The following is a 72,089-nucleotide window of genomic DNA, read 5'->3' as shown; positions in this document are numbered from 1 at the left end:
GTCAGGCCCAGTCTTTCCAGCATTAGGGTTCTGGTTTTTTCTAAAATTTGGATTTCTCCCAGTGTTGCTCGATTGACCATCCCAAGGGGATTTTCTCTCAATTGTTTCTACTCTATCACCAAGTCTATCCATTCCTTTAATAATAACATCCAATTTTTCTTCAAATGTAGAAGGTTCTTCTTTGAAGGGTGTCCTCCTTTCAGCTCTAGCTCAATCTCGTTTAGAAATCAGGTTGGCCTCCACGCTGACAAATATACTTTGCATCTCTTCTAAGTTTCGTGGAGCTCTCTCCCTAAGCTGGTATGCCATATCAGAGTCAAATGCATCAGGGAATTTGATCAAGGCCAAATCTGGAGGAGGTCTGAGATTCTGAGGAATAGCATTGTATACATTATTAAATCTAGTACAATAACCTTGAACAGTTTTTTGTGGGCCTCTTTTCAAGTTTTCATATTCTGATAAAATGTGGAGAGGATCTTTCTTCTTTTCCCATATGTTCAAGAAGGTGTGATAAAGAGCTTCTGGGTCGTTGATAGTGTTTGTAGGGAGCGCCCTAAACCATACTCTAACATCTCCAGTTAAACTTTGAACAAATACTTTCATTATGACATCATCATCATCAATCTCATAGTTTTCAAAATAATCTGTCATTTTCTTGGTATGTTGTTGAGCTGTGTAGGTGCCAGTACCGTCAAAATAGGTGATTTGGCTTTGATAATCTTGAGGCATGCCCCCTAGATTTGCAGGTAATTGCAGGGGAGCATATCGGTTTGCCATGTTTGCAGAGATAAGTGTGACAGCTGGAAGAGCAGGGATGACAGTGGAAATGTATGCTGTAGATGGAGGAGTGGGAAAGATGGTTTGAAATGCTGATGGTGAACTTGGAGAAGTTGCAGCAATGACAGAAAGGATTTGTGTTTTCCCAGGAGTAGGCTCAGATTGGATAGGGTTCTACAGATGTTTTTCAAGGTGTGAACTAGCAGAATGTTCTTGGCTCTCTTGTCTTCTAAGGATCCTAGGAATCCGATTAGGATTTTCAAACACAGGTGGTGGGTTTGGATCAGGATTTGATCTGGTGTAACAGATCTTTTTCTTTGGAGCCAGTTTCTGAGTATGTTTTTGGGTTTTTCTTGGAATATTTTCTTGATAATATAACTTTAGTAGTATCTTCTAGGAAGTTTTTGGATATGGGAGTTTTGAACCTTCCTAAAGATTTATTGAAAAAGAGGAAATGATCAAGTATTTGGAATTAGATGTTCAAAGCATAAACTAAACCGGAGATAGACTGAAGCAGCTTTTATCTACTCCTGCAATTGCATAGCAAAAGCAGTTTCAAAGGCTGCCTGGCTAACTTCAGGCTCCATCTATAGCTTATGAAATAAACAGTAGTAACAGACAATTATTCAGTTCCCCAGTTGAGTCGCCAATGATGTTATCACTCAGGTTGTTCCCAAAATTTGTAAAAAAGGGAATACGGCCAAGGTAACCACAGACCAATCTTTTAGATACAGATTCTAGCCAATTTGCATCCAGAGAGGGCTCTCTCTTTATGATTTAGCTTTGTTTTGAAAAGTGTTAGGCTAGTTATGAAGTACAAAGGTTTTGTTTTGGTTTTGGATGGTGAGATTCAATAGAACAGTGAGGCAAACCGAATAGTTCAGTCCATTGGGCATGATGGAGTCACAGAAGGATGGATTTCTGGATTTGGTTTCTTAGCAGAGGATGGCATCATAGAGCAAGGTAGTCAGACATGGAACGATTTAAAGGCTGGAATCAGATGGAATGGAGTCAAATGGGTGAAGGGAAGTTAAGAATCCTTCATCATATTGACAGAGGGAAAATGGATGATTACTGTTAAGGAGCAATTAAGAATTCCTTAGCAAATAGTCAATATGCAAGAATTAGGAAACATGAGCAATTAAGAATTCACTGCTTATTCTAATTCTGAGGAAAACACAGAGAATAATAAATACTGAAGACAGAGTGCAACCAAGCAAATTCTGAATTATTCTTTTTCTTTACTATTGAGATCATGAAACATAAATGATATAATAAACGTAGAAACTGTAGAAACACAAGTTAGAAGGGAATTATTGATCCACATGATGATTCAAGAATTCTGTAATAGGTCCTCAACATCAATTCCTCATCCATTAGGCCATACAACAGTTGGTTCCAACAACCTTTTTATTCAGAAGTTTCAGAATTACAACGAGAGCTAGGAATGTTCACCAACCCCAAATACTTTGTTTTGGGGGGTATTTATACAAAAATATCAAAATATCTGATAGAAATAATATCTGGTGATGACTAATCCCTTTTTACAAAAGATAGAGACAAACAGTCTCATAAACAGGGACACAATAAATTGACGCTGCGCTGGCTGTTCCATCTTTATGGGATGTACTGGAGGTAGGTTCTGCGAGTTGGTTCACAGCTGTTTTCCACTGGTACTTTGTGTTGGTTGCGGCGTCTTTGTATGATATGCTTTAATCCTGATCAGATACGCTTTGACCCACTTGAGCCTCATTTATCTCTGTTTATCTTATCATGGAAAAATAGCCTGAAATCTCTGCTTTATCCAAGAGAAATTTACAAAATCCCCAACATGTCTTCCCACCATTGTTGATCTGGAAATTTATGCCTTTGAATTTTCCTCAGTGTTTCATTAATTTTTGTATACCTGAGAAATTAGGCTGAAGCTGAAACAGATGTTTTACTTCATGCTCAATATAAAATAAGTTTTCTAAGTTATCATAGAGAGCTTGGCCTGTGGGGAGTGCTTTTTCTCCTGAAGCACTTGTGGATGAATTAAATTGATCGGTAGCATATTTGTTCAACTTATGTACATAATCTGTGTGTCTCATAAGCCTGTCATTATTTCATAAAAGACTTGGCAGCCCTTTATCCTACAAAATTGTAAATCTTTGTATGAAAGAATTAATTTCCACTTGCATATCCTGGCATCTTTTTTCCAAATTCTGCATTAAATTTCTCTTGGTTAGAACTCTTTTGATATCCAAAATGGTGCCTATCCTATCCAGGATGCCGAGTTATTCCAACTGTTCCCTGTTTCTGCTATTCAAAAAGTGTATGAGCCGGTTGGCTAATCAGGCATTTTCCCTAGTGAAGCTCTTGCTTTTTGAATTTCACCATGTGTTGCATTCACCAAGTCAATTTTCTCATAAATAGCTTGAATAGATGGCCAAACATTACTTAGGGATTGATTGATGTTGGTCCAAAGGATTCCTTTGATTTCTGCTAGAGGCTTGTCCGTAGTGAGATCTTTATCTAATGTTCTGACTTTGTTCTGTAATGCTTTAACCTCTCTTTTCTTCTCTGCCACACTTATTTTGGATTTATCATAACTCTATTCTAGTTTTGCCAATTTTTCCTTTACTTGCTTCAACTCTGACACTTGGAGTTTCAATTCTTCCATGGCTTTTATCAATTCTTCTGTGCTCATACCTGTACTGCTGCCTGGTGCTGCTCCTGCTGATGTTGTACCTGTGATTACCTCAGTTGTGGCTGGTGGGACATTTGGGGCCAATGCTGATCCAGTTGTTGAGGGGAATGCACTTGTAACTGTAGGGATTACCTCAGGTGACTGGGAGGTCGACTCTCCTTGCTTCTCTTTTAATGATTTTTCAAGTGCCTGCTCTGTGTCAGTTAATCTTTCATTGAGTTTCATAAGCAGGTCCATCATGTCTTCCTTTGATTTCTTCTCTATAATTTCTGCAGTCTGAGGGTGCCTTGAAGGAGGTAGCTTCAGCTGTTTCCTCAGGGCAGCAATATCCTCTTCCTTCTTCTTAATTAGTGCTTTTATGCCTTGAGCATCTTTTGGGTCATGTCCTAGTTCCATGATGATATCTTCCAATGATTTGATTCTATTATCTTTGGCTAGAGAAGAAGCTTTTTCCTAATCTAACTGAGCAGTTGTGTTGTCTAAGGAACTTTGTAATTGATGGGCCAACATTGCTTTGTCAGTTAATGTAGAATAAACCATTTCTCTAGTCTACTTGTGGAGTTCAATCTGGTCCATTGGATGAATGTCTTTGGCCAGGACCTCTAAGTTTGTTCTGATGTAATTTGCTGCAGACCGGGGTTGCTGTACCTTTGGCTTAAAATAACTCATGATCATTTTGACTTCTTTAATGTCATAGGCAGACATCAATCTTTGCTAGGTTTAGGGGGCCATTTTTAAGTATTGATTATAAATTTCAATTCTCACGTGATCATTCCTGGCCTTTATCTCTGTGAAAGTTTGTTTAATGTCAGAGGGCTGTTTGCCTTGTGGCCTGGTAGATGACACTTTAACACTATGCTACCTTTCTAGCTCTTGCCTATGTGAGCTAGTTGATGTATCTACCACTCGGGAAGTCTGTTGGCTGACTACCCTCTCACCTCTTAGGCTGTCTGTTGTTTCCTCAATGATTTCCTCTTCCGACAGAGGATCCAATATTTTCCTCTTTGCACCTGGTTGTTCTGCAGGTCCACTAATAGGTGTGGTCTCTTATCTATCTCTCTTCTTGATTTTTTCCTCATTTAGAGGAGTTTGCAATGCTGGAATTTCTGGTGCTCTAGTTTGGGTAGGAGGAATTTGTACTTTTTCCTGTTCTTTGAACCCCCCTCACAGATCATTCATTATTGGCTGCTCTGTAGTTTCTACCTCTTTTCCCTTTGAAGTCCCTGTGACTAATGTGCTGGTTTTCTGTGCAAGCTGCTGAGAAGTTCCAGCAGAAGAAGTTCCAACTCCTGATTATTGAGGTAGCTCGAAAGATACCTGTCCAAAAGAGTCCAGGTCAAGGGTTTTTTCAAGATCTTTCATAGCCTTTTCCATCTTCTCCTGTTCACTAATTTCATCTATTAAGGTTCCTTTTACCCATTCTTCTTGATTTGCATACTGTTCAATTTCTAGAATATTATGATGTACATACACTGATAACCTGTACCTTACCCTTCTGTTACTTATGAAACTACATGGGTCATAGGGCACCCACCCAAAACTCTTCTTCAATATAAGGTGGTCTTCTAAGATCTTTTCAGCATCTTTCCGCACATCCCTATCATGGATAACATAAGGGCCTAACTGGTTTTTTATTCTCAACTGAGCTTTCTTCTTTACATTACAAAAGTGGGTTAAATCTGCATGGATGATGTGCCTGAAATATTCTAATGCAAATAACCTCATGGGCACATATTTGGGCAACTTAAAAGGGCAAAGTTCACACCCATATATTCTGATCTCTGTGTGATTCTGGTAGAGGTACCAGTCACCTATTCTATAGTTCTTGGAAAGTTGCAAAATCTTCCTCATGTCACCAGTGATCCTAGGAGGAGAAGCTCCTATCAATAGAGTGGAGGTTGAGTGTACAAATAAGTCAATGAATTCACTATAAGTATAAGGGCACTCAAAGGTATTGTGGAAGACTAAGCTCCAGAAGATCACAGACCTTCGATTTCCCTTTGGGTCTAATTTTCTGATGGGAAATGGAAAACTGTCTCGCTGATAATACAACAATAGATGGTATATAAAAGCTGTGTATTTGAAGACTCCTTCCCTCTCCAAATTCATAAATTGAGCATGGATCGTGTTGGCAATGAAAGTGGCATAGTTATACTTGACAGCAAGGCGCTGCCTTGGAGTAAAGATAGATAATAGAACCAGGGTGATATCATCCACATATTCACTGGACCTAAATCCCAAGACGAAGGATATCATGTCAAGAATGAGTTTACCAGTTTCAGTGAAAAAAGCATGCAGATACGGAGGAGGGCCTTTAGGTTGGTGCTTAGGTGACATGAACATTTGAGCAATACGGGTTATCTCTGAGCTAGGCAATTGAGAAGCTTTTTCCATCAAAAATCCCATTGAAAGAGGAGCAAGAGGCTCAGTGGAATGGAAATGTATCATCTCATTGATGGGTTCAACAATGATGGAAAACAAGACAGTTTGGTAAGGTGACATAACTGCCTTATGGACAGGGTCATAATTGGCATAGCATTGGTGAATGATATCTGGGAAAACATGAACTGAGGGAAGAAAGTACATAGGTAGATTTGATTCCCATAGTCCAAAAATATCAGAGTTGTTTTGATAACTGTCCCTAATTTGGCAGAAGGCCTGAAGATGATTGTAATCAGTGGTTAAGTCCTTTATTAGGAAATATTTGTCTGCAAGAGGCAGATAATTCAAGTCTTTGTGAGGTGCATTTACAGGCGCGACATTCAGGGCTGCGGGGGCTTCCATGTTTGGTTCTTGTATTTTCAAACTGGAATTTGGGATTGTTGTGACAAATTGGACTAAACAACAGGTCTAGGAGTCTTTTTATGGGCTAAACAGACTGTTCTTGACTCGAATCTGGTTTTCACAGGTAGAACTTTCAGTGAAAAAGTCGAATTTACAGGGTTACGGTAAAATGTATAAAGACTTGGATTATGGAGGCAAACTGAGCAACTTTAGGTCGAATAACGGAGTGCAGAGCACCTTGCTACGGTTTCCTCTGCGGGGTGGCAGTTGAAAGCATGTACAATGGCTTCAATTGTTATTTTGCATGGGAGCGTGAACAGAGAGGTTTTACAGTGAAAATGACATTTCGTCTGTTTTTAACGAAATTTGGGTTGGCGTGTAATTTTTGGCATTTATTGAGCGAATGACGTCAGCATGAGGGGACATCTTTATCGTTTAGCAGGGGGTATGGGATGGTGACGTGGCAGTGATGTCAGCGAGGGGTCAGCGGGAGGGTGGTAAGTGGTTTTACCTCGCACCACTTATGGGCTAAAGTGATTTCGGTGGGGAGGGCCGCGAGCAGCGCGGGCGGTCGACACGCGTCCTGGTACGAGCGGTGATACCGCCAATTCCCCGGATGTTAAAGTGCAACGGCGGAGGGGGTCGCGATATGTATATTGGCCGTCTGATGGGAGGGCGCCGATCAGACGGTGGGCGCTCGTTGGAGGTGACAAAGGGTTAATGCGCGGGGGGACCATGTATTTGAATAATGGTTTATAACTGTACCGGGTGATTTTCATTGGTTATCGGGGTTGAGATTAGGTTATTAATTAACCAAAGGTTAATTAATCCCAAGGTTGCGCAGGAAGGGTTATTACAAGGTTTCGGATAAACCTTTAATCCCCAATTACATAATAATATGGCTTATATTTAAACCGGGGCGAGATATGTAGTAATGCGGGTTTTATATAGATTTATACCATACGGGAAAGGGGAAAAAGTATAGGGAGTTATAACATAATGTTAATAGTTAATATGAGAAATGTGATGTAAAAGTGCTAAGTTAAAATGTTTGAGAACTTAGGCTAAAGGGAAAAATGTTTATATGTGATTTTGTACAATCTCCTAAGTAAAAAGGGTTTTACTTAGGCCTTTTATGAAATGAGATGGAGTGATTTGAGGATATTAAGCAGATCTCAATATCTCTGGGGGAAGATTAGTAAGTGATTTGGGGAAGGGATAAAGGGGGGTTAGTTATGCTTTGCTTGAGTTGTATCCAAACATCTGCCACTGTACCTGTGATAGAAGTAAGTTTTAACATTATGAGAGACAAAACCTATCACAAGTCTCTTTCTGCAACACCAAAAATGCCTACCCAGCCTACTGTACCTAACATTTTTTCTTCTTTTTCTTTCGGTGCACTTGGACTGGCAAACCCTCATCGATCTTTTTCTCTTCTTTGCATGATAAGCCTATCTAGGTCTGCCATTATTTCTTCCAAGGGTTCAGATTAAACAGTTGAGCTCCTTAGCTTCTCTATCTACCTACTTATCTGCCAAGTTTAAACAGTTTGGACAGATTTTTATTCTCTATTTCTAAAACAGGAAATTCAAACATGAACTGGCCAAGGTTGAGCTGTTTGACCATTCATAAATTGTGATAACAAAGTTTAACAAACTGCATATGATGCTTTATTTACAACAAAATGAAATAGTAGTGGCATTTGGACTTTTTTTTTTTTTTTTTTCCGAAGAAAAAATCTGTAACCTTTTATTTAAAAAATGAAAAGTTACAATTGCAGATGCATGATGCATTTCCTTAAGCTTCCCAATGGGCTCGAGTGCCATGGCACCCCGCGCAACGTTACTGGAGTAACGTGCGAAGAATGATGAGAAAAGAAGAGAGAGAAAGGGAGAAAAAAAGAGAGAGGGAGAGAGGAAAGAGAAGAGAAGGCAAAACTGAATTACATATGTGAGTGAGACTCACGCTTCAGGTTTTCCTTCCTTTTTTCTTTTCGACCTTTCACCATACTCCTTGAGTGGGCTCGATCGAGGCTATGACTAACTATGTTTCTGCTGTCTGCATGCCTAATTCCTTGTCTGAATCTGATGTGTCTGATTGGTGGTGCCGCTTTATCCCTCCCATGTTCTGTTCATCGTTTATCTTCTCTGCCTGATTTGGGTGGAGCTGTGAAGCCTTGGTATCTGTTGTGGTTTCCTTCTGATTCCCTATTTCTTGGGGGATCTCAGCTATCTCTGTGGTAGTATCTTCCTCTTCAGCTTCTGATTCTTCATCTTCTGAGACCGGAGGGGAAAAGAACCATCCTTTCTTCTGCTTCCCTTTCTGCTTTCTTTTGCTGTTTACTTTTTTGGCTTCTGGACATGTGCTTTGCAGGTGTCCTGTTTGTCTGCATAGCCTACACCTGAAGGCAGTATTTTCATAGTCTAGTGCTTGCAACCAATTTTGTTGTTTATAGATCAGCGTTATGTTGTCGGGCAGTCCTTTACTTAAATCCACTTCCACACAGATTCGTGCGAAAGTGAAAATCCTCTCATCAATCCTTTCCATATCTGTTTTGATGTATTTCCCGATGCTGTTCCCGATTCCTTCCAGGACTCGTTCACTCCAGAAGTGTAGGGGGAGGTTGTAGAGACGAACCCATACCGACACTTTTGAAACTGTAATTTTGTTTGGATCGAACTCTGTAAACCATGGGGTTATAAACAGCCCTGCCGTTCCCCAGAACCAAGGCCCAGCATTGATAATTGTATCTCTGACTTCCCTGGATGCGAATCTGACTATGAAGAACCCTTTAGAGCATAAGTGTATTTCGCATTCCATGGTCCAATTTTTGAAGATCCAGTGGAATAAATTCGTTGGTGTCGGCCAAAAGCTGTTGAAACGACATATGAGAGCCTGCGATTCGTATGACTTAACATAGTCATCCAGCCCTGTGGAATCAAAATTAAGGGCTGGGGTTTGCCCTAGCTGTTCAACTATGTATGGCCGAGGTGTATATCCACCTTGATCTGGGGGAGATCCTGACTCTCTGTTTCCTTGGAGAATGTTTTTATATGATGGAGCTCCCTTGGGTTTATGATGGGGTACTGTTTTCCCCTTTTCCCCTCCTGAACTGCTTGGCTGTCCCTGAGATGGTGCCCCTCCTCTCAGCCTGAGATTCAAGACAATGGTTTCTCCTGGACTGATCTCGTAGCTTCCCAGGGTTCTGTGGTCCTGGAGAGACCACCTACCATTGACTAGGTGTTGGATCTGACGAGGATAGCCAGTAAGAGCACAAATTTGCTGCTTTAGCAGCAAAACAGAACTATCTCCACTTACCCATACTAAGAAAGAATTCTTCTCAGGGGTTTTAATAAAAATCTGAAAACTATTTTTGGTTACCTGATGTCTGCGTTCTGGCTGAGCTCTGCCTGAACCTGTGTCTGTACTGGTTACCCGATGATCTTGCTGTGTACATTCTTCCATATTTTGCCTCTTATTAGGTCGATCTGCCTTTTGAATAGCGAGAAAGGCGTGTCCTCTGATCATTCGGTGCCTATTCCCGCCGATCTGAAGACTGGGTGCCGTATAGTCTTGAAGCTTGCCCCAATCTGTTAGATCCGGCCTGGATCTGTGGTGTTTGAACCATGCAATTGAGTGTTGGTTTGGATCTGCTGCATGCAGTCCCCCACTCTTGCATGCAAAGGACAACAGTGGGGTTAGCGGCCTGATGAGCAGCCAGCAGGCTATGCCTGCATAGATCAACTCAAACCCTGACGATTCTCCGCTCTTGAAATGGATTCTGTTCCGAAAGACAGAGATTGCCTGCCGATCTCTGTCCTCTTTCCACTTCCCAGTCTTATCCTTCCGATCTTTCTTCAATTCGTACAGTCCTTCAATCATTTCTGCTATGGCAGTGGCGTCGAGATCTTCCCTGGCAATGGATCGAAAAATCACGCCCTTGCATGTTGATCTAAAGGGTTCCAGGGGCTCCTTCAGCACACGCTTGAGGCCGAGACTACAGAGGCCAGGGCCTATGGCCTTCCCTTCCGCGCCGCCTCCAACATTCGCCCAGTCGACGACTCCATTCCCAGCGTAGAGAAAGCACGCTACAGAGGCCATCTTCCGTCCAGCGATCCTCTCTCTGAGGTTTGCTCAGATCCCCATATCGTAGTGGCATTTGGACTTGCACACTCTCCTGATCCTTTTTTCTTTGGGGTTCATTTCTTTTCATTTTTCTTTTGACCATTTATCTTTTCACCCTTTGATTCTTCTTTTAGGGTATACCCTCTTTTCATTTTTTAATTTTTTGAATTTTTCATAATATGGAAACCTTTACAACCAGAAAAGGTATGAACATATTGCAGAGCTAATCCAGTCAATCATGAAATATGACACCTATTGGTATAGGAGCATAACAATGTTATCCAAATACAGAGAGATTTGATAAATATAGCCCCACCTTTACTAGTACCAATGGTTGTCCCAAGATTTTTACTGAAAAAATATGCTCCATTAGACTTGCCCTAGCCATTAAATGCAATGCCTCAAGATTACCTTAAGCTCCTACCTAGGTTCAATGGAGAAGATGAGATATCAAAACAATGACATATAGAAGTCCTTTGTGCATTTGCAGAGAACCTAAATGTTGAACATATGGATGTGGTTATAAGCTCTTCGTTCAATCTCTTGATGGGGAAGCTTGAAAGTGGTTTATATTGCTACCAAATTCCACCATAGCTACTTGGGAAAAGTTAGAGAACTCATTTGTGTAGAAGTGGGGAGAAAAGAGAGATCAGAAGTATTTCCTAACATAATTCAATGCTATAAACAAAATACCAGATGAGGATATTTCAGAATTCATAAAGAGGTTCAATAAACAGTATAACAACTTGTCAACCGAAATCAAACCTCCTAAGGCAGCAATCCAAGTAGTATTTGCTGGAACCTTTGAATCTGAATTTGGTGTTACACTAAGAGAAATGATATCTCCCACACTAGATCAGATCCAGGTATATTCCCTTGAGGTAGAGGCAAACTTTACATCCATAGGGAAGTCAAGAGGAAAGACCGATCAAGGGGATAAGAAGAAAGGAAAAGATGAAGCATCCTCCTCCAACCAAATAAAGGAGACCCAAGAGAAAAATTTATAAGAAATGGATAAGATGATCAAGATCTTGTCCAAAAAACTGGTTAATCTTGAACTAGAGAATAAAAGCCTCCCAAGACAGAGTGCCCAAGCTCCTAATCAAGGTTTCAATCCCTAGTATCGAAGACAACCCTTGCAATTATTGCAAAGAGAAAGGAAGGAACAACCAGATCATATCCCCCCCCATTATATATAGAAGATGACCCAGATGAGAAACCACAAGACTCTCATGAGATTCAAGGGAACCTATACTCTTCCTTCTCATATGAAGAGCAAGAAGCTAGGGCTTTCCAGGAAAGGTTGCATGAAGTAGATGCAGTGTTGAATGATGAAGAAATAGGTGATTATTGCAAGAAATTTGCAGAGTTCATGCAAGCCCACTTAAACCATGTTGTAGCGGCTACAACCACCCTCCAAATTTTTTCCTTAGATTCATCTTAGAGCCTCCCTACCAACCATCCTCAACAACATGTATTACACTATCAAGTACATGAGCTTCAGTGGTTTTCTAGCAGATTTCCAGCTTGTGCATGATAGCTTATTTCACTCCCCTCACAGGTTGTTTCTCCGAACTTGGTCCAACTGCAAGCTAAGCATCTCCCTCAAGAAATTGCGCAATTTTGGAGGGGAACCAGTCTTCCCTCCAGAAATTGCGCAATCCTAACTGGCATCCCGTGGGCTCAGAAACTGCACAATCCTGTTAGTCAATCTTCCCAGAGAAAACTATGCAATTCCTTTGGGCAGCCAACCCAGCTCCCTCTCGAAAATTCGCAAATTTCTCCCTCAGAAAATCAGGATGTTGCATGTGCTATCGGGTTGACTGGTTCCACCAGGGACCGAGAAAACTTGACTTGAATGCATGGGGTCGTTCTTCCCGAAATAGCAAAAAGAAACATGTAAAAGAATCCCTAGATTCTAGGGAGCTATTTTTAGCAGTTGGAGGTTACATGAAAATATCATTTTAGAATCTTTCCTCCAAGTGTCGCTTTTTCCTAGATTTTTGGCATGCGCTTGGTGAGCCTCAAAATTTTTTATTTGATGCTTCAGAGCTCACTTCTTCACATCGATCTTGGAGCTCTGACATCCCACAACACATATAGGAGTCTTTGACACATCCAACTCAACTATTTTTGGGTAATCCCTCTTAACTTGTCTTTTGCAACATTTTTGTCGCTTTTTATGTTTTGGTTTGTGCGAGTGCCATCTGCTTGATTTCTCTGAATGCTTGCTATCGTTTGCATGCATATTATCTTGTAATAGTACCGTTTCAATTTTCGTTAGCATCGCACTGATGTCGCATGCATGACACTATTTTGCACGAATGGTCACTGATTTGGTGACCCGCTTCACACACATGCATGTTGTTCCATTTTCTGAATCTTGCATTCACTGTTTGCATGCACGATAATTCAATCCTTCTTACACTCAGTATCACCGTGCATTCACATCCACATTTTCTTTCAGTTTCCCATCAGCCGGTTTGGGAAACCTTGGCCCGGACGCTGCGTCATCAAGACAACATTGTGCAATACTAAGAGGGAAGGCTTTGCATTCCTCCCAGAAAATTTGAATTTCTGCCCAGTGACTGTTGGACTAGAAAATTGTGCAATGCAGTAACTGGGCCTGTAACCCCTACCAGCTGAAATTGCACATTGCCTAATCCCAGAAGCCAGCAGGTGAGTCTGGATTGTGCATTGTGCAATTCTAGCATTCAACTGACCTCCCAGTAGTCCAAACTGCCTTTTGTGAAGTTCCGGCAGCCAGCCTCCCGACCTCCCAGGAAAAATTGTGCAATCCTTTCCAATCAATCCCTGCGTATGTTTCATGTCGTTCCTCAAGTTTTCTTTGGTTTCAACTGACATATTTCTTGCCATGCATGTCGGTATGTCTCCAGATATAGCAGGTATTCATCTGCCTCTCAGTAGTTTAGGATTAATGGCCTCCAAGAGAGCAGGATCAAAGGACACTGACGGAAACACAATTGGAGTAGTAGTTGAGCAAGTGTCTACAAGTTTTTCGATCTATGAGGACACCAAGCTGATTGCAGACAAGGACATCAAGCTAAAATGGCAAGAGTTCAATGATGCATTTATAGGCATATTTGGGGAAGACCTCAAAGACTGCCTAGTCTATGTGAACATTCACAAGTTTGGCTTGTATTGGATTGCATGCAAGTATCCCGTGTTCCCATGCGCAGACATGATAATTGTGTAGGGACCAACCCTATATTTTTTTTCTACAAACTAAATATACAACCATAAGAAAATAACATTAGGAACTCAAAAATATTGAGCATTATATACAACTTTTCTGAATTTCACTTCATTGAATATATCATTAAACTTACATATTATTAACTAAAACCATAATGAATTCATACAAAATAATATTATAATAACATAGGTACCATTCACCAGGAGATGAGATTCAACTTGACTTGCCGCTATTTTCCCTCCTTTGTTGTCGGTCGCCTCCAAGTGTGAATGTCAATGTGCTTAATCTGAATGCAATGACCCACCAGTTGACCTCCCAGCCTACTCCTTGGGTACTCTCCTTCCCTGCGGACCCACGAGCTGCAATGGGGTTGTACAACAACGAAATGTATTAGCTGGTAGAGGAGAGCACTATTTGGCTCAAGAGTCCCCTCCCTAAAGTCCTCTACCACACCAAACTCACTATAGCTCATAGGCACTACTCTGACATAGTCTCATCCATCCAATAGTAGGGTAAAAAAAAGTCCCTTCTTCCATGGCCTGCCCCTTCTTTTATAGGAGTCCCCATAGGTGACACTTGGCATTTCATGCATAATTAATTATTTTTTATAATTCAATAGTTTGATTATTCACCCAACCATGTGTCACTCTCTCATCAAGGGTCTCCAAAATTATTTACTTAAATTTTAATTTAAAACTAATATTATTCCTCACCTCAACAAGATTCCTATTTCTCCTCCTAGTTGTCTCTTGATCCCCCTTTTTACTCCTTAATTTGTGTTCATTACTAAATTCAATTGATAAGTCAATATTTGATCCCCTATCTACTCCCTAATTTAACTCAAGTTATCTCTTAGATGAATATTCTTATGTTGGTTGTTGTCACATGGAGGTTCTCTAAATTTCTCTAAAACTTAATTTATTAATCTTATTTTAATTCACCATCCTCTTCTCTTAATCAAGTTTAAATATTTTAGGATTAATATTTATCCTTACATTTATGTCCCTCTTTCCCCTTTTTACCTAATTAAACTACATTATCTACCTAATATTTTCCAACATGGGAAAGGTAGAGTTTTTAAGGTAAAATATATTATTTCTTCCTATGATCCTTTTAACCCAAGTTTTATTCTTGATTTGATTACCTCAATTTCTAATATCATTTACCCTTGATGTGAATTTACCTGGTTTTCATATCTTGATTATATTTATTAATTTATTCATTTTTAATGATTCCAAGGGTGCCAAGTTTGGTCGTGCCCTTAAAGAACTTACCTTGAAGTTCCAAGGGTGCCATGCCTAATAGTTTATTTGTGATGCCAAGGGTGCCAAGTTGGTCGTGACCTTCAAGAAATTCCCTTGAAGTTCCAAGGGTGCGATGCGTAACTATTTATTTGTGATGCCAAGAGTGCCAAGTTGATGGTGCCCTTCAAGAAATTCCCTTGAAGTTCCAAGGGTGCCACGCCACTTGCCCTTCAAGCATTCAGTGGCTACAAGGGAAAAGTATAGGTGCAATGACAGAGACCATTATCATCTCTTATGTTGCCTGCTATAATGAGACTAATGGTGTCAGGGATCAAGGAATCCGCCTTGATGCGCGCCCCCCGGTAAAATCCTCATGAGCGACCCAACTTTGGGACCTGCCCTCATGACATCGTGATCTTCAAGGCGAAGGTGTTTCAACCTTTCCAACCCAAGTCATGGTGGGAGTGCTAGTGGGTGAGATCAGGGACACTGCTCCACCCCTCCCATGTAGTTCCATCCAATTGTACAACCCCATCACCCATATGTGAGTCATTCGGTCAAGCAACAAATCTGTGCCTGCAACCACTGACATATCATCAGAATACAGATAAACATATATAGCAGGTTTCAAAATTGACTTAGAATTTCAAAGATAAAATAACATAAATTTTCATCGAACCAGGTGTTTGCAACTCGTCATATGCGAGTGCCTCTGGTGGTTTCCTGCCATACTCAATAATCATCAGTAACAAGGTTTCTCATTGTTAGTCATTGTCATAATAACATCATCAACATCACCTAGTCATTCGCATCATTGTTCATTGTGAACCAGAACTAATGCAAGTAGGTAACATAGGGGACTCATCCGTCATGGCTATCATCATCATGATATCAATAGAGAGCATACATATCCTTTACTTCCATCATCATCATAAATTCAATAGAAACCAAACATAACCATTTATGCTACAATCATCATAATATCAATGGATAAACATACATAAACATCACAACCACTAATAATAGAGTCATGTGTCTGGATCATCAACTTGAGGTCATCAAAGAATAATGTGTGGGCCTTAGGGTTAAATAAATGTTAATGTCATATCACTGTCAGTCAACTAGAGCGAGGCACTACATACACCCCCTCTTAATAATAGACTTCGTCTCAAAGTCCTTGGAATAGGTAAGGAAAATGGTGACGCATCTCCTCGACGTCCTCGCATGTAGCTGAACTGGGATTATAATTGTCCCATTGGACTTTAACATGGTCCACTAAATATCGTCTAAGCTGCAAAGTTTTCTGGTCCAGTATGCGAACTGGTTCAGCCATCACAGTTCCCTCGCACGAAACCTGCAAATGACCAAAGTCAATAACATGTGAAGGATCTGAAATATAATGACGCAAAACGGAAACATGAAACACATCATGCATACGCGCTAAATATGGAGGTAAGGCAAGCCTATATACCACCGAACCTTTCTTTCCTAAGATTTCAAAAGGTCCCACAAACCGTGGAGACAATTTTTCTCCCTTTCCAAATCTTATAGAGTTTTTTTTTTTTTGGGCCTTACTCTTAGGAAGACCCTATCTCCCACTTTATAACTTTGGTCTACCTGATGAGTATTAGCATAGCTCTTTGGTTGATCTTGTGCTTCTTTTAGCCTCCTCCTAATCATAGTCATTTGTTCTTCCATCTCTTGAACCACTTTTGATCCCATTAATACTCGGTCCTCTAGTCGGTCCCAACTGAGAGGTGTTCTGCAAGGTCTTCCATATAAGTACTCAAATGGCACCATCTTGATGGAACTCTGATAACTATTATTATAAGAATTCCACGAGGGGTAAAAACTCCTCCCACCTCTTTTGTTGGTCCATCACATGCATCCGAAGCATGTCTTCGAGGATTTGATTAGTCTTCTCTGTCTACCCATCTATCTCGGGGTGATAAGAAGTGTTAAAGTTCAACTGGGTTTCCAAGGATTCTTGGAAACTGGTCCAAAACCTTCTGTAAACACTGCTCCCCTATTAGACATGACCTTCCTAGGCACTCCATGCAATCTCATAATTTCACCAATAAAAAATCTGGTTATTTCTGGTGCCTTATATGTAGTCTTAACTGGTATGAAATGGGCGCTCTTGTTCAACGTGTCCACCACTACAAATATGGAATCATGTCTTATTGAGTTCATTGGTAGTCCCACAATGAAGTCCATTGATATAACTTCCCATTTAGATTTTGGTATCTCATGGGGTTACAATATTCCTGTTGGATGTTTGTGTTCTGCTTTTAGTCGTTGACACTCTAAGCATCTTGCTACCAGGTTCATGATGTCTTTCTTCATCCCTTTCCAAAAGAAGAGTGGTTTCAGGTCCTCACTCATCTTTTTAACACCAGGGTGTGCCATATATACTGTGCGATGTGCTTCATTCAAGATTAACTGGCGTATATCTTCATTCGGTGGTACATATATCCTTCCCTGAAATCATAGTAGCCCATTGTTATCAAGGGAGTATTCTTCATATTTTGGGACCCTAATTTCATTCTCCCTCAAACTTTTTCTAGCCTTCTGGTACCAGGTGCCTTTAAATTGTAAATCAAATAGTTTCTCCCTCAAATTTGTCTTTAAGGGAATCACTGAAAATATCCGAGGCCTCTTACTTAAAGCATCAATCACCCTATTTATCGTTCCTTTTATGTAAGTGATATCAAAATCATATTCACTAATTAGCTCAGACCATCATCTTTGTCTTGCATTTAAGTGGTCTTGAGTGAGTGTGTGTTGTAGCCCACAATTATCAGTTCTAAGATCAAACTTCCTTCCTAGAAGGTAGTGTCTCCAAATCTTTAGTGCATAAACAATTGTTTCCATTTCTAGATCATGGGTTGCATAGTTTTCTTCATGGGTTCTAAGTTTCCTTGATGCATAAGCTATTACTCTTCCTTCTTGCATCAATACACAACTCCTCTTGAGATGTCATATGAGATGAGCATCCCAAATCAATATACCATGCTTCACTTTCTTCACTATGTGCCATCAAACTTGAGATGAATAACTTCTCATTCCTAGTTTCTTCAACAACTGTATTAGCACCTTTTCGCTCCATATCTCGCATTTTTGCATAACAATCTCTTTCAAGATGGCCAATTTTTTGCAATAATAACACTGTGGTCCTCCACCTCTTCCTCCATTTCTGCCTCCATCTCTTCCTTGTCCTCTTCCGCAAGATCCATCTCCGCCTCTTCCTTTGAATTGAATAGGATTCCTTCCTCTACCTCTCGAAGTAGATGCATTTCCTTGTGAATTTTTCTGATTTCTATTTTGATTTTGATTATGTTATGGACCCCTACTCCTTCCTTTTCCTCTATGCTTTGCAAAAATGCATGTTCTACTTGATCAGATGGTTCATTTCATTTCAATAGTTAACAAGAATCCACTTAATTCATCAATTTTCATGGTTTTTAAATCTTTGGAGACCATAATATTGGTAGTGACCATCTGAAACTTAGGTAGAACACTTCTTAAAACATTCTCAATTAGCCTTCTTTCTGGAAAATTTTCACCTAATGACCTCATCTGATTAACAAGACCTTGCATTTTTGTGATGTAATCAAGAATGGATTCATTCCTTTGCATATGGGCATTTTCAAAATTCCTCCTTAATGTTTGCAGTTTAGCTACACCAGTACCTTCATATGTGTTTTTTTAAGATATCTCATGCTTCTTTAGATGATATTGCACCACTGATTCTTGGAAATATGTATTCTTCAAGAGTGCTTCCTATAATTGAAAGTTCTTCATTATCTTTCTTAATAAGTTCCTTAAGAGATTTATTTTCATCATCACGTAATGCCTTGAATTCATTAGGAGAAGGCATATTGTATCCATCAGTTACAAGTTCTCATAAATCTTTGGTGATGAATATAAGTTGCATATGTTTTATCCAATAAAAATAGTTTGTGCCAACAAGTTTAGGCAATACAATAATGCTTGTCGCCATGAGGAGAGTAAGAGAAAATTAGAGAATTAGAGAGAGAGTGAAAAATGAACACAATGTGTCCCACTTCAACCCAGGACAAGAACCAAATATCCCAAAAATTGAGACTCAACCCCCACCACAAAATATCCTTTTTATTTAAATGAGGTTATAAACATGGTGCAACAAATACGCAATTACAACCAAAATCTTCTTATAATGAATTAATCATTAATGAAAATAATTAATACTTCTCATCCTCCCTTTTCAACTTTATTACCAATTTTTTTTTTTTACTATATATATATAATTTGATAAACTGTACCCTAAATTTAAAAATTAAATACAAATTCAATTAAAAATATTCATTCTCTGATTTCTCTCACTAATTATCTCTCCTACCTACATTTCCCACTAATTATCTCCCCAACTCATAAAGATTCACTAATATAATATCTCATGGAGAATGTAAAATTAATAAAAATTAAACTTCATAAATTCACTCATTCTCATTCAAATGTCACGTGAACTTTCACTTAGTGGAAAAAAAACAAAATTCATGGATGTCCATGGCGTTATAAAAAAATGTGCGCATTATACTCCATAAATGGGTTTATGGCTCCTCGGATGTATGTCAGTTTATGTAAGCGTTGCATTGGATATCATCGATCAAATGTAGTGTCAACCATAAAGAAAGTCAAAGGTGGTGGCTTTACAACTGTCCACATAACACGCAAGTCTGCAGATGTCAATGAATTCTGCATATTCAAATTTCAACACATATTTGGTTGCTCAGCATTGCACTGCAGCAACAACTACACGAAAATTTTTAATGAGTGCATGCATCTCCTCACTAACACAACTTCTCTTCATATACAGATAGGCTCTCATAATAATATAGTTAGTGCATAAGAGAAAAAAATATGCTCGTAAACTTAGCGACTCTTCACAATTTGGTCAGTGAACATAATTTTTTGCACATAAAAGTTTTTTTTTTTACCAACAACAATTACATGTGGCTCCATGACTATTACATGGGACTCCTCCACAGTGGTTTCATGCTCTCGAATACCTTCACAACATTAGGCTATGACAGTGGATACTTCGGAATATTTAGGGTGTTGCTACGAGTATGTCAAACTCCAACTCTATGGAGCTTTCTCAAATTCCTAATTTCCTATGCAATCTCTGATGGTGAATAATTCGAGATTACCCCACTGAACCCAAATAAAACCAGTGATACTATGGGCATTGATATTTATACCAGTAATAGATACGAGTCTCAATTCTCATGAAATGTGCCCCCTTTAGATATGATCTTTACAGCCGCTTAGCAAAGGTTGAACCGACCTGTGAAATTTTGGACTGCCCTGCATGACAGTGGTAAATGGATTTCCGTCTGAGATTGCGTCACTCGCATGTTTTATTTTTTATTTTTAATTTCAGTCAATCTCATAGTCGTTATATTATTTTATTTCCATAGATTTTAGTTTAGAGCGTAAGTCTATGTGATATTACTTTTAATTTTGTAAATTTTATTAACTTTAAAGTTAGATAAGTTTTCAACTTATATATATATATATATATTTAAAACATTAGCGTATATCTTTGTTATACGCTCTCGAATGCCTTCACAACATTCCACAAAGTTCAAACTATGCTTCCAACTTTCACGAGAGCTTCACAAAAATAGCATTTCGCTGAGTGGCACCAATACATGATGTGGTGTTGTTTTATCTAAAATGTGGTTCCATTGCTTTAAGATTCACAGTATGTCTATTGATTCTATTTTTGTGGCTCGGTCATACACCTGAAGCTTGCAAAATTTTTGGCACACTATATAATTTGTGTTGGTTGGGGTTCAGATGTCCTGTAGCTTAGATCCTTCATTTGTGCTCTTGTTTAGTTGCTCAATTCTAATTTCAGTGGTTTGTATATGGCTGGCTTTCTGTTCTATGCAACAAGATATCACTTATAATCTTTGGCATCGTATTTTTCTGAAGAGTGGCATCGATATATAATATGGTATATATTCAGTGGTTATCCGATATTTACTGACACACTCAAACTCACTGAGCATAGCTGGACATATAACACGGACATTACTGACACTTGACTGACAGTTGAATTTAATTTTCTAAACAACTCAAACTAATAACTCATCTTAACTCATGCATGCAGGTAGTTATCTCCGAGAATTTCATCTAGTTAATAATGACAGTCAGTTAAATGGAAGTGGTGTTACAATAGACGTCACAGAGTTATAAAAATGGCCTTGGATCTAAGAAAATAAGAGCAGCGAAGTAGAAATAATTCGAGGTCGAACCAGTGTTCGAATTTTAGTTGTTCTCCAGCGTTCGTTTTAGTTCATGAGAATTGTGTCAAATTATGGTTCTATTTTATAAAGTTGACTTTGAATCCACAATGCTGAGCCCACAGTTTGTACATACGCAAAACCATAGCTGCCCAATCCATACTCTCTGTTCCCCTAGCTCTTGCTTGAATCTCTAAATAGCAAGAACATGAATCATGCTCTGCAGACAACAAAGCTGCAATCTCTTTCTCCTTTTCAAGCTTCCGCATATCTAGCAAGTCTCTAGTTGTTTCTGCTTCCAATTCTGAATCATTTTCTTCATGCTCAAGCTCCATCATATCCACGTGCTTAATGAGTTCAGCATCCATTTCATTGACAATTTTTATTTTTCCTGTTAGTGAACCATGCTCACGGCTAAGTCACCTAGCCTTATGTGGATCATCCCATAAATCCAGCCTATTAAGTTCAATACTCAACTGCTCCAGCCTGGAGATAACCTTCTTCCATTGCATTTTATTTTTAATTTTTTAATGAGCTGAATTGATTGAGCTACAACCGCAGCATGGCTTCGCCAATCACTCTCTCTTTCATCAAGCATGTGCCACCCGCGATTGGCAATATCGTCTGCTGTCAATCTACGAGAGCCTGACTTTATCTCTTTGCAGTGCGCAAGAGACGAGCAGTAATGTCATTGTAATATCATTGGCATCACCTTATTAAACCTCATCATCATGTTTCTCGTTGCTTTTACAAAATCCTTTTCACCTCCATCTTCAGACCTGTAAGCTTTTGAGGGGAACTGACTACATGAAGTCATTATATTTCTATTTTCAAACCCTCTGCACATGATAAACCTTAAACCCTCTTTCGCAAAATAAGGCTTTCGGGTGATTGAAGATGAATTAATGTTGCGCATCGATAAACTTGACATTGACGTGGGATTGAATGACAACAGAAGGAAGTTTCTGGCTGTTGGGCACCTTCTTCTACTTATTACAGATAAACCCATTTTCATTGTTTGAAGGAGAAGCTGCGATATGCTTTTCATTAATATATATTTGGGAGTTTTAATTCCATTGACTTACAGTTTGTTCGGCATTGGAAATCCATGTTAAGTGCATATAGCCCAATCCATTCTGTCGGATAAATGAATTTATAAGGCTGTCTATCTGTTTTTCCAGAATCCTCTTACTCTGCATTTCCTGAACATGTTTCTCAAATTTAATGCTAGTTCGGTATAGTTCTTATCACTGGCCCTATAAACCTCACCACCTATGATATTTTTTTTAGGTGTTGAAATATTTTTATAATTATCCACAAAATTATAATGAGTTACGTTGGAAATTGAGTATAGTTAGGATGTTGGTCATAATAAATTATTGTGCATGGAAGACATATTGGTGTTGGCTTGACTAATGTTGTACAACTATGGGATTCTGCATCTAATGGACAGCTAAGTGTTGGCATTATGACACAGGTGTTGTCCTTGATGGCAACTCTCTCAGATGACAGATCACAATACAACAGGTTAACAGCTAAGAGTTACAGATTAGACTTCACAGAATGAAGAAAGAGAGGTATATGCAGATTCACCATTGGCCAAGCCGTGTATACATGCAGGTTCACTGTATACAAGTCGCGTATACGTACACACACGCTTTCACAAAAGGAAAAGCACGTATACCTTGGAAAACTAAGTTTTTGATCTGAAGTATTTGTTCCATGGTATTTTAATCCATGGTATTAGTCCAAGGTATCGGGTCCAAGGTATTGACCCTAGGTATTTGATCCAAGGTATTGGTCCTAAGTGGTTTTGGTCCATGGTATTGAGAAAGGCCTAAAACTATAAAAGGAGGAAAAGATCATTAGGCCAAGATACTCAAGCATTGAATATCTGATGAAGAGTGAGATCTAGTATGTAGGTTATTGGGTTATGGTGCATTGGTGGATCTGAACCAAGGAGGAACCTTAGCGGTTGATGGAGGATAAGATATAATGATGGATCAGGCTCTTAAGGCATAAAGTGAACTATCATTATGTGTTTTTTCTCATGAATATTCTAGATCTGAATACTAACGCATATATTATTCTGGTATAGATGCAGAATGATGAATTAATATTTGCAGAAGTATACGCTGGTTGGCTTTGAGGAAAGTGCGTATACACACAGGTTTGGCACAAGAAAGTAGCGTATACCTTATAATCTATGTTTTAGTTGCTGCTGTTTGTTGTTGCAGTATTCTGGGTTTTGGCTTGGGTTCTGGTTACTGTATTCTAATGACAACATTTTGAAAGATCAGATTGATGGGTTGTCAAAGTGATTGATTGATTTGGTTGTGGTTGGTTCAATAGGAGATTGGTTGATGTAGATATATTTGATGATTGAATGATGATGTTGAGAGATCCAGTCTGAAAATTTATGAAACGTGGTCCCTGGAAGAAAGGAGAAGGTTGTAGCCTTCTGTAGGCCGACACCTACGTACTAGTAAACATATAAACTTGTACAAAAGCTAGGGGGTTGTAGCTCCCTTCCAGTAGAAGCTGGAGAAGGAGAGAAGGTTGTAGCCTTCTACAGGAAGAAGCCTGTGTACTGGTATAAGGCTGCACCAGTACAAAAATTGTAAACAGAATTTTATTATCATTAAAAGAAGACATAGACGATTGCAGCAGGTGGTTTTCACCCACATTGGGTTTCCACCTTATATCTTGGTGTTCATGTGTGTGATGATTTGTTATGTTTTTACTGCACCTGGTTATTGTTTATATGGTTAATGAAGTTCTAATGCACTAATTAGAGATCAACATATGATGAATTAAATGAATCATAAGTTTGCTAGATATATGCTAGTTGCATTAAACACAGTTGCGTGTACACACAAGTTCCCTTAACTGAAGTAGCATATATGAATCTGATTATGGAAATGAAAAAGTTATTGATTTGCTAATACTGATTCACCGCCCCCCTCTCAGTATTATTTCCAACACTAAGAGCCCAACTAAGAGCCTTGAAAGGTCACCATACATAATTTTAGGGTAGAATGTAGTAGATATTTAACCAAAACTAGTCATGCATGCATGGGCCCATAGGTCTCAAGGGTTTAACTAAGCTCCAATACCAAGTGTAGGGACCAACCCTATATTTTTTTTTTACAAACTAAAAATACAATGATAAGAAAATAACATTGGGAACTCAAAAATATTGAGCATTATATAAAACTTTTCTGAATTTCACTTCATTGAACATATCATCAAATTTACATATTATTAACTAAAATCATAATGAAGTCATACACAGGAATATTATAACAACATAGGTACCGTTCACCAAGAGACGAGATTCAACTTGACTTGCCGCTATTTGCCCTCCTTTGTTGTCGGTCGCCTCCAAGTGTGAATGTCAACGTGCTTAATCCGAATGTAATGACCCACTGGTTGACCTCCTAGCCTACTCCTTGGGTACTCTCCTTCCCCGCGGACCCCTGAGCTGCAATGGGGTTGTACAACGGCGGAATGTATTAGTTGGTAGAGGAGAGCACTCTTTGGCTCAAGAGTCCCCTCTCTAAAGTCCTCTACCACACCAAACTCACTATAGCTCGTAGTCACTACTCTGACATAGTCTCATCCATCCAATAGTAGGGTAAAAAAAAGTCCCTTCTCCCATGGCCTGCCCCTTCTTTTATAGGAGTCCTCATAGGTGACACTTGGCATTTCATGCATAATTAATTATTTTTTATAATTCAATAGTTTGATTATTCAACCACCCATGTGTCACTCTCTCATCAAGGGTCTCCAAAATTATTTACTTAAATTTTAATTTAAAACTAATATTTTTCCTCACCTCAACAAGTTTCCTATTTCTCCTCCTAGTTGTCTCTCGATCCCCCCTTTTACTCCTTAATTTGTGTTCATTACTAAATTCAATTGATAAGTCAAGATTTGATCCCCTATCTACTCCGTAATTTAACTCAAGTTATCTCTTAGATGAATATTCTTATGTTGGTTGTTGTCACATGGAGGTTCTCTGAATTTATCTAAAATTTAATTTATTAATCTTATTTTAATTCACCATCCTCTTCTCTTACTTAGGTTTAACTATTTTAGGATTAATATTTATCCTTACGTTTATGTCCCTCTTTCCCCTTTTTACCTAATTAAACTACATTATCTACCTAATATTTTCCAACATGGGAAAGGTAAATTTTTTAAGGTAAAATATATTATTTCTTCCTATGATCCTTTTAAACCAAGTTTTATTCTTGATTTAATTACCTCAGTTTCTAACATCGTTTACCCTTGATGTGAATTTACCTGGTTTTCATATCTTGATTATATTTATTAATTTATTCATTTTTAATGATTCCAAGGGTGCCAAGTTTGGTCGTGCCCTTCAAGAAATTCCCTTGAAGTTCTAAGGGTGCCATGCCTAACAGTTTATTTGTGATGCCAAGGGTGCCAAGTTGGTCATGCCCTTCAAGAAATTCCCTGAAGTTCCAAGGGTGCCATGCCTCACAGTTTATTTTTCATGGAAAGTGTGCCAAGTTGGTCATGCCCTTCAAGAAATTCCCTTGAAGTTCCAAGGGTGCCACACCACTTGCCCTTCAAGCATTCAATGGCTACGAGGGGAAAGTATAGGTGCAATGACAAAGACCATTATCATCTATTATGTTTCTTGCTATAGGGAGACTAATGGTGTCAGGGATCAAGGAATCCGCCTTCATGCACGCCCCCTGATAAAATCCTCATGAGTGACCCTACTTTGGGACCTGCCCTCATGACATCGTGATCTTCAAGGCGAAGGTGTTTCAACCTTTCCAACCCAAGTCACAGTGGGAGTGCTAGTGGGTGAGATCAGGTACACTGCCCCACCCCTCCCATGTAGTTCCATCCAATTGTAGAACCCCATCAGCCATATGTGAGTCATTCGGTCAAGCAACAAATCTGTGCCTGCAACCATTGACATATCATCAAAATACTGATAGACATATATAGAAGGTTTCAAAATTGACTTAGAATTTCAAAGATAAAATAGCATAAATTTTCATTGAACCAGGTGTCGTCAACTCGTCATATGCGAGTGCCTCTGGTGGTTTCTTGCCATACTCAATAATCATCAATAACAAGGTTTCTCAGTGTTATTCATTGTCATAATAGCGTCATCAACATCACCTAGTCATTCGCATCATTGTTCATTGTGAACCAGAACTAATGCAAGTAGGTAACATAGGGGACACATCTATCATGGCTATCATCATCATGATATCAATAGAGAGCATACATATCCTTTACTGCCATCATTATCATAAATTCAATAGAAACCAAACATAACCATTTATGCTACAATCATCATAATATCAATAAGGAACATGCATAAGCACTAATGCTACAATCATCATAATATCAATGGATAAACATACATAAACATCACAACCACTAATAATATAGTTATGTGTCTGGATCCTCAACCTAAGGTCCTCAAAGAATAATGTGTGGGCCTTAATGCTAAATAAATGTTAATGTCATATCACTATAAGTCAACTAGAGCGGGGCACTACACATTGGATTGTCTTGCACACTGATCCTGAGACGATGACATTGAGTAGCGTCAACGGGATGAAGATTGCTACCTTCAGGGCATAGGATTATGAACACATGTACCGTATGTCAAAGCCAGTGATCACCATGGAGATACCCTTCAACATACTCAACAATAACGCCAATTCCAAGGATATCTTGAAGAACTGGGTAAAGGAGCCGACCAAATTCACAATGACACCCAACCACGTTTACAAGACAAAGATACCTTCCCGTAGATTTGGGTGATCGCGTTGGACCAACTGGCCAGTGAAGGCAAAGCATGCAATTGGTCCGACATGTTGGCTCACAGGCTGAAGGAACATGTAGCAAGAGCTCGACAACCACCCAAATGTCAACAAGCCGAAATCTACATGTCCGCTTAGATCTTGGATGCAATCTGTGCCCTTCAGGAGTTCCTGGGTTTGAAGTGGGCATGGACATTGATGAAGACCTCTGTGAAAAATTATTGTAAAATGTTGTTTGAATGCAACTTCAGAGGAGTTATCACACAACTGTCAGATCATTTTGTCACCCCAGTGTACAAGATGATATTTGAGCAGGATCCACCTTACATGTCGAAGGCAGTAATGGAGGTACTAATTGACATAGCGGATTGGTATGCCTCACCGTCTGACACCTACATGTACAATGCGGAGAGGCCTCCGCATGTTTTTCCGAAGTTTTCCATGGATAAGCTTGTCATGCAAGAAGTATCATACCACATCTCGACAGGACTGTGAAACAAGATGCACTGGAAGAAGAAGGCACCTTGGCTCGCTCTTACGTTGCAGATTGGGTTATACGAGATACAAAATTTCAAGCATGCGGATGTCAAAGCAGGGGAGATCAAGAAATATCCTTTCGACGCCCGAATCTACAATCCGTATGACCCTCATTGTTTTGTAAAAGATCACTGTGCGAGAGTATAGTTTCAATAGATCAACGGGGATTGTCATTGGGTAGAGGAAGACCCATGGAGATATTGTTACAGCTTCTCCAGGTCTAATGAAATTTTCGACATTGCTTTGGAATGGTTAGCAAAGCAACATGAAGCATCATCCAGGAGAGTAGCAACAACAGAGGTAAACATATGAGTGTGCGATAAAGGCAAGAGGAAGATTGTTGACAACATGGAGGCGGAACAAAGTTGCAAGTTCTGAGCAGACCCACTTATGCAGAAAGAAAATTTGGAAATAGAGGCAAAGAGGCAACAAAACAACAAGAGGAACATGCAAAGGCAGAGATAAAAATGGAGAATGGAGGAAACAGAGGAGGAGTTGCACGAGTTGAAGGAGCAACTCCGAAAAGAACATGAGATGTGAAGACAGGAGAAGGAAGCACAACAGGAACATGTACAACAGGGGGAAAAACATTTATAGATAGATGAAACTGTGGTTGTACAGGTAGTCGACTCATCCGAACAGCTAGCACCAAGTAGATAGGGTGAGAAATTGCAGGAGCAAGACTTTTCTCAAGAGATTGAACAAGTACTTGAGTGGATGGATACGGATATCGAGAAATAGGAGTTAGAGAAGGACATCAAACTCATGCCTTACCACCAAGAGATCGACCCACCATATTCACCAAATCTAGAAGCAGAGCAAGTCCGAAGAGACCAAGGAGACATTGAGATCCTTGGAGACAATCCGAAAGGAGAGATGCACACCATATCATTTGACGAGTCACAACATAGAGTTGTGCAATCTCAAAAAGTGTCTACTCCAGATGATCACACATATCCTGCACAGTTTGAGGAAAGAGTGATCATGTCCGACGTGCGCAAACATCCAACTTTATTGGCTGATGCTACCAGAGCATATGCCAAAGCCACTAGCTCAAGTGTTCGCTTCCTGATAGCAGAGAACGAGTGAATGACTAAGGAGTTACAGATGGCCAAATAGGGAGGAGAACTGGTTGCAACATTCACCCGAGTAGAGTTGAAGAAGGAAATACTATATGAAGTATTGTCCCTTAAGTCATTCATTCGGGCGTTGTATTCCAAGTTTGGCACCATGCATAAGGTAGTTGTCCATCTCAACGGTTGGCGGTAGCAATGTGCTAGGAGAGCACATATCTTGTCAAACGTGCATGCTGTTATTGATTACATGAAAACATGGACAATGATATATAAGGGAGCCCTATTACACTTTCTCAAGATGATGAAGCCCAGAGAGGTTGAGTTGAAGGCACGAATCTGGAGTCAGATCTAGAACTATGAAGACCCCTCGCAACTCATCACTAGTTTGCAGGCTTCCCATGCACAGGTATTCAAGAGTATGGATGTTGTGGTGCACACACACACAATCCCAGCTATTGGAACACTCACCCAGGCAAAGACAAAGGCACAGGTCTGACTATAGCTTGACTCGTACTTTGACAAGTTGATGCGCATAGCCACCAACCCAGACTTAGTGATCAGTGCAGACACCATGCATCAGTATGTGGCTGGTCCAACCACACTCAAGAAAATGATGCACATGTTATCAGACGATTTGGACAGAGGAGCTCGAGTAGTGTACCCATATGTTATGGAGGAAAGAGTTCATTTCCAAAAATATGTCACCTTAGAGTACACGGACACCATCATGGACTACCGAGCTTGGCATTAGTTCACTACTGCCGACCATCGTGAGGATGTAGAAGAGTTGGTCTTCCCACAGTTGTCTGAGTCATAGTGATGTCTTGCATGGCTTGCTAAAGCCTATTTTTTCTCACATGGGTACATGTGCAGATTGTATGTAATGTCTTTTCAAGTGGAAGTTCAAATATCGATAGTTGGATGTAACAGTCATAGAGTAGATGAAGAGTCATGAGGGTAGATGAACTGTCACAAAGGGGAATGTCAAGGACCACCCCACCCTTTGCTATATATAGTCCCTCATAACTCATTGTAGAGGGTTTTGGTCAACCAAGCTTCCGATAGGAGTATCTTAGAGAGATCTTAGACAATATTTTAACGAGCCTTGGTTTCTACACTGTGCATATCTAGTATATCTCTTTGGAGGAGCAGGTGACAGTGACTGTAACGTTCCACTATCAGAACTAGTGGTTTGTCATGGTTGTATTGTATGACTGGAACTTACACTTCTTAATATAATAGAGCCAACACATTTCATGCATATGTCATATTGTATTTCAACTATCTTGTTTACTCTAAATGCTATATGTATCTGTTTTCTTTCGCATGCATGTGTAGCTATTTTCTGTATATGTATGTATGGATCTTATTGAAATTTGCTGTTGGTTTAACCATCACTTTAGATTTCTAGCTTACTTGCCTTCCATGTTGTGATGCATCTTTGCTCGTGTGTTCCCTTCTTAACTCCATGCTTTCACAGGTTTCCAACTGGCACACTCACCTCACCCTCCGTGTGTTAGAACCGCTCACACACCTTCCTTGACTTGCTTCATATGTCACGACCCACTGCTGGTACTCCTACACCAAATGGTCTGAGGTCTAGTTGGGACTTCTTACCGGGGAGATCCCTTGACATGTTGGTGGGTCCAACACCGTCAACATTTCTAGTGCTAAAAGGAGGGCTAGATGAAAAATTGTGTCCTCTCATCATGTTTTGAACCTTTTCACATCTATCATGGATTCTGTCACACTCACCCCTTAGAAGAGTTCTATGTATTCCTTGAGAATGAAGATGAGTTCTGTGCTGAAGAGGTCAGTCTGTTGCTTACATACACACTTCGCGAATCCCCACAACAGTGGTGCTGCAGCCTACTGGCTGACATTGTGCACTCACTCGAGCACTTCTGTGATCTCATCGAATCTACTTTCCATTATTTTGATCCATAACCTCTTGACCAAAAACTGTTACAACAACAGAAGGCCTCGCATGAATCACCTATGGATTTTTGGCAGTGGTTCCGTGTTTTGCAGTTTGAAGCTCCGAAAAGTCAGATGAAATTTCCATATCTTTGGGATAGATTCGAGTACTGTCTTAACAAATCAATCCATCCCAAGAATAAGTTTGAGCCCAAGCCTCTCTCAGCATACATCAGTGATGGAGCTGTGTAATCATAGATGGATACAGTCACTGTCACTAGTGACTATCGAACGTCCCCTCATCAAACAACTTTACCACTGCAGAGTGATGCAGGAGAATAGGCACACACATCTATTCAATTGTCACATCCTCCCAACATCACTTCGATTAATTTTTTCACAGATTTGGTTGTGAGTCCATTGAGTTGTCACATGCATTTTGTACCTCAACCTTGGTCTTTGCACTTGGATGATCCTCTGGATGATACTGTCTTGTGTTGTTCCATTCCAGACCCTACACTTGTTGTGAATGAGGAGCAAACCATCGACGGAGTTGGTGTTGCACAACCAACATGCACTGTCATTCATGAAGAGTATGAATGGGAGCTTGAGCATCAACCATCGGTGAAGGATGACACCCTTCTATCTGAGCCTCCTCCGTTCTTTATTGAAACCTATGCACCCATTGTTGATCATTCGCAGAACACACTAGATGTTAGTCCATCATTCGACAACGGGAGGATTAATTATTCACTGAAAATCCACTTGAATTTTCATCTGCTTTTTCCAGAAACACAGAGGGTGAATTTTTCTGCTTCTCCTCTACCCTTCTGTTTGATTCATCAGATCATGAGGATGCCGATGAAATCATTGATTTTGCTGATTGTAGATGTCGTGATCTATTTTCTCTCGTATTCAATCATGATGATGATTCTATCACAGCTGATTTTTCGAAGCCACCTGTTTATGATGATCTATCTATCGATGAAGTCGAAATCGCCCAGACTATCGAGGAAATTCAGTACAAGCTGATGGTTATGTCAGGCCCTTGCTGCCTTGAGGTTGGTTTCACTTCTGATCAGGAAATTTTTGAAACACCCAAGGCTTCTCATCACTCATCTGTATGTATTCAAGATCAATCTCACAAATAGATCATAATTCCTCCACTTGAACTACATGATCCAATCGCTCATGCATTGGAGGAATCTTACATAGCAAGCACACGTGCACGACACAAGTTGTCCTTGTTTCTTTAGTTTTCTTGCATGTGACAGTAAAGAGTATGCGTATACTTCACAGCTGCACGTAGTGTCGCACAACACCATGACGAGTCCACAGACTGTAGGTCATGCACTTGCACTCACTTATGTTCTGTGGACACATTGAAACTTGGAGTGTGTTTGTCTTCATTGTTATATCTTTCATGTTTGTTGGTTTACACAGCTGTGTTGTTCACGAACCATGCCTTCACCAACATGGGTCAACCAATGCGCTGATGGCTGCATTGGAAGTATCACTTCACATGATTAGGCCCATGCACTGTTAGCTTAGGAGTAGGAGTAGTGTTTGATTTCATTGTTTTCTTGCATGTTTGTCTGCTTACTTGCTTTACATGTTTGTTTGTTTGCTTGCTTTACTTTCAAATTTACTTCTACTTTCGCTTTGTTTTGTTGTTTGTTTGCTTGTTTTGTGCTTGTAGGTTAGTTTCGTATGAAACCGGGTGTGACTCTTGAAACAAGCTGGGTAAAGTACAAGAGGACTTGTACAGTTATTAATACTTGGTTATTTGTCGTTCGGCCTCTGTATGAAGAACTTTTTGTCTTCAGTCCATGATATGCCAATGGAAAATACGTACTGTTCAAAGTGAACCTTGGTGAAAACACAACGCTTGCACGCTAACTAGTGTCAACTACTCTAGTCGGTTGTTTTTGGGTTAACCCTTTTCAGCTCAGTAAAGTAGAGTAAGATGAGGGGGAAAACCTTAACAAGAACGTCATATGTATATATAAACTAATTCTCTAAAGGAACAACCTCTTCTGGTCTCAATAAGTCGGGATCCCTCTTCCGCCTCTGAAATGAATAAGTGATATGCACAATTATGAAAATGAAAAATGAAAAAAAAATGAAAAGTGAAAAATTTCAAAATGAAAAGGAATAAGGCAAAAGAAGAGAAAGGTTTCCTATGCAGAGAGGTGATGCAAGTAACTCTGCTAGGGTACTGACCAGGCTCACTGGCAGTGAAGCGATGTTTGTGTTCCTACGTGACTCCGCTAGGGTACTGTCCAGGCCTGTTGGCAGCGGAGTAACACTAGGGATGAAACTAAGACTCTGATGACTATACTGCTTGTGCACCAATATACCTGTCATCCCCAATCGAAGCAACTATGTTGGTTTGGCTTGGAATGTGTTTTGATCGACCAAGATCTTGGCAGATGCTACATCTCACAATCAAGCAAGTTTGGAAACCAAGACGAATAGAGAAATGAACAATACTTCTGAAGGTGTTAGACTTTCTTTTCACGAGCAAGGTCCATTCAGAGAGCTGGGGTTCTACCAGTGTGTCGCCAAGTGTTGTAGCGACTACAACCACCCTCCAAATTTTTTCCTTAGCTTCATTTTGGAGCCTCCCTACCAACCATCCTCAACAACATGTCTTACACTGTCAAGTACATGAGCTTCAATGGTTTTCTAGCAGATTTCAAACATGTGCATGATAGCTTATTTCACTCCCCTCACAAGTTGTTTCTCCGGACTTAGTCTAACTGTAGGCTGAGCATCTCCCTCAAGAAATTGCACAATTCTGGAGGGGAGCTAGTCTTCCCTCCAGAAATTGTGCAATCTTGACTGGCAACCTGTTGGGCTCAGAAACTGTGCAATCCTGTCAGTCAACCTTCACAGAGAAAACTGCGTAATCTTGCCTAGCAGGACTGCTCAACCCAAAAATTGTACAATTCTGGGCAGCAATTAGCTTCTTAGCCCAGAAATTGCACAATCCCTCTGGGCAGCCAGCCCAGCTCCCTCCCAGAAATGCAAAAATTTCTCCCTTAGGCAAGCAGGCTGTTGCATGTGCCATTGGGCTGACCGGTTCCACCTGGGACCAAGAAAAATTGACTTGCATGCATGGGTTTCTTTTTCCTGAAATAGAAAAAAGCAACTTGCAAAAGTATCCCTAGATTTTAGGGAGCTATTTTTAGCTGTTGGAGGTTACATGCAAATATCGTTTTACAATCTCTCCTCCAAGTGTCTCTTTTTCCTAGATTTGTGGCATGTGCATTACGAGCCTCAAACTTGTTTATTTGACGCTTCAGAGCTCACTTCTTCACATCGATCTTGGAGCTTTGACATCCCACAACACATCTAGGAATCTTCGACACATCCAGCTCAACTATTTTTGGGTAAGTCTGCTTAATCTGTCTTTTGAAACATTTCTGTTTCTTTTTGTGTTTTGGTTTGTGTGAGTGCCGTATGCTTGATTTCTATGAATACTTGCTGTCGTTTGCATGCATATTAGCTTGTACTAGCACCATTTTAGTTTTCATTAGCATCTCACTGCTGTCGCATGCATGACACTATTTCGCACAAATATTCGCCGATTCAGCGACTCGCTTCACACACATGCATGTTGTTCCATTTTCTGAATCTTGCATTCAATGTTTGCATGCACAATCATTCACTCCTCCTTACAATTAGTATCGCTATGTATTCACATCCACATTTACTTTTAGTTTCCCGTTGGCGAGTTTGGGTAACCTTAGCCTGGACTCTGCTTCACCAAGACAACATTGCACAATCCTGAGAGGGAAGGTTCTGTCTTCCTCCTAGGAAATGCGCATTTCTACCTAGTGACTATCCTCTAGACTTGCATTGCGCAATTCTGAGGGGCAGTGACTTCTGGCCCAAAAAATTGTGCAATGTAGTCACTGGGCCTACGACCCCTACTAGCTGAAATTGCGGATTTTGCAATCCCAATAGCTAGCATGCCAATCTGGATTGTGCATTGTGCAATTCTAGCATTCAACCAGCCTGCCAGCAGTCCAAACTGCCTTTTGCATAGTTCGATAGCTAGTCTCTCGACCTTCTAGGAAAAATTGTGCAATCCTTTCCAGTCAATCCCCGTGTATGTTGCATGTCGTTCCTCAAGTTTTCTTTGGTTTCAATTGACATATTTCTTGCCACGCATGTCACCATGTCTCCAGATCTAGCAGGTGTTCATATGTCGCCATGTCTCCAGATCTAGCAAGTGTTCATCTGCCTCTCAATAGTTCAGGATCAATGACCTCCAAGAGAGCAGGATCAAAGGACACCGACGGAAGCGCAACTGGAGCAGCAGTTGAGCAAGTGTCTACAAGTTTTTCGATCTATGAATACACCAAGCTGATTATAGACAAGGACATCAAGCTGAAATGGCAAGAGTTCAATGATGCATTTGCAGGCACATTTGGGGAAGACCTCGAAGACCACCAAGTTTACGTGAACATTCACAAGTCCGGCTTGTACCGGATTGTATGCAAGTATCTCATGTTCCCATGCACAGACATGATATATTGGATCATCTTGCACACTGATCCTGAGACTATGACATTGAGTAGCGTCAGCGGGATGAAGATTGCTACCTTTAGGGCATAGGATTATGAACAAAGCAAGTACCATATGTTAAAGCCAGTGATCACCATGGAGATATCCTTCAGCATACCCAACAACAATGCCAATTCCAAGGATATCTTGAAGAACTGGGTAAAGGAAGCCGACTAAATCCAGGATGACACCCAACCATGTTTACAAGACAAAGATACCTTCCAGTAGATTTGGTTGATTGCATTGGAATAATTGGTGAGTGAAGGCAAAGCATGAAACTGGTCCGACATGTTGGCTCACAGGCTGAAGGAACATTTAGCAAGAGCTTGACAACCACCCAAAGGCCAGTAAGCCAAAATCTACATGTCCGCTTAGATCTTGGATGCAATCTGTGCCCGTCAGGAGTTCCTGGGCTTGAAGTGGGCATGGAAATTGGTGAAGACCTCTGTGAAAACTTGTTGTAGAATGTTGTTTGAATGCAACTTTAGAGGAGTTATCACACAACTGTCAGATCATTTTGTCACCCCAGTGTACAAGATGATATTTGAGCAGGATCCACCTTGCATGTCGAAGGCAGTAATGGAGGTACTAATTGACATAGCAGATTGGTATGCCTCACCGTCTGACACCTTCATACGAATGTATAGCACAAAGAAGCCTTTGCATGTTTTGCCGAAGTTTTCCATGGACAAGCTTGTCATGCAAGAAGTATCATACCACATCTCTACAGGACTACCAGCCAGGCTGCACCGAAAGAAGAAGGCACCTTGGCCTGCTATTTTGTTGCGGATCGGGTTATATGAGATACATAATTTCAAGCATGCAGATGTCGAAGCAGAGGAGATCAAGAAATATCCTTTCGACACCTGAAGCTACAATCTGTATGACTTGCATTGTTTTGTAAAAGATCACTGCATGAGAGTACATTTTCAATAGATCCACGTGGCATGCCATTGGGTGGAGGAAGACTTATGGATATATTTTTACAGCTTCTCCAGGCCCAATGACCCGGTTGACATCGCTATGGAATGGTTAGCGAAGCAACATCTAGGAGAGAAACAACAACAGAGGTAAAGATACCAGTGCACGACAAAGGTAAGAGGAAGATTGTCGACAACACTGAGGAGGAACAAAGCTGCAAGTTTCGAGAAGATCCACTTGTGTAGAATGTAGCTTTGGTAATATAGGAAAAGAGGCAACAATGCGGCAAGAGGAACGTGCAAAGACAGAGAGAAAAACAGAGAATTGAGGAAATAGAGAAGGAGTTGCGTGTGTTGAAGGAGAAACCCTGGAAAGAATAGGAGCTACTCTGACAGGAGAAGGAAGTGCAACAGGAACATGTACAATAGGGGGCGCAACATGTACATATAGATGAAATTGCGGCTGTACAGTTAGTCGACTCATCCAGCTAGCACTAAGTAGACAGGGTGTGAAATCGCAAGAGCAGGAATTTTCTCAAGAGATTGAACAAGAACTTGACCAGATGGATACGTATATGGAGGAACAAGAGTTAGAACATGACATAAGCCTCACGCCTTATCACCAAGAGGTCGACCCACCAGCTTCACCAGATCTGGAAGCAGAGCAAGTCTTAAGCAAATAAGGAGACACAAAGATCCTTGAAGACAATTCGCACAACATATCGTTTGACAAGTTGCAACATAGAGTTGTCCAATCTCACAGAGTGTCTACTCCAGATGATGACACATCTCTTGCGCAGTTTGAGGAATGAGTGATCATGTCCGATGTGTGAAAACATCCAACAATGTTGGCCGATGCTACCAAAGCATATGCTGAAGCCACTAGCTCGAGTGTTAGCTTCCTGATAGTAGAGAACGAGTGAATGGCTAAGGAGTTACATATGGCCAAGAAGGGAGGAGAATTGGTTACAACATCCACCTGAGTAGAGTTGAAGAAGGAAATACTGGATGAAGTATTGTCCCTTGAGTCAGTCATGTGGGCATTGTATTCCAAGTTTGGCACTATGCATAAGGCAGTTGTCCATCTCAATGGTTGGCAACATCGATGTGCTAGGAGAGCACGTATCTTGTCAAACGTGCATGATATTGTTGATTACATGCAAACATGGACAATGAGATACAAGGGAGCCCTGTTACACTTGCCCAAGATGATGAAGCCCAGAGCGTAAAGCTGAAGGCACGCATCCAAAGTCAGATACAGAACTATGAAAATCCCCTGCAGCTCATCACTAGTTTGCATGCTTCCCATGCATGGGTATTTAGGAGTATGGATGTTGTGGTGCACTCACACACGATTCCATCTATTGGAACACTCACCCAGGCAAAGACAAATGCATAGGTCCTATTGGAGCTTGACTTGTACTTTGACGAGTTGATGTGCATAGCCACTAGCCCAGACTTGGTGATCAGTGTAGACACCATGCATCAATATGTGGCTGGTTCGGTCACACTTAAGACAATGATGCACATGTTATCAGATGAGTTGGACAAAGGAGCTCGAATAGTGTACCTAGATGCTATGGAGGCAAGAGTTCGTTTCCAGAAAGATGTCACCTTAGAGTACACAGACACCATCGCGGACTACCGAGCTTGGCTTCTGTTCGCTATTGTTGACCACCGTGAAGATGTCAAAGGGCTGGTCTTCCCATAGTTGTCCAAGTCATAGTGATGTCTTACATGGCTTGCTCAAGCCTATTTGGTCTCACATGGGTACATATGCAGATTGTATGTAATATCTTGTCAAGTGGAAGTTCAAGTGTCGATAGTTGGATGTAACAATCATAGAGTAGATGAAGAGTCATGAGGGTAGATGAGCTGTCACAAAGGGGAATGTCAAGGGCCACCCCACCCTTTACTATATATATTCCCTCATAACTCGTTGTAGAGGCTTTTGGTCAGCCAAGCTTCCGATAGGAGTATCTTAGAGAGAGCTTGGACAATATTGTAACGAGCCTTGGCTTCTCCACTGTGCAGAGATAGTATATCTCTTTGGAGGAGCAGGCGGAAATGACTGTAACATTCCGCTATCAGAAGTAGTGGTTGGTCATGGTTGTATTGTATGACTGGAACTTACACTTCTTAATATAACAGAGCCAACAAACTTCATTCATATTTCGTATTGTATTTCAACTATCTTGTTTACTCTAAATGATATATGTATATGTTTTCTTATGCATGCATGTGTATCTATTTTTTGGATATGTATGTATGAATCTTACTGAAATGTGCTGTTGGTTTAACCATCACTTTGGATTGCTAGCTTACTTGCCTTCCATGTTGTGATGCATCTTTGCTCGTGTTTTGCCTTCTTAACTCCGTGCTTTCACAGGTTTTCAACAAGCACACTCACCTCACCCTCCATGTGTTAGAACCACTCGCGCACCTTCCTTGACTTGCCACATATGTCACACCCTTGCTACCAACAGGGTCATCTTACTTTCATCTGTGAGAAAACGTAGTCAAGGCGATACCGTACGACCCATTGCTTGGACTCCTACACCAAATGGTTTGAGGTCTAGTTGGGACTTCTTATCAGGGAGATCCCCTAACATGTTAATGGGTCTAGCTCCGTCAACACACCGGAAACATGATTTCAAATATTCTAGGAAAAGGTTCAGAGAACATGACTAAAATGAAACTACTCCTCCCCTAGAGATCCCTGGAGCATCAGACAAGGGAAAGGGGCCTCTAGACCCAAATATGTTAAAAAAGAAGGATCACTTAAATCAGGACCATGGTGTGCTTGAAATCCTTAAACAAGAGAAGCCTCCTTTTCCCAACAAGGAAGCAGTACAAAAAGATAAAGAATCAATTGAACTTGGTAATGAAAAAGAGGGTCTCAATGTCTTCAATCTACAAAAAGAACTGGAAAAAGTCAAGATCCAAGGCCCTCTGACTGAACTCCTTAATCGTCCCAATTACAAAGCTCAGATCTCCCAGTTTATGTATCCATCCACTTTGGGTACTTTACATGACTGCTTGAATCTTTAGGAAGAAAGACCAATGGTAGTGTTTGGTGCCCACGTCGAAGAACAAAATCCCTTAGTGGCACCTTTCTATGTTACTTTGATAATACATAATGTACTACTCCATAATTGCATGTTGGATTCAGATGCCTCTCAAAACCTTATGCCCTTAACAGTAATGGAGAAACTCGGTTTGCAAATAACAAGGATTTACAAAGATATTTACTCTTTTGATTCGAAGAGAGTGAAATGTTTGGGGATGATAAAGGACTTGGTGGTGAACTTATCTCAAATTCTAGGCAAGATCACAATAATGGACATTGTGGTCACTGATATCCCGACCATATTTGGCATGCTTCTGTATAGATATCGGGGATCTAAAATTGGAGGATCTATTAAGTTATATTTTTGATACACCACCATCCCTACTTTTGGATGGGAGGAGAGAGGATTTTACAGGGAGTCTAGGTTCATGAAAACAGTTACAACAGTTGAAAGTTCAAAAAATGCACCTATGTATGAAAGAGAGAGTGATCTTTCCTCCCTACTATTTGATGAAGATGACTACATCCTTGAGGAAACTCAGGTACACTCAGAAATCCATCCGAGAGAAGAAGGCATAGACACAGATAAGGTATGGAAATTATACTTTGATGGAGTGAACTCTAAGGAAGGTAACAGAGTAGGTGTGTTTCTGGTATCACCGAAAGGTAATCTAATTCCTCTCTCATTTAAACTAAAATTTGAAGCGACCAATAATGTTTGCAGAATATTAGGCTTTATTTCTTGGCTTATAAATGGTAAGAAATATGAATATATCATGTCTAGCAGTATATGGGGTTTCTGAATTAGTAGTGAAGCAAATAAGGAATCAATGTCAGACTAAGCATCCCATGTTAAGGACATTAAAAAATGAAGCATGGGACTTAATTGATAATTTCTTGTTGGCATTCAATGTTCAGTTCTTGCCTAGGGAAGGGAACAGAATGGAAGATTTTCTAGATATAGTTGCTAGCAATTTCAAGCATCTTCAAAATCCACTCCTTAGATATGAAGTGGAAGTCAGATACTGACCTTCTGTGCCTGATAACATAAAGAACTGACAGGTGTTCGAGGATGACAAATAGATCAAACGCTTCATTGAGGTCATTGGGGAGTTTTCAAGTTCAACTATTGATCAAGAGGAGGAAAAGGAGGAAGAGAAGAAGCACACAGTTTGGAGGAAACCATAATAGGGCACAAAGTCTGACAACTGAAGGGAAATACCATTCTAAGGGGTCTAGTCCCTTTGAAAATTTTATTAAACAAAAATGATGCACCCATAAAGCTGACTGAGGAAGGGATTCACGAGCAAGTAGAAGACTGTAACATTGGGATATAAGATAAAACCCCAGTTAGTGAAAATGTCGAGAGAGATCCCTTCACTCTACAGACAAAGGTATTTAAATCTTTTCAAAACTTATAAAGATGTTTTTGCTTGGTCATATGATGATTTGAAAACATTTCATACTAACATTATTTAGCACAAGATTCACCTCAAAAGTGGAATAAAGCCCTATGAGAAAAAGCTGAGGAAAATGAACCCTATCCTACTTCCATAGATAGGAAGAGAGGTCAAGAAACTTCTGTAGGAAAAAGTCATAGTACCACTTAGATATTCAGAATGGGTGGCAAACTTAGTCCTGATCAGAAAGAAGAATGGGGAGATAAGGCTGTGTGTGGACTTTCACAATCTAAAGATAACTTCATTAAAGGACAACTACCCACTGCCCAATATGGATTACATATTGCCGAAAGTGGTTGGTTCAGCTAGGATGTCCATGATGGGCGGATTCTCTAGATATACCAGGTGGAAATACATCAAGATGACCAAAAGAAAATGACATTCACTACCCCTTGGGGTACTTTTATGTATGCTCGTATGCCATTCGGTCTCATAAATGCTGGAGAAACATTTCAAAGAGCCATGGACATAGCCTTTGAGGGGGAACAAGAAATATTGTAGTAGTATACTTGGATGATATCACAGTATTCTCAAAAATAGATGAAGAGCACATCTTGCACTTGCAACTTACCTTCAAGAAATGTGGAAGGTATGGATTGTCCTTGAATCTTAAGAAGTCCCAGTTTGATTTGAGTGAAGGAAAATTGTTGGGAAATATAGTCTCACAAGGAGTTAAAATAAATCCCAAGAGGGTAGAGGAAATAAACCACACCCCCCTACCAAGGAACAAGAAGGAAATCCAGGTATTTTTGGGAAGAATCAACTTCTTGAGGAGAGTCATACCCAATTACGCTGAGATAGTAAAAGGAATCATAGACATGTTGAAGAAGGAAAATGAGGTAAAATAGAACCCAACTTCTTGGGAATCCTTTGCTCGAATCAAGGAAGCCTTTACAGAAGCACATGTTCTAGTTAGTCCAAACTATGCTACATCTTTTTGTTTTTTTCCTTTGCTTCCCCTCATACTGTTGCAGCTATTTTGTTACAGAAGAATAAGGAAGGATATGAACAACCGATATCCTTTTTTAGCCAAGTTATGAGAGAATATGAGATGAAATAAAATATTCTAGAAAAATAGGCCTACACTTTGGTCAAAGCATTAAAGGCATTCAGATTTTATGTATTGCAATCCAATGTCATAGCCTATGTCCCAATGGTTGTAGTTAAAGACATACTCATGCAAGGAGAAAGCGAGGGAAAAAGGGGGAGGTGGATCGCTAAGATTCAGGAATATGACTTGGACATAAAGACTACAAAGCTCATAAAGGGCGAGGGGTTGTCCAAGATCCTGTCAGAATCCAACTCCCAGCTTTGGGAATAAATTTTCTAGCAGGTGAGGATGAAGCAGGAGTACAATAGAATGACAACAATACCTCAGAACAAATAATTTATATCAAATACGAAATGTCGGATTGGTATAAGAATATCATTCATTATCTTTTATTTCTGAGGTGCCCACTAGGAACAAATAAGTCCAAATATCGAACATTGAGGCTGCAAGCTCAACAGTTCATCATATCAAATGGCCAACTCTATTGGAAAGATCCTATTGGGATCCTGTTGTTGTGCTTAGTGGAAGGAGAAACTCACAAAGTATTTGAAGAGTTCCATGGAGGTGTTTGTGGAGGTCACTACAGTTGGAAGACCACTGCTCACAATATCTTGAAAGATGGATTTTATTGGTCCACAGTCTTTGGAGAGGTTCATTCTTAGGTTCGGGCATGTCAGAAATGCCAAGTCTTCATTGAAAAGAAATAGCTAGCTCCTCTCCCTTTGATTCCAGTACATGGGAAAGAGCCTTTTAGACAAGGCAGGTTGGATTTTATAAGAGATACATCTGCCCTCTAGTGGTCAACATAAATGGATACTAATGACGAATGACTATTTCACAAAGTGGGTGGAGTCCATCCCAGCTCAAAATGTTACTGATTATGTGGTGATTAAATTTCTGTAGGATAAAATATTATCTCATTTTGGTTGCCCTACAAAGATCATAACAAACAACACTCAGGTCTTTAAGTCCACTAAATTTATCAATTTCTGTCAGAATTTTAATATCAAAATAGGGCATTCCACTACCTACTACCCTCAAGGAAATGGGTTAACCAAGTCCTCTAATAAAACAATGGTAAGGGTATTGAAGAAAACAATTACAGAAAATCAAAGAAACTGGGATTGAATTCAATCTCTAGGCTAACAAAGTAACCCATAAATGGTCCACTGGAAAGTCACCCTTCGAGCTGGTATATGGAAAAGAAGTAATATTCCCAATCCAGTTGGCAATGCCAGTCACGAAGTTATTGCAGGAAGTAGAGGATGAACCAATGCTGTAACTTGAAGGATAAATCAGCTGGTTGGAATAAATGAGAGAAGAGAAGAGGTGGGGGAAAATTGGCCAATGATCAACTGAAAATGAAATCTTTGTTTGACAAAAAGGCAAAAGACAAACCTTTACAAAAAGGTGATTTGGTCCTACGATGGGATGTTATAAGAGAGGATAAAGGAAATCACGGGAAATTTGACCCATTATGGCTCGGTCCTTTCAAAATCTCTGAAGCAAATTGAAATAACACCTATATGCTAGAAAACTTGGAAGGAGTCACTGGAACTACCAGTAAATGGTCAGTTCCTCAAACTCTATTTCCAGAATTAAAGGTACTTTTCCCACACGCATTGTAAATACCAGAGTGTGCATGTAAATATTTTTTGATGTTTCAAGTTTTTAAATGTTTTCTTTTGTAATTTTTTTTTGTTGAAAAGACTCCATGCCCAAGAAAGAAATTACTAGATTTCAGGTTCTTAACGCATTCAAATCCAATGTCTTGTCCCCTGTTGGAGCCAATGTTATCTCCATCTCTCCAAAGGTCCTTATGAGGATGGAAATGATATGTAAGACTTATAAAGTGGTAAAGAAGATCCATTCTTTGATGCTTATATCCCATGATACCATATGTCGGATCAAGAGGAGAGAATGCCTTGCAATGGAATTAATGAATTTAAAGCATTTAGAATATTTTTTCAAAGGTTCAGTTCACGATTAAAGTCTCGCAGCTCCATACTTGGGTCACCCTCCATCTAAACACCCCGACTGTTCGCATCAACTCTGGCGACACACATGCACTAGAGTTAGTGGCGGAGCAGCTCCTCGGTGTTGAAAGGTCAGTACCCATCCTGTTATCACTTAGAATTTTCTCAAGGTTAAAGAAAGAAATTTCCGAGGTAACCACAAACCAATCTTTTAGACTCAGGTTCTAGCCAACCTAAGTCCAGAGAGGGCTCTCTCTTTATAATTTAACTTTGTTTGATGGGATATTAGGCTAGTTGTGAAAGTTCAGGGGTGTTTTGTTTTGATTGGGTGGTGGAATTAAGAAGATAGATGGGCAGAGCAAGTACTTAGGCCATTGGGCTATGGAGTCAAGTATGAAAGGTTTATCAGGATTTGATTAATCATTGAGGTAAGAGTTCACAAGGCAAGCTAGCACAACAAGGACAAATCTGAAGGTTTCAATGGATGAAAATCTTAACCAGGGCCAAGGGAAATGAAGAATCCTTAACAGGGATTAAGATGAAGAAGGGAGGTTTGGAAAATAGCAAGGGAAATTAAGAATCCTGTACTAGGGGCCAATAGAGGGAATGAATTACAGAAGTAAGGGAGCAACTAAGAATTCCCAAACTTAAGTAATTTAGTAGAAAACATTAAATAAGCAAACAGTTAAAACAGAGAGAACTTAAGCTAATTCTGATGATTTTACTCCTTGTTTGCTTTTAATAATTATGAGAAACACATATGATATTTCATGACATAAAGGAAAACAATAATCGAACTCAGAGAAGTTAGACTTATTTGTTTCCCACAATGCACATGAATTGAGTGAAATGTCCTTAGCTTTATATAATCCAGTCCAATCCAGCCTTGATTACAATAGCTCCTTTAGATCCAAACAAAAGTCTACATAAATTCTTTTTAATCCAACCAAAATAATTCAAATGAAGAAGTATTTATACTAATTCTAAACTGAAATATTTTGAAGAAATATCAAGATTGGTTTTACAAATATCTCAAACTGTTTTACATTAATAGAACTTAAATAAAGGACATTCAAAACTAACGAATCTATTTGGCACTAATTTTATGGATTTATTGTGACAAAGAAGAGAAATCGAATTTGATAGCAACTCTTAAGTGATGATGAGGCTTCCAAGTCACTAACTGCCTCCTTCTTTTGTGCATTCTGCCCCAGAAATTATGCAAACTTAGGTTCCAATGATACGCTTATATATCTCAATCCGAGATATATATGTAAAAAGTGAAATAGGTTATTGTAGATAAGAATGTTCTTGAGATAAACCTATCTCAGTTTCCAAAAATTCAGCTCCAGCTATTCACAATATTCTCTGAAAAAAGATGTCAAAAACAGGACTTTGCACAAACTGAAAAATAGCATGTGAAGACATGCACCTATCTCAATTTTGGTAATACATGTGTAAAACGTGAGATAGGTTTTTGTCGAATAGCCTGTTAGGAATGAAAATCTCCTCCAGTTTCACAAAATACTTCTTGGATTAGCCACAATATTTTCTGAAAAAATATGACTTAAATAGGAAATTTCTGAAGAATGTACCATTTCTGCGCTGATTTCATCTTTTAAGCTCAAGTTTCTTTTAACTGTTTTTCACTTTTACTTTGGATGAACTTCATTGTTGCTAGTGAAAGTGTTTTTATCTCTATTTAACCCTTACTGTATCCAAGTTTACTTTTACTGTTTACTTTTACCATTCTATTTTCACTTTGACGTGAATCTGTATGCTATGCTTTGTAACTGTCTTCCTTGCTGTTTATCTTCATGCTAGATGATTTACTTGACTTGGTCTTCAATCTGATACTCTTTAACCCTGATAAACTTTGACTGTTCTTTACTGTGTCCTTTGACCTTCACTATATATTTTAGGTTTTTATTGTCTATTTCAACAATAAATTCTTTTATTTTTGTGTATATCAGCATCAGGTAGTGGATATAGGTTAAGTACATGCATATTTTGTTCACTTGTATTGTAAATGTATTCTTTGTTTGGTTCCTCTGTTTTGACAGTCATAGCTCTGTGTGACTGTTTTCTTCTCTGTTCTGTGTGTAATGGTGTTCTTCCTCTTAATACAGGTGCTGAATGAGGTTTCCTGTTGATTCTTGGAATAAACCAGTTCTGTGACTAGTATCAGAACTGTTTATCCAAGATTTGATCTTAGTTTGATAACCTGAAAAAATTCAATATTTTTTAAGAGAACACAGGTCTTCATGAAGGGTGCTTGATGGCTCTCTGGCACAGGGATGACTGGGAAAGGGGTTGCAATAGGGTTTTGGACGGAAAATAGATGGTGAAATTGCGTTACAAAGGTTCAGGGAGGCACTAGAGGGTTTCATAGGTTTACACAGTCAAACGGGCGAAAACCATGAAAACACAGGTTTTCACGTTATAAGGTTTAACGGGCAGAATTTCGAAATATGGTGCGAAAGTCAATTAAATGAACAGACGGGCGGTTTATCGAAATGGCAGGGAAGCGGTATTGAAAGGGCCATCGCACTGCTTATGAGTCGTGGGCAGTTTTGAGGGGAGGCCGCCCGATGCCATTCATCGGGTGCCACGTAGTGGCGGGGTGAACAGTGAAACCACTCACATCGGGCGAGTAAAGGTCGGCCTTCGGAGGCCGCCTGATATGAGTATAGACCGTTGGATCTAAAGGGGTCAGATCACATGGTGGTCGGGGGTGTGATTTGATCGGGGAGTTAATGGAGGGGCCCGACGGGATAACAACTGTGGTTTAAGGGAACTTAATGACGTCGGGGACGATTTGATTGGTGGAACAGGTTATTAATTAATCACTGTTTGATTAATTAACCCCTTTTTGTTTGGTGGAGGGTTATGGCTCTTAACTAGTCGCTGATCGGCTAATTAATCCATTTAATTAATTTACTAAGTAAGGTTTATATTTCAAACCTTGGGTGGGATATTATCATATGGGATTTATTAAAATATACAGGGAAGGGTTATTTTCGGGAATTAAATAACTATAGTTAAAATTAGGGGTTAATATGGAATGAAAGCGGAAAAGTGATTTTTGCGCTAAGTATAATGAGTTTAACATTTGTTTTTCATGTTTGCACTTGCACATTATAACTTAGGCTAAATGCTTTTTGTGGGTTTTTGTGAAAAAGGGGTTTTTGTATAGGGGTAAATAACTTTCCCTAGGTAAATGGTGATTCCACCTTAGGAAAAGGGATTTTCCAAATGAAATGAATGAATTATGAAGGGGTGAACATGGGTGAGAGGCTTTTAGTACTTAGATCCTATAAGTTATTGGGCCGAGGGTCTGGTCCCTCAAGAAGTTAGAGAAATTATTTGAGCCCCTTTAACTTAAGGTTTTAGGTACTTTTGCTTTTACTTGTGGGAAATTAGTAAATTAAGGGTGAAATGAATGGGGATATTAACCATTTGAATTTTTGTAACCACTAAATTTTCATCAATGTTTTAGTAAATTGATGATGAAGCATATGCTATGATCTTTAACTAACCATTCATCATAATTCTGCAACCATTCAACTACTTACCCACCTACTCATCCTACCATTTTTTCTACTCTTTATTAGGGTGCACTTAAGCTGGAAAACCCTCATCAAAACCATTTTCTTTTCTTTTACAATAGAAATCTATCTAAATCTATCCTTATTACATCCAAGGGATCATATTAAACTGTTAAGTTCCTTTTATTTCCTCTACTTATCTACTTATCTGCCAAGATTAAACAGTTTGGTCAGATTTTATTCTCTATCTCTAAGCATGAAATTCAAAACATGGAATAACCAAGATTAAACTGTTTGATTACCATGGATTGTGGCATAAATAACAAGCTGCACACAATCATTATTATGCATAAAAGTAAATGGTAGTGGCTTTTGGGCTTGCACACTTTCATGGTATTTTTTATTTTTGGGGTTCATTTTCATCTTTTTTGACCTTTTTCCTTCTTTTTGCCCTTTGATTTTTTCTTTTACGGCATACCCTATTTACATTTTTTAATTTTTTTGAATTTTTGAATATGGAAAACATTTACAGAAAGCAAAGGTATGTACATATTAGAGAGATAAACTAAGTCAATCATGTTAGAAAATTATATATTACGGAGCAATGGAACACATAAAATATTGTAGAAATATAAACACAGAAAACGAATAAAACAAGAGAGACACAGATATACATGGTTCACCTAGTTTGGGCTACGTACACCCCGAACAGCCAGTCCTTCCTTTCCATTATCCAGCAAAATGAAGAGACACAACCTACAGCAGATCCGTTGTAATATCCTTTGTTTTCTCTCACAGTCTCACCTCTCTATTTCTCTCTCGAAGAATACACATATATTACACAGACTCAATACAATGCCCTCATACAAAGAGAGGGGTTGCCTTCTAGGGCAAAAAACCCTAAACTAAATATAAGTTCTACCGTCAGATCATCCGCCTACTGAACGGCCCAGATTGACTAGAAATTACTATACTTTTACAAGGAAATTTTACATATGTTTTTAGCTTCAGGGGCGCTGCCCCAGAAACCCCCCGCTAGGGGGGGCTCCCCAAAGGTCGCAACCACCTCCCCCAGACCCCCTTGCAGCGAATATTTTACGGGCGGCGTTGCTGCCCCATTTCGAACTGGGGTCCAATGTGGCGATACCTTTGAATATAGAAGATAATCAGGCTCCACACCCAACAAATCATAAATTATGACACCTATTAGTATAGGAACCTAACAACGGCTTCACTTGCGGATGACATTTCCTTGTAAAATGTCAAGAACACTGTCGACTAGTAGCCTGATCCATTGGGCCAATCCCACACATGTGTATGCTCTGTTGTATAATCTTTGTGATTGAAAATATTGAACTGAAATTGTAACCTTTTCTGCAAGCTGAAATCTGATATAGCATAAAGTTGCTGCTGAAAACCGAATTTATTCAAACTGAAATTCTACCTACTTACTCTAATCAACTTTCTGATTGCTGGTTAGGTAAAATGAAACAACCAATGCAACCCATCAAGCATCATATACGTTGGTGACTTTTGTTGCTTGTGCTTGTTGGTGGTTAAAATTGAGATCCTGAAGTCAAATATAATTTTGTTAACCTTTGAGAAGATAAGGAAATTCCTGATTTCCTTTGTTGACTCTCGAAATTGTACAAAAGGATCTTGTAAAATATATACACTATTCTTGAACTATTTCAAACAACTGTACATCTGTTGTGTGTGGCCTGCATGCCATGAAATTGAAATAATACCTTCATCTTTATGACCCTGCATGTTTTCAAATGAGCTTAGTGATGATGTTTCTTCTGAAAATGGCAAGAAAACTAGTTGCCTAGCCAAGTCTGTATCAATACTTTTTTCAAAGTCATAGTTAGCTAATGGAGAAGGACTTTGACTACAAATTCCATCCAACACATCAACTATTGGATCATGAAAGACTTGAAGAGACTGTTGCCGTCCATTTCTATTGGTTCCAATGAAATTTCATGATTTTCTAAAAACTGCTCATCCTTTTTAACATATAGATTATGCAAATTTCCTTTCAAAAACTGAACTGACTCAGAACAGAATGGTAAGGAATCATCTTGGATATTTTGACCATATGTTCCAGCTTCCAAGTCTTCTTTTGCAGGCTGACATTCAATAGCATTTTGGGGTTGCAAATCTAGATATGAGAAGTCTTGAATAAGGATTTTATTGCCCTCTATATGGTTAATATCAAAACTTGTTGACATTTGATTTCTAATTGCATGAAATTTATCTCTGATAAACTGAAATGAAGCAAAACATAATGGTAAAGTTCCTTCACTGTTTTCAAAATTTTCTGCACTTTCCTCCTCATTCTCATAGTTGAAATGAACAAGTTGATCAATATTTTCAAGATGCTGAACCTGAACTTCCTTATTCCTCAAATTAGCTTCTGATTCCTCTGTAAGGTTAATTTGGATTTGAGGAACATAATCATTATTATAGTGATCAAGCTTAGGCACATCATCATAAGAAGTAATGTCACCAAATGTACATATTAGATCAGCAGATTGCCTCTCCACATATGGTTCTATAACTCTATCTTCAGATTTATGGTGGTTGGAATTAACAGGAATTTGTTCATGGCTATCAACCTCTTCTTTTTGTGAAACAAATGTGTCATGGTGATTTTGAGCAAAAATTTCATCTTTCATGGTGATCTTCTGTATCCTCTCCTTTATCTTCTTTATCAAAATGTCAAGTTTTACCTCTACTTCTACTTTCAACTTTTCTCTTCTAATTTGCAGATTAACTTCTAAATCTACTACCATGCTTTGCATTTGTTCCAGTGTTGAGGGGTTTCTTTCTCTTAACTGAAATTCTAGCTTTGGATCAAATGCTCTTGGGTAATGCAAAAGAGTGAACCAGGGGGAGGTCTTATATTTGATGGCATTGAATAATAGATTTGATTAAATCTGTCTGAAAATTGTTGTATTGTTTCATCTGGATGTCTTTTTAGCTAATTATATTCTTCTATGATTATAAGAATATTGACTTTGATTATCCATATATCAAGGAAGAATTTGAGAAACTGCTGGAGATTCGAGATGCTTGCTTCAGGCAGGGTTTTGAACCAACTCTTGACTTTGTCTTGCAAAGAAAGAGCAAAAAGCCTAATACTAACATCCTATTCATCTACTTCAAATAAGTTAAGATAATCCTCAAAATCTTGAATCTATTTTTGGGTAGTGATACCATTCTCTCCATCAAACCTAGGGAGGTACTTGTGATAATCGTTAGGGAAAGCATGGAGTGTAGTAGGTAACATGAGGGGCTTATATCTATCAGGAACTTTACAAGGTATAGGAACATGTACAGGGATTGTATGATTAGTTTTGATTGTTTCAGTTTCTTTGATTGGAATATGATCTTCATTAGATTCAGAAGAAAGTTGTTCAAATATGTAAGGAGACTTTATATCTAAAACTTTTAAAGGAAAATAATAAAAAAATGATCTAAAATCTTCTTTAAAATACAATATACATTGAAAAACGTTATCAATTAGGAAGAACATAATTTCTTGGATAACAATCCAAGTTAAAACCCTGATCTTTTCACACAGTTCTTTCAGGTTCATTTCTCTAGTGGATTCTTGATTGTGAAATTGATTTGGAGTCGCCAGATGGATTATTTTAACCTTTGTGTGTCTGATCACTGTCCACCATCATAGATCAGATCTAAACCTGTAAAACAATTCTGAAGAAAATGTTAGTTCTCCCTAGTGGAGTCACCACTATGTTATCACTCAGAATTTTCTCAAGGTTAAAGAAAGAAATTTCCGAGGTAACCACAAACCAATCTTTTAAACTCAGGTTCTAGCCAACCTAAGTCCAGAGAGGGCTCTCTCTTTATAATTTAACTTTGTTTGATGGGATATTAGGCTAGTTGTGAAAGTTTAGGGGTGTTTTGTTTTGATTGGGTGGTGGAATTAAGAAGACAGATGGGAAGAGCAAGTACTTAGGGCATTGGGCTATGGAGTCAAGTATGAAAGGTTTATCAGGACTTGATTAATCACTGAAGTAAGAGTTCACAAGGCAAGCTAGCACAACAAGGACAAATCTGAAGGTTTCAATGGATGAAAATTTTAGCCAGGGCCAAGGGCAATGAAGAATCCTTAACAGGGATTAAGATGAAGAAGGGAGGTTTGGCAAATAGCAAGGGAAATTAAGAATCCTGTACTAGGGGCCAATAGAGGGAATGCATTACAGAAGTAAGGGAGCAACTAAGAATTCCCAAACTTAAGTAATTTAGTAGAAAACATTAAAGAAGCAAACAGTTAAAACAGGGAGAAATTAGGCTAATTATGATGATATTACTCGTTTGATTTTAAGAATGATGAGAAACACATATGATATTTCATAACATAAAGGAAAACAATATTCAAACTCAGAGAAGTTATACTTAATTGTTTCCCACAGTGCACATGAATCAAGTGAAATGTCCTCAACTTTATTTAATCCAGTAAACCAGTCCAGCCTTGATTACAATAGATACTTTAGCTCCAAACAAAAAGTCTACATAAATGATTTTTAATCCACCAAAAATACTTCAAATGAAGAAGTATTTATACTAATTCTAAACTGAAATATCTTGAAGAAATATCAAGATTGGTTTTACAAATATCTCAAACTGTTTTACATTAATAGAACTTAAATAAAGGACATTCAAAACTAATGAATCTATTTGGCACTAATTTTATGGATTTATGGTGAAAAAGAAGAGAAATTCGAATTTGATAGCAACTCTTAAGTGATGATGAGGCTTCCAAATCACTCACTGCCTCCTTCCTTTTGTGCATTCTGCCCCAGAAATTCTGCAAACTTAGGTTCCAATGATAAGCTTATATATCGCAATATGAGCTAGATAAGTAAAAAGTGAAAGAGTTTATTGTAGATAAGAATGTTTTTGAGATAAACCTCTCCCAGTTTCCCACAATTCAGCTCCATATGTTCACAATATTCTCTGTAAAAAGATGTCAAAAACAGGACTTTGCACAAACTGAAAAATAGGCTGTGAAGACATGCACTTATCTCACTTTTGGTAATACTTGTGTAAAAAGTGAGATAGGTTTTTGTCGATTAGCCTGTTAGGAACAAAAACCTTCTCCATTTTCCCAAAATACATCTTGGATTGGCCACAATAGTTTATGAAAAACTATGCCTTAAACAGGAAATTTTTGAAGAATGTACCATTTCTGCTCTGATTTCATCTTTTAACCTCAAATTTATTTTAACCGTTTTTCACTTTTGCTTTGGATGAACTTCATTGTTGCTGGTGAAAGTGTTTTCATCTCTGTTTAACCCTTACTACATCCAAGTTTACTTTTACCATTTTTTTTTCACTTTGACATGAATCTGTATGCTATGCTTTGTAACCGTCTTCCCTATTATTTATCTTCATGCTAGCTGATTTACTTGACTTGGTATTCAATCTGATACTCTTTAATCCTGATACACTTTGACTATTCTTTACTGTGTCCTTTTACCTTCACTGTATATTTTAGGTTTTTACTGTCTATTTCAATAGTAAATTCTTTTATTTTTGTGTATATCAACATCAGGTAGTGGATATAGGTTAAGTACATGCATATTTTGTTCACTTGTCTTGTAATTGTATTCTTTGTCTGGTTCCTCTGTTTTGACAGTCATAGCTCTGTGTGACTGTTTTCTTCTCTGTTTTGTGTGTAATTGTGTTCTTCCTCTTAATACAGGTGCTGAATGAGGTTTCTTGTTGATTCTTGGAATAAACCAGTTATGGGACTAGTATCAGAACTGTTTATCCAAGATTTGATCTTAGTTTGATAACCTGAAAAAATTCAATATTTTTTAAGAGAACACAGGTCTTCATGAAGGGTGCTTGATGGCTCTCTGGCACAAGGATGACTGGGAAAGGGGTTGCAATAGGGTTTTGGACAAAAAACAGATGGTGAAATTATGTTGCAAAGGTTCAGGGAGGCGCTAGAGGGTTTCATAGGTTTACACAGTCAAACAGGTGAAAACCGTGAAAACACAGGTTTTCACGTTATAAGTTTTAACGGGAAGAATTTCGAAATATGGCGCGAAAGTCAATTAAAAGAACGGATGGGCGTTTATCGAAATGGCGGGGAAGTGGTATTGAAAGGGCCATCGCAACGCTAATGAGTCGTGGGCAGTTTTGATGGGAGGCCGCTCGATGCCATTCATCGGGCGCCAAGTAGCGGTGGGGTGAACAGTGAAATTGCTCACATCGGGCAGGTAAAGGTCGGCCTTTGGAGGCCTCCCGATATGAGTATAGATCATTGGATTTGAAGGGGTCAGATCACACGGTGGTCGAGGGTGTGATTTGATCGGGGAGTTAATGGAGGGGCCCAACGGGATAGCAACTGCGGTTTAAGGGAACTTAATGACATCGGGGATGATTTGATTGGTGGAACATGTTATTAATTAATCACTATTTGATTAATTAACCCCTTTTTGTTTGGTGGAGGGTTATGGCTCTTAACTAGTCATTGATCGGTTAATTAACCCATTTAATTAATTTACTAAGTAAGGTTTATATTTCAAACGTCCGGCGGGATATTATCATATGGGATTTAATAAAATATACGGGGAAGGGTTATTTTCGGGAATTAAATAACTATAGTTAAAATTAGGGGTTAATATGGAATGAAAGCGGAAAAGTGATTTTCAACCATTGTTCAACCATTGTCATCTCGTCCTCTACCTACTTTCGATTCAGGGTCATCTGCTGATCTTGACCCAGAATCTCGAGACAATCCCGTTTGAACTCCAAAGAACTCGCCGACCATTGACAATCAGCTTGGACTGGTTATCTATCCTCCAAACCCTCTCTTTGACATTGTTGAGATATCACCATAGTGTCCTTACAGTTTGTACGACCAGCCGGGTGTTCCTTTGGAACTATCCCCCAGTACACGTTCGACCATTTGTCATCATTTGTTTTCAAACATGGAATCTGAAGGCGATGCTCGAGTCACATCTCCAGATGTGTTTGAAGTTTCTACTCCACATACTGTTGAGGGGGGAGAATTGCAATTGCAGTTTCCCCCTAATGGTTTCCCTTATTCGAAATGTATTCCTGCCAGCTTGCCACCCAACTATGTGTCTTTCAGACACTTAGTTTCAAGCACACCTAGTGTCTCATCACTCTACCATAATCATGTATGGGCGTCAGGCGTCAGGCCTACGTCAGGTCCATTAGTCATGAACACGACTTCCCAACAGGTTGTTACTTCAGTCCCGATGCAGCCCACCATTCTAAATACCCTTGTATCATCGATCCCAGTTACACATCAGTCACAACCAACAGTTTCAAAGATTGCCTTTGTCAGTTCCTCTGTCCCATTAGTTAGTGGCAAAATTGTGCCACCACTTGGGGGCAGAACCTGAATGTATCTATGGTTTTAGGTGCCACTAATGTGAGTGGATCACAAGATCACATGCTTGGCTTAAACCATCCCCTTTCTAGTATTGTTTATAACCCTGCTAACCCTACTGGATCAAGCAATGTCTAGTACCAATAGGTTCAGATTCCCATTGGTCCATCTGGATCGAGCAATGTTCAGTATCAGTAGCCTTATGGGGCTCGGGTCCAATACCAAAATCCTTACGTTCCATGTATGGTTCTCAAGGATTGGTTAATCAACCTTACACCCTCAAATTTAGGCAGTACATCCATCCTGGCTACGACTAGATTCAGTTCGGTAATTTCCTGGGCACTATTCAAGTACCCTTACAACAACAAGGATATCCTTTAAAACAACTAAGGCAGCCTTTGTTACCACAAGGGAAACCTTTGTTGCAACAAAGGCTCTCCATTTAACACTGAGGGAAAATTATCCCACAGCAAGGTTTCCTGCAACAACTGCAAGGTCAATCCTTACAACAATTGCAGCAGGCCCCGCAACAGCAATTGAAATATGCTCCACATACCTCTCAACCCATACCCTCATCGTGCCAACCTCTGCAATCCCAGGGATAAATTTTGCAACTGCAAGGTCAACCCTAGCAACAAAAAAACCAACCAGGGCAGCAACAACCCTTGTATACAATCAACAAGGTCAACCCTTGTAGGGGCAGGGTCAAGGTCAAGTCTTGCAGTAGCAGGCCCAAAATTCTCTTGTCCTATGTCATCAAGTTCAGAATCCTGCCAACCAAGGGCACCAGGTACAAAACCACTATGTCCAAGGGAAACAAGTGTATCAACCTTATGCCCAAGGATTGCGAGTCCAGAACCCTCTTGTTTAGGGACAACAGGCTCAACAACCCTATGTTCTAAGATAATAGGTCTCATGACCATATGTCCAAGGTAAAAAAACTCAACAGACTTTTAACCCATACATTACCTATGAGCATCTTGTGCCTGGACAATTTCAAGGCATTCAAGGTTAGAATCCTCCTTATGGTCAAGGTAACCCATAATGGGGGCAGTCTCAGATGCCATATGGCCAAAATCCCCCACTGTGGGGCCAAAATCCTTACTTGCAGGGATGCGCTCCTCCCTATGGGCTTGCTTATCGACCTCCCATGCCTTTTAACACTCAATTACCTTTCTCGGCTACACTTGAGTTGCCAGATGTATCACGCCTTACGAATGATCCATTCCTTCATTCTCTGTACTGGCCTTCGGTGCCATCCAAGATACCAAGTGATTACCCAAAGTTCAATGGAAAAGCTAAAGAAGATTCTCAGGCCCATGTGATGACATATCACCTCTAGTGCTCGTCGAACTCGTACGTGGACGATTCCATTCATCTTCGTCTTTTCCAACGAACCTTCACGAGTGCTGCAACGAAATGGTACAATGAGCTACCTCGAAGTACTTTCCATGACTTCAATTCATTAGCCATGGCTTTCCTCAAGCATTTTTAGCAGTCGATTCGCTATGAAACTAGCACCTATTTGCTCACATCGCTTAAGAAAGACACTGCAATGCACATATCTAATCATATCCATGAATGGAGATGTAGACATCGCCTGATCAAATTCAAGATAGCTAATCAGTTTCTCACTAAATGGTTTACCAAATCATTTGTAGCCCCAATTGCTCACGATATAAGTATGGGTGGATGCGTCACTAAAGAGCAAGCCATTGCCTGTGCCCAGTACTTGGATCTGGTTTACTCTCAGTCTGGCACTTTATATGAGTTGTTACCCAATGCTTTGTGGCCATCATCCGATCCCGCAGCATCAAAGTCACCAGTTGTTCCTCCCATTGATGGAGTTATTGGTTCAATATCCTAGACCCCTGCTAAAACTTCTTCCAAATAGAAGTTAATCTCGAATGTCACTCCTAATAGTTCATCTCTACATCCACCTGGCCCTGGTAAAACCTCAAAGGTCCATGTTGTTCAATCTACTACAATAGTCAAATACTCAAAGGGGAAAAAGAAAGGCAAAGGCAAAGCTAAAGTCGATGCCCTAAAACATGGTCCTCCCAAATCATCTGCTGGTGAATCTTCGCAATGGAAACCTGAGTATCGCTGCCTCATTTGCGAGGAGGATCACTACACTAAGGATTGTCCTTGACGATCTGAAATTATTTACCTGCTCAAAGGGACCCCTGTTATACTTAAAGAGCCATTTCCATCTCAGGAGACCTAAATGGTAGACCAACCTCGATCTGCTTTCTCTGGATCTCAAGTGTTCATGATGAGCACGCCCATTAATGTGGCCACCCGGTAAAAAGATTATCAAACTCTAGCTCTAGCAGCTGGGAAAGAAAAAAAAGTTGCACCTTCTTCTTCTACGATGAGTTCTGGCCCTCTACAAATCGAGTGCCCTGACCCTGATTCTGCTACATAGCCATCCTCTCAAGATGTGCTGTGGAAATCCTTATATAATCTCAATGCCTGAGCTGCTCAGCACTACAATATTGTTGAGGATTTGGCTCAGGCGCCATTAGCCATGTCGGCTCTCGAGGTACTCCAAAGCTGCCCATCACAGCGGAAATCTTTGTTGTCAACTATCGGGGGCATCGATCCCACCAATTCTAATTTGATATGTTTTGATCTAGAGAACCATGTTCCACGGCTCCCTCATTAGATTGCCTTTCTTATTCAGGTAATCATTAACGAGAAGACCATCTACCGCACTCTCATCGATGAAGGTGCCTCCACCTGCATCATGTCAACTGCATGTTGGAAGGCTATTGGCTCCCCTACACTGAACCAGTCTTCGAACACTTTGGAAGCTTTCGATGGGCACGATTCGCAACCCTTTGGTGTCTTACCTAACCTTGCCATGACCCTGGAAGGCAAGACAGTGCAAGTCGAAGTAGAGATTGTTGATGCCAATCTCAATTATAATCTTATACTCATCCGAAGTTGGACTCATGCCATGCATGATGTGGCCTCCTCTTTGTTTCACGTAATCTATTTTCCCCATCAAGGGAAGATTGTCACCGTTGATCAACTATCTTTCTTTGCCTCTTCCTCCTCGGATGGCAATGTTCTGTATGTCAAGCACTCTGGTGCTCCCTATGAGAGTGTGGGGGCGGGTCTCTTCAAATATTCTGCCTTAATGGGAATTTTTCCACTCCCACCTCCTCATGTTGCCTCTGTCAACATGATCTCGGTTAAATCTGATCCCTGGGTCATACTTGCGCCAGATCTTGTTGATACTTGGGGCGAGGTTATGCCACTTAGTCTCATCGAAGTCAATTACGTGGAAATTGTTTCATCCTTGAACTCTGTGTCCTTTGATTCTCATATGTCGAACACCTCTCTCAATATGCACTCTCAATCCCCCTAGCTTGGCACTTTGGAATCATCCGATCCCTTAGCCGAGACCTTCCTCGCTGATGAAGGCATCACGGAAATCATGTCTCTCGAGGAACCACCATGGATCGATACATCAACGCTCCTCATTCATGCCTCGCCTGATGGTTATCTCTACTACTTTCGCAGAGTCCTCATCTCCATTTTCGCCACCAACCGTTACTCATGAAGTATGGTCAGAAGGAAATCTGGGTAATATTACCCAAACAATGCCGATTGACATTTCTATCAAACCCAATGTTGTTGAACATGTTCATATTGGGGTATCTTGTTCTCCGGATGAGATCAAGACATATACTCGTCTATTTTAGGAATTACGTGATCTGTTTTCATGATCTTACGACGAAATGCCTGGCCTCGATCCTAGCATTGTGGTGCATGAAATAACAACGTATCCACATGTGAAGCCCGTTTGCCAACGGCTTCGCCCAGTGCACCCTAGGAAGGCTGTTGCTATTAAGGGTGAAGTCGAAAAGATTCTCAAAGTTGGGTTCATTTATCCCATCCCCTTTACAGACTGGGTGTCCAATATTGTCGTGGTGACTAAACAACAAGGCACGATCTGTGTTTGTGTGGATTATCGAGATCTTAATCATGCCTGTCCTAAAGAAAACTACCCTACTCCCTTCATTGATCAAATCATTAATGAATTTGTCGGGAGCGAGAGCTTTTCCTTTATGGATGGTTTTTCTAGATATAACCAAATTAATATCGCACCGGCCGACCAAGAGAAGACAACCTTTATCTACCCATGGGGTACGTTCACGTACAAGAAGCTCCCTTTCGGCCTCAAAAATGTTGGAGCCATGTTTCAACGAGCAATGTCCTATGTGTTTCATGATATTCGCAACATTGTCCAACCTTACTTGGATGACCTTCCTGCCCATTCTCATAAGCGCCAAGATCACCCAGACCATCTTCGGTAGATTTTTCTATGCTGCAGACACTATAACATTCGGTTGAACCCGCACAAATGTGTTTTCTATGTGGAATCAAGACGACTCCTCAGCTTCATCATTTCCAAGCATAGTATTCATCTAGATCCACTAAAAGTCGAGGCCATTGTAAATTTACCCCCTCCATCTTCACTACACCAACTCAAAAGCCTAAAATGAAAGGCCAACTTTCTCCATCATTTTATACCCAACTATGTCGGGCTAGCCACAGGATTTACCCGGTTGCTGAAACAAGGAATGCCCTTTGCATGGGACGAGGTGGCCCAAAAATATTTTGATGATCTTAAGGCCATCCTCATAAATTCTCCTCTGTTGCATCTGTTATCACATAGATTGAACCTCAGGCTGAAGGAAGGCAATGCCAGGGTAACCACAAACCACACTTAGCCAAGTAGCTAGCCCTACCAGACCGGGAGATGGCTCTCTCCATAAGGATCATAGCCAAGATGACTGGATCAGGTAAAGGATATTAGGCTAGGTATAGTAGCATGAAAGTTTTGATTGGATTTTTGAAGGGGGTTTCCTGGATTAGGAGGAGATGGACAGTTTAGGTCTAGGAAACTAGGTCATAATTGTAGGGTGTTCAATGGGGAAAGGTAGGCATAGGCTTTAGCACTCAAGAGCTTGATGAGGTGAGATGTTTTAGACTTGTGAGAAGCTAATAAGGGCACGTGAAAACCATGGATCCATCCTAGACTGTAGAAAACATGAAATGATGAATGGTTTCCCAAGGCAGAGCACTGATATAATGAATTCTACCTATCAACTTGAAAACATTCAACTAGAAATGATTAATGGAATAAATAAAACTCATTAACATATGATCACATAAGAAGAAGCTGTACTAAAACGTATACCACATGGATCCCATAAAAATAGTTGCAATTCCTATTAATCTCCTACCAAACTACTTACAAAGATGTACAATCAAGGTCTGAGGATCCAACTGAGTCCAACCCTTTACAATGAGAAAGAAGAAGAAGATATAGGAATGAATTCAACCTCCTCCCATCTTCAAGAGTCGAATCCCTAAGATGAGGAGCTAATCTAACTAATAATGAACAAGAAACAGGAGTATAGGCATCTCAAAAACTTGCATCTAAAAGTGAAAAACTCATTCATTTGAGCTCAAACTAACTTCTAAAGCAATGAATCTACCCTATATTACTATTTATCTATCATAATTACATTCCAAGTCATCATTTACAATGGTAAATCATCCACCATGTGAGAGAATCCATGATTACAATAAAAAATTGGAAAAATAGCAACCCTGAGCAAAATTGCCAAAAGCACAACGCTACTTTCAAGTCCCTTTTGGAGGCCTTCTTGGCATCCAAATAGAGACCATGATAGCTCATTGGAAATGTCTTCAAGTCTACTTTCCAAGAAGCCTATAATTTCTTCATTTTAAGCTCATTTGACCCCTAAAAACTTGATTATCCAAAGACTGCTTCTGTGTGTCCAAAAAGTGGCAGAAATGTCATTTTTAAGGTGTTTTAGACCTTTTGGTGGACCAGTCCTGCCCCAAAAACTTTGAAAATTTCTAGGGTGCATGTCCTAATCACTCTAAATCCAAAAATGAAACCATTTCTTCAATGGGTGCCCCTAGGAAAAGCGCAGCCCGGGTGGCGCTACGCTTTTAGGCAGTTTTCCTGTGTATTGAAATCCAAAATTTGCAAATGACAAAATTTGCTCCAAATTTGCCCAAAATTGCTGAGAAGCACCATCATCAAGTGCTATTATGAGCCAAGGAAGCTTCAACCAGCATCCTAAGTCTATCCTCCTCCTTTTTTCCCTTTAGAGCCCGCCTTAGCCTAGCTTTCACTGCCACAATTTTCCTCCTCCTCGTAGTCTCGGTCTTCTTGGTCCATGTTTGCAAGGTTGAGGTGTATGAAGGGAATGACTGAAAGTTTTTTTATGGATGAGGGGATGGGAGATGAGCTTATGACTAGGAAATGAATGGAGGAGGAGGAAATGAGAGGGTCGGCTTGTTTTCTTGAGATTTTTCTCTTGGGGAAGAGGGACAAAGGGAACGAGAATGATATGGAATAGGGGTAAAGGGAAAAAGGGACAAGGTGATAGGGGAATAGGGATATGTGAATTTGGATCTGTAGGGATAGGTGATAGGATGAACAATGAATATTTAGGGTTTAAGCATCATTATAGAGATTTTAGGATTTCATATTAAACATGGAAAACGACGCTTATAGACTTCATTTGCAAACCAAAAGTAAAGTGAGGGATGGCCACTTACTTGTAATGATGGAAGGAGAGGGAAATTTAGAGTTTCCTTTAGTGTTTTATGGTTTTTAAGCTCTCCTACCAAGAGCATAGCGCCATTGTCAAAAGCGCAGTGCCACCCTGCCAAAAGCGCAGCGCCACGACCAAAAGTGCAGCGCCACCTTGCCAAAAGCGCAGTGCCACCTCAAATCCACTTTGGACTGCCTTCCCGATGTCCACATTGGGCATGGGATAGCACATTGGAAATCATGTTGAGTCTAATTTCCAGAACATCTTGAATTTTTCAATTTGGAGCTCATTTACCCAGTATAAAGCCCAATCTCCCAAGACTGGTCAAAATGTACAAAATGAGGCTGCCAAAATGAAAAGTGTTGTTTCAGTCAACTTTTCGAGGTCTTACTAAACTCCAAATATAACTCATTATAGCTCATTGGAAAGCCCTCTATGTCTAGTGAGCATTTGACTCATCAAGTAAGTCATTTGGTCACTCAAGCTAGGAGAAATATTGATTTTCCCAAGGTCACTCCAAAAGTGCATCAACTCTCCTGAGGCAAATGTATTTTTGACATTTCTCTAAAATCATGACACATGTATAAAAAGTGAACGAGTTTTGTCTTATTTGGCCTATTTTGGACAAAAACCTCTCTCACTTGTTTCAAATTATTCCATATTTGGTCTAAAACATAGTTTGAAGAAAAATCGGCCCTATGTGTGGAAAATGATTTGTCCCTTGGAATGACTTATTGAAAAATGATGGAGACTTGATGTGTATGAGTTGGAATGGCCTTATAATCACTGAAATGACCTCTATTATGCCTCATATACTTATATGTCTCTGATTTCATAGCCAACCCTAGCTCAATGGGTGAGGAAATTAGGGTTTAGTGCTTGTGCAAAATGATGATTTGGACACCCTTGGAAAAAATAACTCCCTTTGGAATGCACTTAACCCTTTAAAAATTTACCCTTTCACTTGACTGTTTCCTTTGAAAAATTGATCTTTTGATGGTTTGGAATCTTTGAAACACTGAGTTAACAGCTTGGGATGGTGAAATTATTACATTTGAAAGACATAAAATTACATAATGAAATAAGCATTTCTCTTTACAAATCTGTTGGGTCCCTATAATACTAGTGATTACCCCATTACTATTGTAGTTATACCCCTTATTTATATTGTTGTGCCCCTATTACCCCCATATTGTTATTTCTGTTCCCCATAGAATCCCTCTATTGTTATTTTTGTGGCTTTATATTATGATTGTTAGGTCGGCTGGATTATATTGTGACTCCTTAGACTCCTATATATAGAAAGGAGGTTTTGTCATTTGTATCATCCAAGAATTGTTCATTTATGTAATGTAAAGGAGGTTGCCCCCTCGAAGAGGCTGAATTATAAGGCGTTGATCTTTCTTTTCTATCTTTTCTTGAGGTGGTTTCATAACATTTGGTATCAGAGCTTTGGATTCTAGGGTTTCGCTGCTCCAAACAGGTCATCGTGGAATTTTCGCTATAACTTTTGTTTTGTGACATTTCAAAATTCGCAAAAAAAACCCATTTGAGAAGAAATCGCGCTGAACCTTGGGTCCGAATTTCAAAACTTTTCGCGTGATATTTACGGAGATATGCTCTGAGGAAGTTGGTCTTTTTACAGACTCTTGAATTACATTCAAAACAGGTGACCTAGGGAAAATCGTCATTACTTTTTCTCTGGGGATCGGATTGAAATTTCGTAAGAAGTTACAGAAATAGGACGGAATGTAGTTTCTTGTATATCTTTTTCAGAACCAAAGGTCGAAAATTGTACACGTGGCACTTCATACAAGTTCACTCTTCTGGAAAGGTCTATAATCAGGTCATCTTGGGAGATTGTGCATAACTCCTTCTTGGAGAATCCAAATTGGATCAGACTGGTGGCATTGGAAAGAGGACACAGAGAGATACTACAGGTCACAATTTCAGAATTTGATGATTGGAAAGTACAGAGATACATCAGAGGCAATATCAAGCTCCTACAAAGTGAAAAAAGGTGTGTAGATTTTTTTAAATTTTTGCTTAAGCTTGGTTTGAAAATTTATTTTGAAGGAATTCAAAGGGCATAATAGAGCATTATTATCGGTAACTGATGCCCCGAGGAAAGAAAATGCAAACACCTAGTAAGGAACCTGAAAGCTCTAGCATGAATCATGAAGAAGAGGAAGAAATGAAACATGATATATCAAAATTACAAGACCAAGTGCAACAACTATCCCTTGCACAAAAAGGAACAAAATCTAAGATGGATGGTTTAAAGAAAGATGTAGAAGCTAAGATGGACATTTTAAAGAAAGGTGTAGAAGCTAAGATGGACTGTTTAAAGAAAGGCGTAGAAGCTAAGATGGATGGCATGGAAGCTAAGGTGAATGGCATGGACGCTAAAATTGATGGCATGGATGATAAGATGGAAGAATTGAAGATAAATATGAATAAGTTGCTACAAGAAATGGTCACTAAGGGTGAAAGAGTACTAAAGGAAACTCATGATGAGAACAAAAGAAATGTTAATCATGATTCCATAGACTCTAATGTTGGATCGAAGACTCACCATGTTCCAAAAATCGATATGAGGAAGTTTGATGGCAAGGATCCCGCCACATGGATATTACAGATGGAGCAATTCTTCGATCTCAATAATGTGCAAAACACACAAAAGGTACGTATGGAAACTTTATATTTGGAACCAAATCAGTTTGTATGGTATCAATGGCTTTGTTCTCGTAAACAGTTTATCACTTGGGCAATTTTTACGGAAGAATTGATAGCACATTATGAGGATACAAAAAGCAACACTTTTTTTAGCCAATTGATAAGTCTCAAACAAAAAGGTTCAATAATGGAGCACATTGAGGAGTTCCAAAAATTGAACATAAGGGTAAAATATATTCCAGAGGAGCATAGGATTGATGTGTTCATAGGGTCTTTAAAGGATAATATCCAACATGATGTGCGCCTTTGGGAACCTGATTCATTAGAGAAGGCATTCAGGTTAGCAAGAAAAATGGAAAGCAAAATTATGGCAACTAGGAAGCATACCATTCACAACTATAAAGACGGAAGTGTTGTTGCCCATAGTCTTCCACAACCTACAAGGTTGACACCACAACAATTGGAAGAAAAAAGAGCAAAAGGGCTTTGTTACAATTGTGATAGCAAATACACAAAAGGTCATAAGTGTGCTGAGAAGAAATTATTCTACATAGATTGTGAAGAGGAAGAAGAAAAGGAGCAAGAAAGGTCAAAAGAAGAGGATATATTCCAGGAACAAAGCCTAGATGAAGAACAAATAAATCCGACCATATCTTGTAATGCATTGGCGGGAATTACCACTCCTCAAACCATCAAGATAGAAGGACAAATCAAGAAGAAAAAGGTAATAGTGTTGATTGATTCAGGAAGCACCCACAATTTTATTCATTGTAGGGTAGCAAAAGAATTGAATTGCTTCCTATATCCAGCACCAGAGTGTCAAGTGATGATTGCAAATGGAGGAACAATAAATTATTCTGGAAAGTGCCATAATATCAAGCTATCCATGGGAGAATATGTATTGACTAGCCCAATGCTTTCCATTCCAATGGGAGGTGCTGATGTTGTACTAGGAGTCCAATGGCTACAATCCTTGGGTACAATAGCTTTTAATTTTCAAGAACTTTTCATGAAATTTTCTGTGGAAGGAAAGGAAGTTGAATTAAGGGGTATTGCAGGGAAACCAGGAAAGATAATCAGCTCTAATGGCATGACAAAGCTTCTAAAAAAGGAGCAAAGAGGTGTAATTGCACAATTATGTTCGCTAGATGTTTCCACATTGGAATCATCTATTTCTCCAGATCTCCAAAAAGTCCTGGACAATCATTCCAAGGTATTTGAGACTCCCAAAGGTCTCCCACCTATGCGTGATCATGATCATGCTATTCATCTGATTCCAGGAAGTGTTCCTCCAAACATCAGGCCGTACAGATATCCATATGTCCAAAAAAGTGAAATTGAACGTATGGTTGCAGAAATGCTAGAGGCTGGTATAATTCAACCGAGTCAAAGTTCTTTCTCAGCTCCAGTAGTATTGGTGCACAAGAAGGATGGATCATGGCGCATGTGTCCAGATTATAGGGAGCTCAACAAGCTCACTATTAAAGATAAGTTCCCCATTCCTGTCATTGATGAATTACTGGATGAATTGCATGGATCAATTTACTTCACCAAGTTGGATCTTCGTTCGGGATATCATCAAATCAGAATGAAGATTGAAGACATTCTGAAAACGACATTTAGAACTCATGAGGGTCATTATGAATTTTTGGTCATGCCTTTTGGCCTTACCAATGCACCTTCAACATTTCAAGGTTTGATGAATTCAATTTTCAAACCATTCCTTAGAAAATTTGTGTTAGTATTTTTTGATGATATACTAATCTACAACAAGTCTTGGAAGGATCATGTTGAACATGTTGACAAGGTGCTACAACTATTGGAGGAGAAACAATTATATGCAAAAAGATCCAAATGTTTCTTTGGAGTCCAGGAGGTGGAATATTTGGGTCATATTGTATCTCATGAAGGAGTTAAGGTAGACCCTAGCAAAATTAAAGCCATTAAGGAATGGAAAATCCCCACATCCATAAAGCATCTGCGAGGATTTCTTGGGTTGACAGGGTATTATCGCAAGTTCTTTAAGAATTATGGGAGAATAGCAGCACCTCTAACAACATTATTGAAGAAAGATTCATTTTCATGGACTCCAGAAGCAACAAAGGCCTTTAAACATCTTAAAGAGGCAATGTGCCAAGCACCGGTCTTAGCTACACCGGACTTCACAAAAAACTTTATTGTGGAATGTGATGCTTCAGGAAATGGAATTGGTGCTGTTCTAATGCAAGATGAAAGACCCATTGCTTTTGAAAGTCGTCCAATCAAGGGAAAGTTTTTAAGCAAATCTATTTATGAGAAGGAAATGTTGGCAATACTCCATGCACTTAAGAAATGGTGACCCTACCTAATGGGAAGACACTTCAAGGTAAAAACGGAAGGAAATGTTGGCAATACTCCATGCACTTAAGAAATGGCGACCCTACCTAATGGGAAGACACTTCAAGGTAAAAACGGATCATGATAGCCTTAAATACTTTTTAGAACAAAGATTATCCTCTGAAGAGCAACAAAAGTGGGTCACAAAGATGTTGGGTTATGACTTTGAAATCATCTACAAAAAAGGGAAGCAAAATGTGGTGGCAGATGCACTCTCAAGAAAGGATGAGGATATGGAAGCATTGTTGTGTGCCATTTCTATTATCCAACCAGATTGGATAAACGAAGCAAAGGAGGAATGGAAGAATGACGAAGAAGTGTGGGCACTTATTCGAAAGCTACAACAAGATTCCAGTACTTCTGATACATTTAGCTGGCAAAATGATTCATTATGGTACAAAGATCGCTTATACCTCTGTAAGAATTCCCAGCTAAAACAAAAGATTCTTATGGAATTGCACACTTCTCCCTTAGGAGGGCACTCAGGATTTTTAAAAACTTACCACAGGGTTAAGAAGGAATTTTTTTGGGATGGCCTTAAATCAGATATTCAAAAGTTTGTGGTGGAATGTTTGGTTTGCCAACAAAATAAAGTTGAAACAATTAAGACACTGGGTCTATTACAACCTTTATCCATTCCAAGCCAACGTTGGGAGGAGGTTTCAATGGATTTTATCACAGGTTTACCCAAGTCTGAGGGAAAGAGTGTCATCATGGTGGTAGTTGACAGACTTACCAAGTATGCACACTTTTGTGCATTATCACATCCATTTAAAGCCAGTACAGTTTCTACTGCATTTATGGAAACAATTCAAAAACTACATGGAAACCCAAAGATTATTGTAAGTGACAGAGATCCCATTTTCACTGGAAATTTTTGGACAGAATTATTTTCTTGTCTTGGTACTCAGTTAGCTCATAGCTCATCTTATCATCCTCAATCTGATGGGCAAACTGAGATAGTAAACAAATGTTTGAAAGGATATCTTCGTTGCTTTGTATCTGATAAACAGACACAATGGGTCAAATGGTTGCCTCTGGCTGAATGGTGGTATAACACTTCCTTCCATACAGCAACAAAAATGACCCCATTTATGGCACTTTATGGGTACCAACCACCATCAATCACATCATATTTAAGAGAAAATTCTAAGGTTCAGGCAGTGGAACATCACATCGAACATCAACAACAAGTCCTCCAACTCTTAAAGGATAACCTCGTGTTGGCACAAAATAGAATGAAACAACAGGCAGATCAACATCGCAGTGAAAGAAGTTTTGATGTAGGTGATTGGGTATTCCTACGGCTACAACCATATAAGAAAATGTCCCTAAAGCAAGCTAAGAAGGATAATAAATTATCACCAAAGTATTATGGTCCGTACAAGGTGTTGGAAAAGATTGGTACTATGGCATACAAATTGGAGCTTCCTGCAGCTTCTCGATTGCACCCAGTTTTCCATGTTTCATGTTTAAAGAAGGTTATAGGCGACAAGCTCCCAGTTCAAACAATATTGACAGAACTTGACGAGGAAGGAAAAATTATATTGGAACCGGAAGCAGTCATAGAAAAAAGAACTCGACAGCTACGAAATCGATCAATTTCAGAGTATCTTATCAAGTGGAAGAACTTATCCGCTGAAGATTCCACATGGGAGGATGAGAATTTTATGCAGAAGTATCCAGAACTGCTCAAGTGTTGAGGACAACAATTTTTTGAAGGAGAGGGGCATGTTGGGTCCCTATAATACTAGTGATTACCCCATTACTATTGTAGTTATACCCCTTATTTATATTGTTGTGCCCCTATTACCCCCATATTGTTATTTCTGTGCCCCATAGAATCCCTCTATTGTTATTTTTGTGGCTTTATATTATTATTGTTAGGTCGGCTGGATTATATTGTGACTCCTTAGACTCCTATATATAGAAAGGAGGTTTTGTCATTTGTATCATCCAAGAATCGTTCATTTATGTAATGTAAAGGAGGTTGCCCCTCGAAGAGGCTGAATTCTAAGGCAAGGATCTTTCTTTTCTATCTTTTCTTGAGCTGGTTTCATAACAAATCATCTTCACATGGTGAAGGGATGTTATTTGATCACCCTTTACTTGCTGGTCTTATGTAATGGAATGGAACCTTGGCAACCCTAATGACCTAATGAAACCTTGAAAAACCCTAAAGACCTAATGAGACCTTGAAGGACTGAATTTTCAAGATGACGTAATGGCCTCATGAGTGATACACATGGCATGATAAAAATAACTTTATGGATGATGTACAGTCAACAAGATATGAAACTATGCCAGCAAGTAATCACATTTAGGAAGAGTGATGTTTTTGGACTAGGACTGCCATCAGTGACTAAATTTTTGCATGACCTAGTGGAATGATAAAAAATTGCTGAATCAGACACTTAAAATGATATGAAAAGAGGATTTTTTATGACTGATGGCAGGATGAAAATACTGACACTAACATCGGCCTTATTTGGGATGGCAATTCATTGGAGGTGTCAAGAACACCGTAGACAAAGTGCCTAACCATGTGGGCCAATACAGTCAAAAACTCAAATTGAAATGCATGATTGAAAACTGACGACTTGATGACACAAACTGACTTTTACTCAGCTGAAAAACTGACTCAACATTAAAACACAACTGAAAAATTGGAAAAAATGCTCAAAATGGAGCTTGTTCAATAAAACCTACTCTAACTGTTCCATTCATCACCTGATCAAGTGAAATGAAACAACCAATGCAACCAAGTAAGCATTCTGGTTGTTGTTTGAATTCTCCGGAAGTGCTTGTTTATGAGAAAGAAGAGAGAAATACTGAAATGCAACTCCCATGAAAACTTGTAAACAAATCCAAATCTTCCCAAATTGAATAATATGGATGCTCTGTATGACTCCAAAAATACTGCATAAGGATCTTGAAATTCATGTGCACTAGGACTTAACTCATCCAATGGATTACTTTGCTTCTTCTCATACCATGAATGCAAACCTTCATCTGATCATTATGACGAGACTGCTACTGAAAATGACAAAGAAACCAGTTGTTGGATCAAGTCTGTATCAATACCTTTTTCAAGATCAAAGTTAGCTAATGGATAAGGACTTTGACTACAGAAATCATCCAACACATCAGCTATTGGATCGTGAAAAACTTGAAAATATTGTTGCAACCGATTTTCTATTGGTTCCAATGAGATTTCATGATTTTCTACAGGCTTCTCATTTGAAGATATGTTATGCAAAATTCTCTTCAAAAACTGAAATGATTCAAAGCATAATGGTATAGAATCATCTTGCATCATTTGATCATATGTTCCAGCTTCTGAGTCTTCATCTGCAACCTGACATTCAATGGCATTCGGAGGCTACAAATCTAGATATGGGATGTCTTGAACAAGGATTTCATTTCCCTCTAGATGGTCAAGATCAAAACTTATCGACAATTGATTTTTGATTGCACCAAAGTTGTCTCTGATGAATTGAAACGAAGTAAAACAAATAGGTAAAGATCCTTCAGTTACTTCAAAATTTGCTACACTTTCCTCCTCACTTCCATAGCTGATATGCATTGGCTAATCACCGAGCTGCTGAAAGTGAACATCCTCCTTCCACCAACCAGCTGTTGATTTGTCTGCAAGACTAGCTTCTATTTGGAGAACATAATCATCATCATACTGATCAAACTTAGGCAAATCATCAGTATAAAACACATCATCAAGCATACATGTCAGATCAACAGATCTCTCTTCTACAAGCTGATCTATAAAACAATCATTATCAAATCTATGACAACTGGGATAAGAAAGGAAATGGTTTGGATCAGCCACTTGTTCTTCTTCAATTAGCGAGCCATGGTCTTGAACGTCATACTCATTCCTTGTGGGGGTATTTTGCATCATCTCTTCCACTGCACTTACCAAAATGTCGAGCTTTACCTATAAAGATGTCGATTCCTCTGGACCTATGTCCTTCATCTCTTCTTCCTTCAACTTTGCCCTTTTGATCAGCAAATTAGCCTCTACATCTACTACACTGTTCTACATCTCTTCAAGTGTTGTAAGGTTCCTTTCTCTCAGCTAACACTCCATTTCTGGATCAAAGGCTTCCAGGTAGTGTAAGAGAGTGGATCTAGGAGGAGGTCTTATATTAATAGGCATCAAATAATAAACTTGGTTAAATCTAGCAGAAACTTATTGTACTGTCTCCCCTAGCTATCTTTTTAGCTGGTTATACTCTTCTAGAATCAAGAAATGGTTTTGTTTGACCACCCCCTTATCGAGGAAAACTTTGACGAACTGCTGGAAATATGAGATGTTCACATCAGGCAGGGTTTTGAACCAACTCTTGACTTTTCCTTTCAAAGAAAGAGAAAAACGCCTAATACTAACATCCTCTTCATCAACTTCAAAAAGTTCAAGAAAAGACTCAAAATTTAGTACATGTCTCTCAGCAGTGAAGTTTTCACATTCACCATCAAATATTGGTAGATATAGGTAATGATTTTTAGGGAAAGCATGGGATATAGGAGATAAAATCAGAGGCTTGTATCTATTTGGAATTTTACAAGGTATAGGAATATATACAAAAGCTATATAATTATTCTTGATCTCTTGAGGCTCATCAGTTTGAATATGGTCATCATATGATTCGGAAGAAGGGTCTTGATCAATATCAAAGGCATGTGAACATTTTGTATTCACAATCTTCAAAGGGAAAGAATCAAATGTAGGTCTAAGATCTTTTCTCAAATACAATATACTTTGTAAAGCCTTCTTGACATTTTTGGGAAAAGAGAAGAAATAATTTATAACAAATAACATTATTTCTTGGATGAAATTCCAACTTGAATACCTAATCTTTCCATATTTTCCTTTCATGTTTCTGTTGGTCGAGTTCATCCTCCAGTGGAGTCCTTGGATATGATCTCGAAACTGATTTGGAGTCACCAGGTGAATGATTTCAGCCTTCCTGTATCTGATCATTGTCCACCATCAACAATAAGATCTAAACTTGATACATTTTGTTGATGAACATAAAACTATGTTCCCCAATATGGTCACCACTATGTTATCACCTGGATTGAACCTCAGGCTAAAGGAAGCCAATGCCAGGGTAACCACAAACCACGCTTAGCCAAGTATATAGACCTGCTAGGCCAGGAGTGGGCTCTCTCCATAAGGATCACAACCAAGATGACTGGATCAGGTAAAGGATATTAGGCTAGGTATAGTAGCACGAAATTTTTGATTGGATTTTTGAAGGGTTTTTTCTGGATTAGGAGGAGATGGACAGTTTAGATCTAGGAAACTAGGTCAGAACTGTAGTGTTTTCAATGGGGAAAGGTAGGCATAGGCTTTAGCACTCAAGGGCTTGATGGGGTGAGATGTTTTATACTAGTGAGAAGCTAAGAAGGGCATGTGAAAACCATGGATCCTTCCTAGACTGCAGAAAACATGAAATGATGAATGGTTTCCCAAGGCAGAGCATTGATATAATGGTTTCTACCTATCAACTTGAAAAAATTCAACTAGAAATGATGAATGGAATACATAAAACTCATTAAAATATGATCACATAAGAAGAAACTATACTAAAACTCATACCACATGGATCCCATAAAAATAGTTGCAATTCCTATTAATCTCCTGCCAAAATGCTTACAAAGATGTACAATCAAGGTTTGAGCATCCAACTGAGTCCAACCCTTTACAATGAGAAAAAAGAAGAAGATATAGGCATGAATTCAACCTCCTCCCATACTTAGGGGTCGAATCCCTAAGATGAGGAGCTAATCTAACTAATACTGAACAAGAAACAAGAATATAGGCATCTCAACAACTTGCCTCTAAAAGTGAAAAACTGATTCATTTGAGCTCAAACTAACTTCTAAAGCAATGAATCTACCCTCTATTACTATTTATATATCATAATT

Source organism: Pinus tabuliformis, chromosome 7 (assembly GCF_031772625.1).
Source record: "Pinus tabuliformis cultivar Carrire ecotype Pingquan chromosome 7, CPIR1, whole genome shotgun sequence".
Classification (NCBI taxonomy): domain Eukaryota; kingdom Viridiplantae; phylum Streptophyta; class Pinopsida; order Pinales; family Pinaceae; genus Pinus; species Pinus tabuliformis.
The sequence above is the reverse complement of the archived record's forward strand: the minus strand, read 5'-3'. Positions refer to the sequence as shown.